At 38.5% G+C, this 72,089-nt stretch overlaps 3 protein-coding genes across 3 annotated transcripts; all 3 read right to left on the bottom strand.

Moving 5' to 3' along the window:
• Positions 1-10,888: 10,888 nt before the first annotated feature.
• On the bottom strand, positions 10,889-17,457 carry MS4A2 (membrane spanning 4-domains A2). Its single transcript, XM_053559782.1, has 7 exons — positions 17,330-17,457; positions 16,410-16,524; positions 15,500-15,634; positions 13,747-13,803; positions 13,031-13,192; positions 12,595-12,693; positions 10,889-11,030 (listed from the first exon to the last, which is right to left on the bottom strand). Exons 1-7 carry the CDS (start codon positions 17,455-17,457, stop codon positions 10,932-10,934), a joined length of 795 nt encoding a protein of 264 aa, XP_053415757.1. The 3' UTR covers positions 10,889-10,931.
• Positions 17,458-23,944: 6,487 nt separating this feature from the next.
• Positions 23,945-41,097, bottom strand: MS4A3 (membrane spanning 4-domains A3). The gene is given in 7 exon segments (XM_053562174.1): positions 23,945-24,005; positions 25,476-25,577; positions 26,832-26,990; positions 36,180-36,236; positions 39,329-39,466; positions 40,943-41,025; positions 41,028-41,097. Coding segments are annotated over 7 exon segments (657 nt in total). The 3' UTR covers positions 23,945-23,957.
• A 19,286-nt stretch (positions 41,098-60,383) lies between these two features.
• On the bottom strand, positions 60,384-71,092 carry OOSP4B (oocyte secreted protein family member 4B). Its single transcript, XM_053559783.1, has 4 exons — positions 71,071-71,092; positions 66,445-66,626; positions 65,879-65,973; positions 60,384-60,534 (listed from the first exon to the last, which is right to left on the bottom strand). Exons 1-4 carry the CDS (start codon positions 71,090-71,092, stop codon positions 60,384-60,386), a joined length of 450 nt encoding a protein of 149 aa, XP_053415758.1.
• Between the last annotated feature and the right edge of the window lie 997 nt (positions 71,093-72,089).

The following is a 72,089-nucleotide window of genomic DNA, read 5'->3' on the forward strand; positions in this document are numbered from 1 at the left end:
GTCACCAGAAGAGGGAAATATTCTCATTTCTCTTCCCCAGAAGTAATCAGAATCTGAAATAAGCTGTTCAGTAACACATGTATTTAAAAATATATATATAATTCTGTGTTTTACTTTGTCTTCTGTAAACAGAAATTTCCAGTCAGTATCATAATGTGTAGCTTTTATTCATTCATTTCCATTATTTTGCCACATTTAATTGCATGATAATACATATTTTCTACTTCACATGTTAATGAAATTTTTAGTTTTTGCAATATTTTCATTTCAGTAGAAGTCCAACTTAGAATGTCTGACATACATATCCTTGTGTACCAGACAATAATTTTCATGGTCTGTGTCTTAAATTGTGCACATCTTCTACCATAGAGATTGTGAAATTATTCTCTAAAGTGGTCTTTCAAATTATCTGATTGCTAGCAGTGTATGTGAGCTGCTAGTACTATTGCTTCACACCTTAGGCAATGCTTGGTTTTGCGAAATACAAAAAATTGTACAGCAGTATACAAGAGATCAACCTGTTCTCATCTCTGAGGTTTATAATGATGCGGGATGTCATTTTACGTGTCTATTGTGATTGATATTTGTTCTTTTAAAAGTGAATGTTGATACTTTATATTTTTCCATTGGTTGAATTTTTTGTACTTAAAAATATTCTTTAAATAATTATGTATGTCAGTCTTGTGCAATTTATAGATCTTGCAGATATTATCTCTTGGCCAGAGAACAGGTAGTAGACTTTATTTTCAGTCTGCATGGTGTCTTGGTTCAGTATCGAGTGCACTTTTTAAAAAATTTAAAAATAACCCAATAAATACTCAGAGATGTGTCTGACTTCTTTCACTTAGCATTTCAAAGATACCAATTCATAATGAAATGTATTTTGTTCCTTTTTATGACTGAATAATATTCCATTACATGGATATACCACATGTTGTTTATCCATTCATCAGTTGATGAACATTGGAGTTGTTTCCACCTTTTGACAATTGTGATGAGTGCTACTATGAACATTTGTGTAAAAGTATTGGTTTCAATACCTGTCTTCCATTCTTAAGGTCATATATCATATGATTTCCAAAGAGGTAAATCTATGCAGAAAACATAGTAGTGGTTTCAAGTGCCTGGGGGAAAGGGACAGTGGAAAGTGACTGTTTTATGAGTGTAGGGTTGTCATTTGGGGTGATGAAATTTCTTGGAACTAGATAGAAGTGATGGTTGTACAATGTTTTAAATGTACAAATGCCTCTGAATTTATATATAAATGTATATGTATATATTATATGTGTATATATACATATATAATAATTAATAGCTTATTTTAAGATTGGGATTGAGAGAGTCCCATTGGACATTTAAGGTTTCACATATAAGTTCAAAGTGATGAGCAAGCATTCAGTTATTGAAATATAAATCCTGAATTATATGTCTAGATAAAAAGAGAAACCATGAGCTCTTAAATCGGTGCTTTTCAACCTTTTTTTATCTCACAGCCCTCTTGGACCTATAGTTAAACCTTACAGCACACTTAAATTATGTTGATCAAAGATTCAAATAAAAAAAGAATATACTTGATGTGCTTTGGACTTCTTTTGAAAATAATTTAATTAATGGTCTTTAAAATTTTCGTGGCACACCTAAGATCCTCTTATAGCACATCAGTGGAAAATCACTGTCTTGAATGGTTCTCAAACCCCTGGAACTGCGTGTGATCAGCCTGAAGGAAGAGTTTAAGAGAAAAGAGGTCTCATTAACAAGTTTTGATAGTACAAAAATTTACAAGCTAAATAGAGAAGTGAAATGGAAAATGAGAGATTGTGGTTTATGATATAAACTAAAATCAAAGTGGCATACAAAAGTTATTAATTTTTTTCTTTTTATTGAAAACACCTGCAAAAAGCCCAAGTTAGGAAACTCTATTTCCCAAAAAATCTCTTTGTTTGGAAGAACCCAAGGAATAAATATGTGGCAACAGACTATGACTACCTGAGCCCTTTCCAGAGTTTCTTGAGTAGTGTCTAAGAGTCCCATGTTCCGTAACTTCTCTTTGTCACAGTCTGAGACATCCTGTGGACAGAGAAACCTTTGTCCTGAACTCCTGTGTGTTTATTCTTATTGTTGTTTCAGCCCATAGCACGCTCAGATGAACAGCTGTGGTGTACTTAGACTTAATGTCACAATAGATAATCATCCATCTTTATCTAGATTTAGACTTTACCTGGTAGCTCTATTCTGCTCTTTGCTTTTCACTTCTCTCCATTTCTCTGATTGCCATCCTATTTATTATAGAAGTCAGTTGATATAAATAGGTATTTAGAAGAGCATATTCCTGCCCTGCCTCTCCTTTGTGTCTTTGCTTCATCTTTGTATATTTATTTAAGGTTTTATATTACCCAAGTTGCAAATATAGTCACTGGTGCAGGTGGATCCTAACTCTGATGTTTAGGATTCCAATCTTGCAATCTTCTTCCCTCTCTCAGGCATACTGTTTGTGTATGATTGGGGGATAGGAGTGAGGACAGATATGGTAAAGACTGAGAGGAATGAACTCGTGGATGGAAAACAATATATTGTCACATCCATCTTGGAAGACTGAAGAATTTATTTTATCTTGGTTCCTACTTGGAAGCCCCTTTTGGTGACAACTAAAATTATTTTGAATTCTTCAGCACGGGATATTAGTCTATTCTCTTTATTTATTTAGTCAATCATTTATTTATATCGGTATTGAATCATGGATGTTAATTTTATGCTTTGGATTCTCATCCAATACTACTTTGTTTTGATGCTCAAAATGTTCCAGCTTTGGAACTCATGAGCTCTTGCACTTTGCTCCTTTGTCCCATTGACATGCCTCCATCATTATGTACCTTTTTAATCACTTCCTCATTTTCTAGCATGACAAGATGCTCCAGGTTTATCTTGTATGTTGCCTACCCCAGCCCTAGAATTAGTCATTTATCCACGTTCCCCCATTTTCTTCTATGGAGAATGGTATTAGAAGCAAAGTTCCAAGAGGTAGGTATACTTGCTTTTAGGACCTCCCCATGGAAAGAACAAGGTAATATGTGTGTGTGTGCTAACCTATGTCTATGCATGCCTCTATAAATATTTTTATATGCAACCATGTGCATCTATTTTAGTCCAAACATGAGTTCATACTGATTTCTCCACCTCTAGTCTGTTGCCAGATGGTTCATTCTAGATCTGTCCCTTGCTTGTGTGTAACCTTCCATTTCAACAGTAAGAAGCCCTGCTTCCATCATCCACCATCAGTTTTGTAAATTTCTCAGTTTCAGTATATGTGTACAGTAGTTTCAGACTTGTTAATTTTTAATTCCATAGGAACCAACTTTACCAAGCAGAGTACAGTGTTTACATTACTTTCCTTTTACTTATTTTCAGAATGATTGAGTGATTTTCTCCCACTCTGTTCAAAAAGAAGAACAAACATAACAAACTTTAGCTGGTTATGAGAGTAAAAATGAAGATCTAAATAAAATCAGAAAGGAAAAAAGGGACATTATAACCAATATTACAGAAATAAAAAGAATTATAAAAGAAGACTCTGAACAATTAAATGCCCACCAATTAGATTACCTAGATGGAATGGAGAAACGCCTAGAAAAACACAATCGACAAAGGCTGAATCATGAGGACACAGAAAATCTCAACAGATCTACAACCAGAAAGATGATCAAATCAGCAAACAAAAACCTCTCAACAAAGAAAATCTAAAGACAAGATAGCTTGACTAATGAATTCCAACAAACATTTAAAGAATAATTAACACTCATCTTCCTCAAACTCTTTTTTAAAAAACTGAGGAGGGAAAACTGCCTAATTCTTTGTAAGAGATCGGAATTAGCCTGATACCAAAGCCAGACAGTACTACCAATAAATAAATAAACAAAACCTCCACACCATTATCTGTTATGGTGATCCAAATCAATCTCCCCTCTCTACATATGCACACACACACACAATGTAATGTTAAAGTTTATATCTCTCCTAAACCACGTCTAAAAACTTATATTTTACAGTTTTCTTCTTCAGATTTTTCCAAAATGAATCTAGAATAAGATGTTTTTAAAAATATCATGTAAATTCCAGAATGGGAATGAAATAACCAAGAACTTTGGAGGACCTACTAACCATTTGGTTAGTTTTAGGACATTTCTTAAATATCTCAGCCAGTTCTCCAAGAAGAGGAGAACTGCCATTATTCCTTTATGCAGGGTGTCCATAAAGTTCATGTGAGATTTAAACTAGTCAACTACATAAGAAAACTCAGACATAGATCACAGAAATCAAAAGTAAATTTGATATAATTATAATTTCATCTCATTTTTTCCCAAATACAAACCCTCTGTCTGCTTCCACTTAGGAAAAAAATTGACACTTATTTTGTTAGAATATTTTAGGACTACTTTATTTTATTTTATTATTTATTCATTCATTTATTTATTTATTGCAGTTTTGGGCCGGGGCTGGGTTTGAACCCACCACCTCCGGTTTATGGGGCCTGCGCCCTACTCCTTTGAGCCACAGGCACCGCCCAGGACCATTGCATTTTATTAAAGCAGAGGGTAAGAAAAGTCTTAAGAGCTTAAAGCATATCCCCAGGAGCTTGAAGTTAGTTATTAGGATGGAGAATCTTTCCTCCCCACTCTGTACTGGTTAAGCCAGAAGCTTGAGTCTGATTGAAGTGTTTAACACAGCAGTACAAGAAAGGGCAGGTATCAGGGCACCTTGTACCTACATCTTGTGCAGATGTAAATTTCTTCATTTGCATGGGCCACTGACCACTGAAGAAGCATGTCAGTTAAGCACTTCATTGCCCCTTCAATTGTGAAAACACTTCCGTGAAAAACAACAGAGTTCCTTCAAGCATTTCTCTGCTAAGGTGGGCAAGATGGTAAGCTTTCTAGTAGCAGGTGGAAGAGAGACGTTGCAGGAGCTGCAAAGGTATCTGACGGTTATTGACAGAGGGCACAGGCACAGAATGTTGTGTGTTGCAACCTCACAAACTCAATCTGGCCACCTTCTTGGCATGGAAACTAGAGGTCTGCATGGCCAGCTGTCTGTTGGCAGATGTTCCTTGGCAACCTGCACACCAGCTGTCTGTTGGCAAGTCCCTTGGCAACCTGCACACCAGTCTCACGTGCCTGGAGGGTCACACATGGAGTGGTCATTCTTTCTGCAGCCCCCAGCACTCTGCCCCAACCTGTACTCAAACTCTCACTGTGCCCCTATGGCACTAGTCACTGATCACCTGCTCCCGCCCACACTGGCAGATTGTGTATGATTTATCCAGCAACTACAGACCAGTTCCAGCCTGGCTAAGCCAACAAACTTCTCTTCCTCCAGGTAGCTGTCCTGTACTTTCTCCAGTGAGGTCCAAGTTTGTCTTTCATTGAATTGTCTCAGCCCCAGGGTACCATATAGAATTTCCTTTTACATTATAATTACCCTTTCACTCTTGTTAATAACTTTATTAAAAGTATCCAGTTCAATCTACCGTGTTTTTGATTTGATGCAGACTGCTGCAGACAGCGACACACTAAGGCACTTTCAGTTGACACCACTAAGAGATCCTCCTCCGGCCCCATAAACCGGAGGTGGTGGGTTCAAACCCAGCCCCGGCCCGAAACTGCAATCAATCAATCAATCAATAAATAAATAATAAAATAAAATAAAGTAGTCCTAAAATATTCTAACAAAATAAGTGTCAATTTTTTTCCTAAGTGGAAGCAGACAGAGGGTTTATATTTGGAAAGGAGGTTAAATCTTGTCTTGTTATTTATTAAATTTCAAATGTGTTCTGAACATGAGGAAAAATATTTAAGTCCTAAACTATGACTAAATAAAGGAAAACATAAAGCATAAGATTGCACAAGAAACCAAAATGTACTTGTTTTATCACGTTATGACTGAGTGAGGAAGAGAGGCAAGATAGATAAAGCTGTTTTTTCAGCTTGGTTCCTCTTTCTAGAAAAATCTACAAGACCACATTTTCCCATGCAGGAAATGGAACTATCTTCAACACCATCAGTGTGAATGTATCAAAGCAACATTTAATAATAACTGGGAGTAAAAATTTGTATTTATTGAGCCTGTCTACTCTCCACGATGCAAAGGTTGGGCCAGAAATTATTTATAGGATTATAGACCCACAAATATAGATGAACATTTTCACAAAGACCTGGAAGAAAGATGATCTTAAACTGCTAGCCCGTAGTTTTTTCTTCCAGAGACTAATCCCCTCAATGTCAGTGGTGGTGGGGGGGGGGGTCACCGCTAGTGACAGTCAGATGCTCCACCCTAAGATCCTACTGCACCCTAAACTTCCCTCTTCCTGGTAAAAGAGAATATCAGTCTGTTGGTAAATGGAAGTGAAAGGACATATGGGTCAATTCCAAGTGTTTATTAAAGGTATCTCAAATAGGTATGTTGATTTTTTTTTTTTTTTACACCAGATAAGCCCTTCTCCTTCTGTATTTCACCTTGAGTTAAAGAGGACTGGGATCACTATTTCCCAGATATTTTTATTTATGTATTTTTTGCTAGGGTTCTGGATGCAATTTATATTCTCCTGATGATACAAACTAGGACAAGATTTGGTGGGAGAAAGAGAACCATTATTACACCATTTCTTTCTTTCTTTCTTTTTTTTTTTTTAAAGACAAAGTCTCACTTTGTTGCCCTTTGTAGAGTGCTGTGGTGTCACAGCTCGCAGCAACCTCAAACTCTTGGGCTCAAGTGATTCTGTTGCTCAGCCTCCAAAGTAACTGGGACTACTGGTGCCTGCCAGAACACCTGGGTATTTTTAGAGATGGGGTCTGGATCTTGCTCTGGCTGGTCTAGAACCATGAGTTCAGGCAGTCCACCTGCCTGGGCCTCCTAAGTGCTAGGATTACAGGCATGAGCCACTGCACCTGAAGTATTACACCATTTCTAATTGTTTGGTACTTTTTGGCTTATTTTTTTTTCTTTTTTTATTTTATTTTTTTTAATTAAATCATAGCTGTGTACAATAATGCAATTAAGAGGTACAATGTGCTGGTTCCATATACAGTCTGAAATATTTTCACCGAACTGGTTAACACGGCCTTCATGACATTTTCTTTTTTTTTTTTTATTGTTGGGGATTCTTTGAGGGTACAATAAGCCAGGTTACACTGATTGCATTTGTTAGGTAAAGTCCCTCTTGCAATCATGTCTTGCCCCCAGAAGGTGTGGCACACACCAAGGCTCCATGCCCCTCCCTCTCGCTGCATTTTCTTAATTATTGTGTTCAAACCCTTATACTCTTCACTTAATAAACTTCATATTTGGCTTATTTTAGAGTGAGGTTTTCCTTTAGGATTTTTTTTTTTAATTATGATCTTGTTCCTTTTGTTAGTTATAGGAATAAAAAAGTCTTTCCATTCATTTATCTTAAATTTACAAAATAATCTTAATGAATCCAAATTCAATACAGATCAATACTCTTGTCGCATTCATGGAGAATGCACGGACCTAATATCATGTTCCAATTTTCTAGTTTTGTTATTTTTATTGCATGTAGGTGTGTATAAATATTGATATATGCATGTATGTACATTTATACACACACACATCTGTACAACATACAGGGTGTCTATAAAGTCCGTGTGCAATTTACTATTTTAAGTTGCACATGAACTTTATGTCCACCCTGTATACTCACAGGGTGAGTATACATTTAGACTTAGCCACATATTTGTCATTCTCTTTGCTCTTTCCCCTTTTTTTAAATTTATTTTTATTTTTATTAAATCATAGCTGTGTACATTAGTATGATCATGGGGCACCATACACTTGGTTCATAGACCATTTGACACATTTTTATCACACTAGTTAACATAGCTTTCGTAGCATTTTCTTAGTTATTTTGCTAAGACCTTTACATTCCACATTTACTAGGAGGGAGGGGGATTAATGGGATTACACCTGTGGTGCATCTTACAAGGATATATGTGAATCTTTCCCCTTTCTTATATTACATATAATTTTCATTTCCTGGAAGAATAACCTTTATGGAAAACTTTCTCAGTTTCATTTGTATAGCAATATCTTCACCGTAATTTCACTTTTAAATGCTAATTTTCCTATTATGGAATTTGACCCTTACAGGATAAGGTTACTTGTGATTAAATTCTACTTTTGGCTTCTATATCTTAGTTCCAGCCCAAAGGAGGTGGTAATTTTTTGGGTGCTAGCACCTGAAAGTCCCTAATTTATAACTTTTATCCTTATATCTTTTGGGGGAATTTAAAAGACATCTCAGATATTTGTTATTGCTTTTTTTCTACGTGGCAAATATGCAAAGGGCAAAGGCAGCAATGTATCCACACAAAGGTATTCCCTTCGTTACTCTCACACCCAGGAGAAAAGTAGCTGAGAAAAGTTCTGGTGTTTTTGGTTCTCTTTCAGGTTTGAGAAATCCTGTCAGTGAATACAAGCCGCACCCGGCTCAGGAGGTTGGGAGGGGGGTTGCTTTTTATAAACTATGGCTGAGAAATAAAACAATTAAATATGAGGGTCTTTTTAGTGGTGAAGTCAACAATATACTTTAGTAAGTAATTCTTCTTTTAATGATAGCATCTACCGGACCTATAGTATTGTCAGAAGCATCTTTGGGATTTGATACAGTTGAGGAATGAACCAGCTATGACTTAAAGTAGGACAATGGAAGTTATTCAAACTCAAAAAGAAGAGTAGGAAAAAACCAAAAAACAAAACACAATTTAACCCAGAATATCTTGAAGCTGTAGAATAGCATTAAAGGTCTAGTATATAAACACAAAAGGATTCCATGAGGAAAAGAGAGAATGAGAAGAATAAATATTTGAAGAACCGCTGAGAATTTTCTAAAATTAATGACACCAAACCACAGATGAAAGATGATTAGACGGCACTAAATATGGTAAATATATCATCTTCATAACCCCTCAAATAATAGGCATTTAATATTCAAACTGATAAAAGCAAAGCACAAAGAGAACATCTTTTAGGTAAGTGGAAAAAAGAGTGCTCATTATCTAGAGAGGAACAAAAATAAATGTTATCAGAAACAAAGCACGCAAGAAGACAATGGAGTGAGATTTAAACGTGCAGAAATAAAAACTGTGAATGCAGAATTCTATATTCTGCAAAAAATCTTTTTCAAAATGAGCAAAGTTCAGAATTTTTTTTCAGACAAGAGGTAAATGGATTATTCTCTATAACAAATCGCCAAGTTTTTCAGGCAGAAGAACTATCATCTATGTCAGAAACTGATTAATACAAAGAAATAAAAAGTCTCTAAAACAGAATGCATTTTAGTGGGAATTATTTGGGAAATTTTATTTCTAGGACAATTTTTAGAAAAAGACCTTTGATTTGCTTTTTCCAGGGAGATACAGAACAATTTCAGGTGTCGTACCAAACCACGTGGCTTTTTACCCAAAGTGGAAAGTTGTTTTCCTTGAAAACGTGAGCATCAAGTAGCTCTGATGGCTGTCGCTATCCCAACCACAAACTTAGTAATTATGATTACCCGAAGTCCTAAATATCTAAAATCACAGAATACGGAAACAGATCAGTTGGGAATCTTTGTTCCAAATTGCTCATTTCTGATGAAAAACCTGAAAGAAATGACATTCTCAAGTTCACATAGCACAGCAGATCGAATCAGGACTAACTCACAAAAATGTGACTCAGGCTCCAGTTTCCTTTCAATTTCACTCTACCATTTCTTGACAAGAGGTGGCTAGAGAGGGGTCTCACAGTCTGTTTTCTGTCTATGGAGTTGCTTACAGTGTCCTATTTAACAAAGGGTTGATAGGCTGGGTACAGTGGCTCATGCCTGTAATCCTAGCACTCTGGAAGGCCAAGGCCAGTATTGCTTGAGCTCATGAGTTTGAGATCAGCCTGAGCAAAAAGCGAGACCCCTTCTCTATTAAAAATAGAAAAACTTCAGCCTAAGAGTTGGAGGTTGCAGTGCTATGACACCACGGCACTCTATCCAGGGTGATAGCTTGAGACTCTGTCTCAAAAAAAAAACAAACCACACACACGCAACAAAGGTTGATGAAAAGGTCTCCAGAAACTGATCTTGGTCCCTGGCATCATTTGACTGATGTTTTGTTTCCCCATTATTCCCATTATCCTTGACCAGTCCCTCAGCCTCATAGGTTTCATTAAATGGCCCTTCTGCTTACAATTTCCCTGTTTTTACCTAATCATATTACCAGATAATGGGTAACTTAATAAAACTTCCCGCTACCCATGCAGAGATTTATAAACATTATTGAACAGTACCATGCCAGTGAATTTGCTGATGATTCAGGCAATACATAGAATTTTATAAAACTTGTGTCTCTGAAAAAAATACATTATCATTGAGGGGTTATATATTTGCATATATAAAGTTGTATATAGTGTAAAAATGTATATGTGTGTGTATATAAGTTAGTAAGTTAAAGAATATATATATAAAATCTGTGCAGGCATGGCCAGGGGGGTGCATATCAAGCCCAGCTGTAGCAATTGTGAACTCTAAAAAGAACTAAGAACAAGTATTATCAAACTATCAAAATTTAACTCAACTCTCAATCAGGCTTCTTCTTGTTTTCCCTATTAAAACAGTTATAGACAGAAACATGTAGACTTCCTAGAAGGGATGGATGAACATGAGATCATAATATAAAACAGGAAAAATAAGAATCTATCACATCTACAAATGGGGGGGCATATTTAAGTGAGCAGAAGCAACAAAAAACCAAAATATTGCCATCTGGAAAAAAAATCTAACGTAAGAGCGGCAGATTGTGGAGAGTAAGAATGCTTCCAGTAACCCCTTAAACAAAGCACCTTGGCTTTCTCCACCCTTGGGTATAAATCCAAATTTTCTGGTTACGTGATTCTTATGAATCAGTAGGAGGAGACACTTCCACTCCCTCTTCCAACACACTGTAAATTGGTGAATATATGTTTAGTTCTTCATAAAGACGATCATCTGGGACCTGGTAAGGCAAAAATCATTCCATTATCATTTACCAAGAATTTTCCATCAATAGAAGGCTTGTTCAAGAGGCTTATCTCAGCTCTCTGTGTCTTTCTGAATCTCACCCTCTCTTACATTACACTCTAATCTTACCTTCCATCTCCAGAAAAACAGATTGGCTGTCTGGGCACAGTGGCTCACGCCTGTAATCCCAGCACTCTGGGAGGCTGAGGTGAGTGGATTGCTTGAGCTCACAGGTTTAAGACCAGCCTGAGCCAGCGTGAGACCCTGCCTCTAAAAATAGCCAGGCATTGTGGCAGGTGTCTTTACTCGGGAGCTACTCGGGAGGCTGAGGCAAGAGAATTGCCTGAGCCCAAGAGTTAGAGGTTGCTGTGAGCTATGATGCCACCGCACTCTACTGAGGGTGACAAAGTGAGACCCTGTCTCAAAAAACAAACAAAAAAACAGATTGGTTGGTCAAGAGGGCACTAAAGAAATTGTGCCAGTCAATGAAAAGTTGGTGAAATTATTCTTTAGCACATGTATATTTGCTGTCTTTGTTTATCTCTGGAGGAGGGTGATTCTAAAAAGTGTCCATACTTGAATGGTTCAGATGGAGACAGTGTGCTTCACTCATCGGGTTTGATTGAGTACGTGTATGTGTACCCAGTGCCTGTGACTCTCATCAAAGGCATAACAGATGGGGGAGGCAAGTGGAAATACAGTTGGTCATCACGAATTAGGAAGGAAGGAAAGTTGAACCTTTAGCAGGGTGTCCAACCTTTTTTCTCTGCTACAAGGTTGAAAGAAGAAAAGTTGTCTTGGCCACATATTAAATACACAAACCTAACAAAACCTGAGTACCAAAGTGGGGTAAAATCCTGGCATACTTTTTCTGATACCCAACACCACAGATAAGCAATAAAAGTCTTCACAAAATCAGCATGTGGCCAGCGGGAGGCCATAGGTTGGACATCCCTGCTGTAGAGCAAGTGGCAAGGGAAAAGTCGAGGGAGAAGAAAGAGGAAGAGAGAGCAGGAACAAGGTTTTTTTTTCTTTGGCCGGGGCTGGGTTTGAACCTGCCACCTCTGGCATATGGGGCCGGCGCCCTACCGACTTGACCACAGGTGCCACCCAAGGAACAAGTTTATAAAATCTGTTCTGGGACGCAAAATGAGGCCAGATACCTGAGGGGCTCCATTACATGGAGCCTGCACTTTAATCTCATGCTCATTGCAGGGCATCTGCATTTTCTAAAATTATAAAGATCCTATTTTTATAACTCTCAGTGAGGAGTGTATATGATGATATTTGTGCTACATGTAAGTGTAAAAATGTGATTTAAAATATGAGATTTGGGGACCAAGATAATGAACCCTGGAGAAACAATTTTCTGTAAGAAATGTTCCACGCTATTACTTTTGAGAGCTAAAGATCAAATTCTTTAGGATTTACTATCAGGGTCCCACCTACCTTACTCTTTAGATTTAGAATCAGGGGCCCACCTACCTTACTCTTTAGGATTTAGTATCAGGACCCTACCTACCTTACTCTTTAGGACTTGGAATCAGGGCCCCACCTACCTTAGTTCTCTGGAGTTCTTCCCCAACCCCGTATATTGTGGCTGACACTGCACTGCAAAAGCCCAGAAGGGTGAGAAACAGAATCATCGCCACAATTTCCTGTTGAACAACAAATACAAAGGTAATTAGCAAAACATGGCAGGTGCCTCAAAGGTTTATTCCTTATAGCAGCCTCTGCTTTTATCTCTCCCCATATGGTCAGTCCTTATAAAGTGAAAATACACGGAAAAATCAGATGGCTGCACGCAGCAGATAACTCCAGCCTTGAGGGATTGGCTGGGGTGGGGAGAGCAGGCTGCCAGCATCTTCTGCGTGAGCCTGTAAAACACTATACTTTGTGATGGAGGCTACAAAAAAGGGTAGTGCTCCTGATAAAGGAAAACAGGGCTTCTTACTTAGATCAGGACCCCAAATCCATCCCACAAGAAATACACACAATGGAAAAGGAAGCCAGCAGGCAGTCATCCTCAACATCAGAAACCACTGGGCAACTGCTGTAGATATAAGCCACGCTCTTCTTGAGGTTGATGAGCAGGACGACAATTCCTATTCCCCCGGCTATGCTGCTGCCAGTGTTTGCCCCCAGGCTTCCCCTCACCTGATGACAAAGAAGAAAGAATCCTCTGCTAGGGCCCAGACCTGTGAGCACATTCAGGAAACCTATCTGGGTTTCAGGCCTGGATGCATCCAGGAAACTCTGCATTCATTTGACAGTTGAGTGAAAAAGAAAAATCTTTAAAATGTATTCATTTGTTTAACAAGCGTATATTACTGTCTTGCTGGGCTTGCATCCAGGAGCCACATGGGCACACATGGTCTCTTCTCAGTCTCCTTAATTGAAAATCAATCATTTTTTTTTTGTCATATGCATTCATCTACAAGGACAATGCCTAGGTGGGGACAATTTTTTTTTTTTAAATAAGGGTCTAAGGGATTAAATTTCATTGTATATCAAGTTATACAATTTATGTTTCAAATGATCATATCCAACTTCTATCGTAAAAGGGCTTCCAACTCAAAACAGGTTGAAAAGCAATCACATGTCCACATTCACTGATACTATAGCAGATGAAGACATATCTCCCTCAAGACTCTGGAAATTCTATTATTCTTAGCTTCTCAAGGATGGACAAAGACGGAATTGCAACTCACCAGATATGCTGCCTTTTTCCTCTCAGATACAACTGATAAAAATCCAGAAATAGCAAACTGTTCAAAAGGGAGGGAAGGGCGAAAATATAGTGAGTCTCTCTAACTTCTCCCTTTCACCTCCGTTCTTAAAACATTTTGGGTACTCTATCCAGCTATCCATTAATGTCTTTTGTGAACCCGGAATTTCTTATTCTTATTTCCTGTAAAATGCTTCTCAAAATTAAGTGCGTTTAAGAATTATGTGGGGCTCATGTAAAATATAGATTCTTATTCATTAGGTCCTGGATGGAGGCTGAGACTCTACATTTAAACCCGGCCCCCCAGTGACGCTGCCCCTTGGGTCATTCTTGGAGTAGACATAGTTCAACAGCATCTGGTATCTTTTATTCCACTGTTTTCATTCTATTACAATTGCTTGGTCTGTATGTACATCCTCTATGATAGACTTTCAGGTCCTATAGGCTAGAATTGTGTTTATACTTAATTATGTATTATATTGTCTAATATATTTAGAGTCTAAAATTTATTAGGTAGACATGCAGTCTATCTAACATTATGAAAATATACACGATGAAAGATTAGGAAAAATATAAGTCAATAGCACAAATTCAAAACAATTTCTTTCTTTTTTTTTTTTAATTGTTGGGGATTCATTGCAAAACAATTTCTTAAAGACTCAGATTAGATGATGTTTTGGGTGAGAACTAATAATGTAAGTGTTGGGAATGAAAAGACATTAGATAGAGGTTTCAAATATAGTATTTAGCATAAAGAAAGTTCTGGACAAGTGATCCATGCACTAACTGCTTAGCAGAGAACCAAGCCAATGTGATAGATTTTAAAGTTAAAATATATTCTTCCAAATGTCAGAATATGCAAAAACTACATGGATACAAAAAGTAACATGGATAATCACATAATAATTGTGCAGAGCAAAGGAAAATGGCCAGGAAAGAGAGCATGCTCTATAATTCTATTTATGTAAGTCCCCTAGCAAATGCAAGTTCATTTATAATTATAGAAAGTGGCTTTTTGAGGCTGAAAGGACAAGGAGTAAAGGGAAGGAAGCAGGGGGTACAAAATAGCAGAGAAATTTTCCAGGATGATGAAAAATGTTTTTATGTGTGTATATATGTGACAAAAATATCAAATTATACACCTTCAATATTTGCAGTTTATTTAATGTCAGTTGTGCTTCAAAAAGCTATATATCTTGTGATCTCCTTCAGCCATCTGTTTCCTAGACAGTATGGTGATTAAAAGCATCTCCCTGACGTAGCACCTAAAAGAGTTTCTAGGGCATAGAAATTTATCAAATTCCTGTTGACTTCGTTTTTCTCATCTTGGGATCTCTTTACTTCCTTTCATGAAGATAGCTTTATAATTATTTTTTTAATGGATAGATAAAATTATATGTACTCATAATATAACTTTATTGATGAATAGTGTTAATGATAATTTTCTGTAATTGCATTCTAAAAGTTTAGGTTCAGTTAGGTAAATGTCTCTTGGCCAAGTCATTTAACGTTTATTAGTCTCACATTTCTCATTGGACAAAACTGTGGGCTGTTCTTATTATAATTACAGTTAATTACAGTGAGAATCCTTTGCTGCTGTTGCTGTCAATGAGCACACATGTGTAAAGAATTATAAATATTAGCTTCATACTAGAGATAAACAACTGGTTAGATCTGAGTAAGAGAAAATCTATGTTCAGTGTGATTTCAGAAACAAATTATAGATATATACTCACAAATATTGCTCCCCAGAATGGATAGCCTACTTTAAATGATGAGAAAACATCTTCCTCCAATTCAGAAATATTGAGTACAGAGCAGACAATTGTTCCAAAACAAAGACATATCAAACCAATCAGAATTTGTGTTACCTACAGAAAAACACATGGGTTTTGTGAAATTAGATATTTTCCCAAGATTGTATTAATTTCTCTCTCTCTCTCTTTTTTTTTTTTTTTTGATACAGAGTCTCACTATGTCACCCTCAGTAGAGTGCTGTGGCGTCACAGCTCACAGCAATCTCAAACTCTTGGGGTTAAGTAATTCTCTTGCCTCAGCCTCCCAAGTAACTGGGACTGCAGGCACCCGCCACAACGCCCGGCTATTTTCTTGTCGTAGTTGTTGTTGTTTAGCTGGCCTGGGCTGGATTCAAACCTGCCAGCCTTCGTGCATGTGGCTGGCACCATTAACCACTTTGCTATGGGTGCTGAGCCTCAATTGCTTTATAATTGAGGCCAAATATGAAAATTGCTTTAGCGTATTAGACTGTCCCGAGAAGTGATTCAAATGTAAGATTTTCCAGTATCCCTAGGATCCTATAAAAATGGTTACAAGCACTACCTAGTGCACGGATAGGCAATATATTTCTCATGCACCTTTATTTGCGTAGTTATGCTGGACATTAATAATTGTTCTTTCCATCTTCCCACTTCTATTTGCAATTCTTGTCATAGTAATTTTTAGGTCTTTATGAGGAAATGCTTCTCTCTTCCCAAAAGGGCTGAATGGGAGTCTATTCTTGATCTACCTGGTTCTTTAGAAGGCTGTTTCTCCTCATGAACCCAAGTGGGAAAACAGTTGGTGCAACCAAATATTCTTTTCTAAAGAAACCCTTATTCTGGCCCAAGTCAGAGGATGCTCACTCACCCCCAGGAACTCCAGCTCATTTTTAAGAACTGTCAGCCACGTACGTTGCGGTGGGGACTTCTTCAGTAGAGTATTATCACGGAGAGATATTTCCGAGAGGTCAGGCTCAGGCACGCTGTAAAATTTAATAGAAATTGAGTCATGAGAAAATTCTCCAGTGCCCTGTACAAAGTTCCTGACTAATAGAAAGGAAACTTTTATTTTTTCAAAATAATCCTGCAATTGAAATCTTCATTGTAACGAGTAAGAAACTAAGGCTCAGAGGTTCCAAGTAACTGACCACAGACACCAAAAACGCTAAGTGTCTACATGGGATAACACACACACAAAGCCATTCTTCCTTCTCTTAACCCAGGGTTGTTTCTAAGTTCTTTCCCATTGATCTATATTGATAAGTATATTTATCTATGCATATCAAGTCCTTTTAACATAGAAATCCATCTGAATCTATTGTGTCAATAACAAACTCAACTTCAGATGCTCAGAGTAAATGAATGACTTTGAACGACAATCAGGTCTCTATTACTGCTTTCTTCTTCAGAGCGGCATCCCACACCTAATAGTTCACAAAGACCAAACAGGGAGATAGTCATTTTATAAGGCATCTGTAAACATATGTGTGAGAAACATGTGTCTCTCAGCACATTTTAGAGGCAAGAGATCTACCTGGTATGAACTCTACTGCCTCATACCCAGAAAGTGAGCTTCTAGGGTGAGAAAACTTGTTATTCCCAGTTCACAAGCTAAGAAAAATCTTCATGACTGAGAGAGCATCACTTGGAAATTATAGCAAATAGCTTCTATATACCCAATATATTAAGTAAACTAAATCCATGAGCTGTCAGATCCCAAGAACTGAGACTGTGGCTTTCTCTGGCCCACTAGGTGACTGAGAATTTAAAATAATAGCCCATACCTACCTGGGAGACCACTGTGGGTTTGGGAGAGTGAGCTCTGCTCTGCTCTTATTTTCTGTGTCCATTTTTTCATGAAATGGGCTTTCTGTCACAGAGGGCTCTGGATGGTCAGTTGAAATGGGCTGACTCATGACACTGATGCCTATCTTCCTACAGAAGCCATTTATTGAACTGATAAGTCTCCCAGCTGATTAAGATCAACAGTTTTTCTTGTTATGATAAATAGCAAAATTGATAAGCCTACTAAATAGGGATTAGTATGAAATGAGAAAGTTTGGGACTTGTGGAGTATAATTCTTCCTGAGACTAGCAAGATTTACAGAATATAAAAAATAAGACTTCTTGAGGGAGAAACTTGCAACTCTTAAGGGGAGTTGAGGAGGTGAGAGAGAACTGAAGAAGAACTCTCTGTGCCTCTTTTCCAGATCCTCCTTGGGCCCCAACTCAACCATTTCTGCATCAGACGTTCTCGAATTTCACCTTTGCAAAGCCTCTTCCCTCTTTAAGGCACACCTGGCTTCATGTGTAGACCTGAGACCAATGCACAATTCATACCCATCAGGAGGCTGTCTCAGTCTCTGAATCTCTAGACCAGTGATTTTCAACTGGTATGCTATCAGAGGATCTTAGGTGTGCCATGAAAATTTTAAAAAATCAGGGCAGCACCTGTGGCTCAAAGGAGTAGGGCGCCAGCCCCATATGCTGGAGGTGGCGGGTTCAAACCCAGCCCCAGCCAAAAACTGCAAAATAAAAAAAGTTTTTTTTAAAGATCATTAAATTGTTTCCAAAAGAAGTTCAAAACACACTAAGTATATTCTTTTTTACTCTTTAAAAAAAAATCAATATAATTTAAGTGTGCTGCAGAAGCTTAACTATAGATAGGTTCAAGTGTGCCATGAGATTAAAAAAAAAAAAAAAGGCTGGAAAATGCTGCTCTAGATTTATCTCCAACTGTCTTTCTCTTCCTGCCTTTTGGACACCAGCTATATGACTCTTTGCAGCAGATGGTCTCAGAAAGGGGCAGAAGTCTAATTGCTGAAAAACATACCCGATAGCATATATAAGCTAAGACTTTTTCACACTAAAGTCTCAATTGTCTGCTGAGACATTAGACTAACTCACTTTGTTTGAATATTTATAATGGCAGGAATGGCATGATGAAAGCCCTGAGCAGCATAAACTTGATAGCAAATCCCATGAGCAAATCTAAACAATAAGCCTAAATTAGGGCTAGGCCAAGCCAATGTGTTCATTCTAATAGCTAACTAGCTAGATCATAGCAAAATGAGGACAGGTAAGATTCACAGAAGGTCTGCATCTCTTTTATTTCAGCTTAATTATAGACATAACCTTGAATGACTCTTCAATAAACTTCAAGATACTACAAATTGTACCTCTAACCACCTGTTTTTCTGGAATGTGCTAAATTTTTTCCTCATGGAAGACTAACATATTTGCATGAACAGAGAAATCTAAAAGACACTGGCATAACTTTCATAGTGAAAATGTAGAAACCCAGGTGCCATCTCCCCACTGTCTTCAGCAATTGATGGACCTAACCAGGGTGATATTGGAATTAAAAAATAAACCTTATTCACTGACACACTCATCCAAAAATGATGGAATGCTCCACTGGGCACTGCTGTCATCACTGAGCATGCACGCATGAACGCCATGGTCCTAGACCCTGTCCAGCTCACAACCAAGCAGGGCAGAACAAAGGCAAGTGATATGCATGTGTTATTACTCAATGTGACAGGCTGGAGGTTGTTGGGATACATAGGAAGGCATAAAAATTCTGCCTGATAAGTGAGATGTAGAGTTCAGGGATGGAAGTTTTGAAGAAGGTAAAATTTGAGGACCCACTTCGAATGACAGCCTCAGGAATTTCCATTCGCTTCTCTCTCCCTGAGCGAAATTACCCCACATCTGCAGGGAAACGTCCTGAGGTAATGGTCCTGTGTGGTGTTCCCAGAGCAGTTCATTATGTGTATATCACATAATCAGGAATCACATTTGAGATTTAGGCAGGAAACAGATGGAAGGTGGTCTTCAGTGTTGGTGCTATTTTGTGAGAATTTCCAACAGAACCTTGTAAACCAGAAACTCGCACTTCATGACCTCCCGCTTGCTTCATATCCCAGTTGTCACCAGCACCTTCTCGCCGCTTCCTGAGATGCTTCTCATCTTCGGTGCCCACACTTCGCTTCCCTACAGCCCCACATTCCTCTTGGACAATAACAAACATCGAAACGTGTGACAAAATGACTTTTATTTTCCCCTTGACTTATCAAGATGAGTTTTAGCCATACCTCTACTGAAAAGGGAGAGAGAACAGAGCCAACCCTCCTCCCCCACCACATATCGTGTCTCCTCCTGGGACACGCCTTTCACCCCCTCTCCCTCTCTAGCTTCCCCTTCGAAACAAGCAAAGTTTCTTCTTTCAGTTACATGCTAGATTTATTTCCCCAAACCCTAAATAAATTTGCTTTCAGATCTCACACGAACAATTGTTTTCTCAAACCGCATGCTCAATTGACCGAAGACAATGTAATATGCATCTATTACAAATGGAAATGCATACTATCTCTTAAGGAAGTATTTTCTGATACTTTCAAAAGACTCAGCCTCTGTCCATCTTTCTCTGTCACTCACTCAGCTCCTCTCCTTCCTACTTCTTCTCTTCCTTTCTTTCTCCTTTCTACAACCCAGAGCCAAGGATAGGCTCCAGAAGGATGGTTGAGAGGCTCAGCCAGCCTGGGGCTGACAGCAAGTTCTAGTGTTCTATGGAAAATTCAATTCAAAAAATGAAGGAAATGAAGTATGGCTTGCAATGCAAGGTGGTTGGTTCCAAAAAGGCCTAGGGCTGGGTCCAAACTTGAAGAGAAAATCTTTGTATCTTAATTTATATGACTTCAGAAAGGCAAAGAACAAGGTTTATAGAAATTATCCTGGTGCTTATAATCTCCTTGAACTCCTTCTGTAATTAGAGCTTATCTGCTTTTGCAGCCTCTTACCTGCCAAGGTGATTGTCTAGCTCATGTTAACTCTATCTGTTCAAACCACTTCGGTCTTCAAAAATGACACTTTTTACAAGGAAAATAACAAGCATGTAACATATTTGTTTTCTTATGACCAAGAACATCTGCTTACAGGGAAAAGGGTAAGACACCCAGAATCACAGGCAAGGTGTAGACATTAACTGCCCCATTCCTATTATGAATAATTAGCATGATAGCATTTTTACAGTCACATAACAGTGGGGGCGTGTTATGATTTGTCTTGACATGTTTCGTTGTCCACCTTAACCAGCTGTGTGAAAACCCTTCTGAAGGGTCAGTTCCTGCCCCCCAATACAATAATACCAATTATTTGGTATTGTCTTAAACTCATTTTTCCTTCTGCCCCATCTTCCTAATATAATTATACCTCAATGTTTAGTCAAATCCATTTTTATTATTTTCAGTATCATCCCAAAATTTAAGAAATTTTATTCTTTATTGGCTTGTTTTTGAAAGCATAATGTTATCTTATAAAATCTTCAACTGTTATCATTTGCCTGTCGATAGCCTTTTTCATATTGCTCACTCTGAAGGATAACGTCTCACTTTTTTTTATTTCCTGGAGCCACATATATGGTATATCACCTTGTATTCCAACCCGCATGGCTGCCTCTCAGGATCCCGCTCAGCTGTCATCCTAGGACTTCTCACTGCCCTGCCTTACATCACATCCCCCTTGATTCCATTTCTTGTCTTTCTTAGTGTACTGGTGAATGTTAGTAGAAATATTCTTCAGTTACATCCTGAGAAAGAGTATCTGGGACAGAGAGTTTGAGAATTTGCTGATCTTAACATTTCATTTTTATACCCTTGTATTTAATTGAATTCTAGATCAGTAGAGCATTGGAACTCAAAAACTTTCTTTTTGTACTCAAAATCACTCCTTCCAATTTGTTCTAGCTTCCAGCTTCTTCCTGATGAGGGAATGAAAAGACTGGACTGTGAGTCCAATGTCCTAACTGTTCTGGAGATGCTGAAGCCCTTCTTTTGTCTTGCCTGTTTCAGGCAAGGGCAGGCAGGACTGGCATATTCTGGACACTTGAGGCCACTGAGAACAAAGATTCCGTATTGAAACAGCAAGCTAGCACATGCCACAGCCCCACTCCTAGCTCAGGACAAAGCAAGGCAAACAAAAAGAAGAAACAAAAACAAAACTCAGCTCCTAGCCTTACCCTGGGAGAGAAAGAAAAGAAGGAGATCCTTGATCGGACAGTCTGATTTTTCTCGGGCCTTCCCGGGGAGCTTGCTTCTGCCTCAGCCCTGATAGGCCCCAAGATCCTCTATCAGTGGTTCTCAACCTTCCTAAAGCCACGACCCTTTAATACAGTTCCTCATGTTGTGGTGACCCCCAACCATAAAATTATCTTTGTTGCTACTTCATAACTATAATTTTGTTACTGTTATGAATCATAATGTAAATATCTGATATGCAGGATGTATTTTCATTGGTTGGGACCCACAGGTTGAGAACCACTGCTCTAGATACTAAGGGGCCACTGAGACCACAGCAGTCTGAGCTGGCATGTAGGCTAGAGAGAGTTCTAGAATCTGTGCTGGCCAACCTGGTGATAGTTTTCTCCTACATGAGCCCAGTCGATGAGGCCTAGGAGAGGTGGCTGTTTTATCTAGTGTGCAAAGACCAACAGAAGAGTCAATCAAAATGAAGAAGCAGGGACATATACTCCCCTGAAGGAGATGAGATAAGTTTCCAGAAATTGATCATAGGAGACACATGTAACCTGATAGACAAATCCGAATAACCATCACCACAAAGCTACATGAGGTCAAGAGAAAAATGCATGAACTGGAGCAAAGTGAGAATATCTGCACACATAGAAAAACATTTGAAAGCACCAAACAGAAATCACAGAGCTGAAGAACATAACATCTGAAATGAAATCCAATAGATAGCTTCACAGCAGACTAGATCACACAGATGGAAGCATCAGAGAACTCAAAGACAGTGCATTGCAACTATCCAGTCAGAGCAACAAAAAGGAAAAAGGAACAAAAATAAAAAAACATAAGGGCCTTATGGGACATCATTAAACAGACCAATATATGTATTATGGGATTTGGTGATGAAGAAGAGGGGCAAAGAAAAAGAGCTTATTTTAAAAATAATAGAGGAAAACTTCATAAATCTAGGGAAGGAAATAGGCACCCAGAAAGCTCAGGGGCCCCGAGATAACATACAAAGATATTCATACTGAGTTACATTATAATTATCAAGGATAAAAGGCAAAAAGAGAATTTTGAAAGCAGCAACAGAAAAGTTGCTTTTCTCACATTCGATAGCGTCTCCATAAACATGTTCGGGGATCTGCCGGTAGACACCTCGCAGGCCAGAAGTGAGTATAATATCTGCAAAGTGTGGGGAGAAAGGAGAGTGAGGGAGACTCGGGAACTGGGGGAGAATGGGGGGAGAAGTCCTGCCAATCCAGAATGCTGTTTGTTCTTGGAAAAACTGTCCTTCAGAAATGGAGAAATAAAGACTTTCCGAGACAAACAAAAGTTGAGGAAATTTATTGCCACTAGACCTGCCTTGCAAGAAATGCTAAAAAGAGAGTTCTTTAAGTTGAGAAAGATAAGATACTATAAAAAAACATGAAAGCCTCTGAGCCCATTCTTGCCACTTCTATTCAACACAGTACTGGAAGACCAGCACCGACAGCAGCATTATCATCCAGCTGTCAAGGTGATATTTCACATGTTCTTTATTTTCATCATCTTCATAACAACTGAGAAGGTAGCTGATATCATTACATCTGTCTTATAGATGAGGAGAGCTGGGACAGAGAGATGAAGTAACTTGCCTAAGTTCAGAGAGGTAATTAAGTGACAGTGTCAGGATTTGAACCCAGACTATCAGATTCTGAAACCCTTGTTCTTACTTCTCTGCTTTAAGTTTCTCAAGGTCCTTTTAAAACAACTGTTGACCTTGTTCTCCGAGTCCACAGTTTAAACCACCATTTATGTATCTGGGCATATGTGAGCCCCAGAAACTGAGAGAAACAAAGTCTCTGAGACTAAACCCTCCCACCTCAAATGTAGTGAAAATCTGTTCAATAATGATTATAATTTTTTTTTATTTAATGGTTTTTGTAATGCTGATGTCAGCTAAAGTCAAGAAGCATTTTTCTACAATGAAAAAAAAATAGTTCATTTTTCCTTCCCATGGGATGGTTGGAAGTAGGATTTTAGGGAGAATACATGAAATAGGGGTTGCACTACCTACCACTTCCCTTCCTTGACCCTCATGAAGCAATGGAGGAGATGGGGAAGAAGAAAGACGACCAATTTCTGGAAACACCTGTGGGGGAGTGATCCTAGGAGTTACAAGCCCAAGAACGCCTAAAGAAATAGATTTGTCTTTTCATACCCAGAACACACTAATGGGATTTATAGTTAAGTCAGAAAGGATTGAGTCAAATGTCCACATTTCTTATAAATGGTGCCATAATGGGAAGATTGGGTCTCACGAGCTTTTGCTCTCCTGAGTTCTTGGTTGAATCTCTGCCTTTTTGGAGATTTAAGGTTGAACTTTCATGCTCTCAGAATTGCTTTCATCAGGAGGGTATTTCTGATTCCACAGAATTGGGAAGCGAGGAAGTAGCCTTGAAAATAAAACAACATTAATCTCTAAGAACCGGATCATCATCTTTCTTTTTTCCCATCGCTTCCTATTTATCATCACGATCACCACCAATAATATTTATTTACTGATTATTACTATGCTAAACACAGTCTAAAGATTATGCACCTGGTCCTCATCAAAACATCAGAAGACAATAAAAACACTGTTTTTATTTTCCAGTCTAGATACCTAAAACCTAGGGGAAAAAACCCTTAGCATTTCCCGGGTTATACAGTTAGGAAGTGACAAGTTGTAAGAAAATGACTAAATTTAATTCTAGTTGTGTAAAACATATATGCTCTTATTTATTATATACACTGTTTGCTCTTGTATTTTAGCATTTAAGTTCTTTTTTAGCCTTCATTCACATAATCTAACTCTAGGAACTCTACAAATAAAGTAGACTACACATGAGGTCTGATAATTAAGTTCACAAACTCATCCCAGGAAAAGTGCTACCTATCTCGTTGCTGAATATCACTATGGTCACCCTTGAGGTACTGCCCTTGGGAAGCTATGCACTGATGCCAGTGTCTAGTCCACCCTTCAAAGCAATTTTGGAACTCTTTTTCTGGAATGGCCATTGAAGTTGTCATTGTATTATCTTTAGTGTGCTGAATGTCCTAAAAATGTCTTCTTTTCAATATTTCCTTTAGCTCAAGGTAAAGAAAAGTCACTGGGGGCCAGATTAGGTGAGTAGGGAGGGGGTTCCAATACAGGTATTTGTGTAGTGGCTAAAACCTCCTCATGGATAGTGCCCTGTGAGCTCTTTGCTTTTGTTCCTTGGTAAGCTCCTTTGGGATCACCTTTTCACACACCTTTCTCATCTCTTTTAAGATTTTCAGTTAAGATTTTCCTAACTTTTTCTCTACTGATGTTTACTTTGTCTTCTATACTCCTCACAGTCAGCCAATGATTATGATGCACAATTCAATGGATTTTTGCAACTGTTTTCATCAGTTCTGGTTGTTATTGGCTGCTCTGACCATTCTTCATCCATGACGTGTTCTCTCTCCCTCAAAAAAATGTTTAATATGCTTGTACACTGCCACTTTCTTCATGCCTTTATTCCCATAAACTTGGATTAACCTGTCCCTGATTTCACTTCTACTCTTACCAAGTTTAATAAGAAGCTTAATGTTTGTTGGTTGCTCTAATCAAACTCCACATTCTCAAAATGGCACACAAAACACACAACAACAATAATGAACAACATTTAGCAAGACATAGCCACATGTCTACACGAACACAGCTGAGAGCCACTGATATACCAAAGTTAAGAGGCCTTGTTGAGCTGTTTGCATAGTGCTGCCAATGTGGGCACACAGTGACAAGTTTGCAAACTTAATTTTCAGAACTAAACATTTTCTGTTCAACAGTCAAAACAGCTTCAAACTCTAGGGATAGATTTGCAGACCATGTGAATCATTAGCCATTTTAACAAACCCACCTCTGTCATATCACAGCAGTTGGCCTTGCACCACAGGGCTGAGAGAGTGATGGTTACGCACAGCTCCAGCAAGGTGAGAATCAGCATCAGAGATACCAGGCCCTAGGGCAGAGGAGACCTCAAATCAAACCTGGTAGAAACATTCAGAAGAAACCACACTACCACAGTTCCCCCTCACGAAATGAAACAACGTGATGTATAAATTAGATGTAAGGAACAGAAGCATATGATGTTGCAGAAGGAATGCAGTCTCAATCTTAATACATGAAAACATTTTTCCGGAACAGAGAGAGATGTCGTATTTTGGTATCAACCCATATGAAGTAGCCACTGGGAGAAGCTGTGGAAATAAAATTGTGATGTTATCACTAACATCTACCAATCTGAAAAGCAGTAAACTGAGGACACAAGTAGGCAGTTTAAGAAAAATGGACAAAAATGACTTTAGTACTTTAGAGGAGTTTATGTATTTAAGTGCAGTATTATCCCTAGAAACGTTTACCCTGATATGAACACTAAGCTGATAAAAATACAAAGTAAAATTATTGCTGGGGTATGAGCCTTCTGTTATTACTAAGGCACCTAAGATAAACAAATACAAAATAGTTCTAGAAAAAAAATGGCACAAAATCCACACACACACAAATCAGACCTAGATAAAAATACAGATGTAGGTAATTTAAAACATCATAAAAAAACGACACAAACTACCATGAGTAGTATTAGAAAACAGGAGGCTTAGGAGTGAATCGGTAAATAGAAATTTACAGATCATAGACCATCAGGACAATTTCAAAGGAAAATTGTAAGTTGACCCCAGAAGAGGTAGAATACCTTAACAAAAACAAAAAATAATTTGGGTTATTAAAGAGCTTCCTTTTTAAAATACAATATTCAAAGAAGTTCAAAAGTAAAGTTATTTGAAAGTTCAAGTTATTATCTTAACATTCCAGATCACAGAGAAAGTTGTATATCTCTCAAGTTTGTTTTATTAAGCAACGAGATGTGAAATAAAATTTTTTTAAATGTAATCTCTTTGGGGAGTGATATAGTAATAGTGGTAGCAGTAGTAATATTCATAATAGCATAACATGATATGCTAAGCCCTGTTTTAATTGCTAATCCCATATTATTTAATTCTCACATCAGCTCTATGGGATGGGTACTATTATTACTCTCATTTCAAAAATAAGAATAAAACACTGAGAGGTTTTCTAACTCGTCCTTTATTGCAGAGCTAACTGGTGGCAGACCCAAGATTCAACTCAAAGTAGCATGATAACTGATTTGCTATTTTTCTCGACATTTTGATTGTTCGAAATACTTTATGATTAAAAATATTTTTTAAAAACATACATTTGATGAGGAGCTCATGTAAATGCATAAGTCCGGCGACTTTGAAGACTGACAACTCTTGATTGACTGGTTGTTAACTGCCAAATTTATTGAGAGAAAAGCAATCCCAACTAGTGCAATTGTCGCACTGGCAATGTTCATTCCAAAACTGTTTTGCATCTAAAAAAGAAGAATTTTCAATTAATATATGCAACATATACTTCATTCCCTTGATAACATTTTATTGAAGCAAACATTGATAGAATGCTATGTACACACCCAGCAATATCCTAGATGCCAGGTAAACATCAATGAGCAAGCAAAGATATCCCTCCCCGTGGAGCTTACATTTTAGCATTGAAGACAAAGAAAACAATAAACGTACCATGTAATAGGTAATTATACAACATTTTTTGAAAGTGGTTAAGCACTATGGGCTCAGAGAGTGAGATAAGGAGACGTTGGAAATCCAGAGAGGAGTGGTATTAAATAAGAATGACACTTGGGACAGCATGAAGGGAATGAGGGTGCAGGTAGCCAAGCGATATCTGGAGGAATGTGCTTGCAGTCAAGAAAACCCTCAGTTCAAAGCCCTGAGGCCAGAATGTTCCAGGGAAGCAAGGGGCCACGGTGGTTGGAGGCAGAAAGACAGTATCAGAAAATGAAGACAGTTAACAAGGTGTCACCCCTGTAGGTCACGAAAAGGACTCCTTTTCCAACTTTGAGAAAAATACAAAGCCAGTGAAGGATTCTGAGCAAACAAGTTATATACTCAGATTTATGATTTGAAGGGCTCACTCTGTTTCTCAAGAGACTGGTAAAAGGGGTTCAAGGATGAAAGCAGTTAAGAGAGAAAAAGTAAGTTGGATGAAGTGTCATCAGCAGAAAGACCAGACAAGGTGACACCTCTGATAGAGTTTGAAGGGAGAGCCACACAGAATCTGCTGACCAGTTTAATTCAGAAAATTAGAAGAGTCAGGAATATGGTAAAGCATTTGATCTGGGAATTAGAAAGATGGAGTTCCCATCAGCTGCCATGAGGATGACTGTACATGGAGAAGGTTTCGGGAAGATTAGGAGTTTTGCATCTTTTAAACATCTGAGCGGAAATAATTATACATGCTAACCTGACGCTCAGGAGAGAAATCCAGGCTGGAAAATTTACTTCAGGTTTTTTTGAGCATACAGGTGTTATTCAAAGCCACTTGGAATGAATGATATAACCCAAGAAGATTGAGATGAGCAAGTGGCAGAGAATTGAATTCTGGGTCATCACAACGTTAAAAGGCCAGAGAGAAGAAAAGGAACTAGGAAAGGAAAAACCAAAAGATGAAAGGAAAACCAGCCATTCAAGGTATGCTGGAAGCCAAGGGAAGAGATTATTAGAGGAAGAGCGAGTAACCCACTGTGCCAAGGCTGTGCATAGCTGGATGAGAATTAAGAATTGACCACGGCGAAAACTTCAATGATCTTAAAGATCATTGAAAGAGCATGGAAGAGAAGAAAATAAAGTCTCAGTGAAGTGGGTTTAATTGAAACTGGGCAGATAGAAACTAGGGACATTATGGATAAATCCCTGGAAAGAGTTTAGCTACAGAAGAAAAAACAAATTCTGTCTGTAGTTAGCAGGGAAATAATGTCACGATTTCTTTTTCAGGTAAGTTGAGAAGCGTGTCTGGACCTTCACATGCTGATTTAAAAGATCCAGTACAGAGGCGGAGCAAGATGGCAGCCGAGTAACAGCTTCCTTGCATCTGGGCACCGTGAGTCTGGGGAGATAGGACTCCAGGCATCTCTGGCTGGTGGGAACTGCCTATCATCACTCCTATGAGGATACAGGGAGTCAGCGAGAGACTTCTGGACCCCAAGAGGAGGACTAGAACAGTGGAAAACCGGCAAGTGGTCGCGTGTGTTCAATCCGTCTAAACCCGCCCACAACTGTAAGTTCAGTAGCAGAGAGACTGCAAACCAGAAAGGCCTTACCTGTGAACTGTTTTGATGTCCTTGGACTTGGCACTGAGTTGAACTGATTTGGGGAAGGCCTGAGCGGGAGTGCGGAGAACTTTGGCCGTTGTCTAGGGCCCCAGTCTGAGCCGCTGAGCCAGACGGAGCTAATAGTGTTTGGCGGTGGGTCACACGGATCCATTGTCAGTGATCTGCCCCGGCAAGCTCCGCCCTCAAGGTCGCAGAGCTAGAAACGGGTGGGAGCTGGTAACCCAGCAACCAAGTAGCCTAAGGGTGGGGTCTGAGCCGCCTTGCAGCCCTAACCCTCAGGGGCAGAGTGAGACTGGTTTTGGCACCCTGGGTAAGTGGATAGCCACTTCAGCAGTGATTCCAGCAAGAAAGCTGGGAAAGCTTCTGCTCAGCAAGTTTACAAGTTCAAAGTGCCTTTTAAGTGGGCTGAAGAGAGATTTAGGGTGTCTACCTGCTGGGGTTTGAGAAATCAGCTGCCTCCAGTCGTATCAGAACTGTGACTAACATATCATACCCCATAAGACCACGTGTTGCCCAGACAATATTCAATAACATATACAAACTGCTTTGTTTTTGGTTGTGTATTTTTTTTTGTTTGTTTGTTTGTTTATTTTGACGTTGTTGATGTTCCTTTGTTTTTTAATTTCAATCTTTTCCATACAGATCCCTTTTTCTTTCTCAATTTTTCTAGTTTAATTATAATTTCCCATTGCTGCCTTTTTTAGTAACTACAACTTCATTTTTGCTAGTGTTTCTACCGCTATCATTTGGTTTTTCACCACATTGTATCCCCATAAAGTTTTCTGTTTGCTTGTTTTGGTTCGATTTATAGCATTTTTGTCTTTCCTCTCTACTTGGTGGAGGTGGGGTACTGTGTCTGATCAGGTTAGCAAAGAGCTGCTGACCTCAAGGGAACCACCCAACTGGGGCACCCCCAGAAGGTGGGGTTTTTTAAGGTTGTGTCAAAGTACCCTACTGTACACCTATATTGCCCTGTCTCCCTCTTTCTGTGCCTCTCTTCTTTTTGTCAATATTCCTTATGCCCACCCCCTCTCCTTTCTCTATCTTTCTTTGTTTTTTTTTTTCTTATCACTCGGTCCTCCTTTCTTTCATCCCTTTTTTGCTCCTCAATCTTCTCACCCTTCTGGTCCTGTAACCCTTAGTCCACAGGCACAAGATCTTAAAGAGCAAGAGGAAGTGAAAGGAAAATTAGGGCAAGGAAACAGATAAAAGAAATCACTCATGAGGAAGAATCAGCAGAAAACTCCAGGCAACATGAAGAACCAGTCCAGAACAACTCCGCCAAGGGACCATGAGGTAGCTACTGCAGAGGATTCCACCTATACAGAAATGTTAGGAATGACAGAAAGGGAATTTAGAATACACATGTTGAAAACAATGAAAGAAATGATGGAAACAATGAAGGAAACTGCTAATAAAGTGGAAAATAACCAAAAGGAAATCCAAAAACAGAATCAAATCAGAGATGAACGATATGAAGAATATAAAAAGGATATAGCAGAGCTGAAGGAAATGAAACAGTCAATCAGGGAACTTAAAGATGCAATGGAAAGTATCAGCAACAGGTTAGACCATGCAGAAGAAAGAATTTCAGAGGTAGAAGACAAAGTTTTTGAGATAACTCAGATAGTAAAAGAGGCAGAAAAGAAGAGAGAGAAAGCAGAACGTTCCCTGTCAGAATTATGGGACTTTATGAAGCGTTCCAACATACGAGTTATAGGAATTCCAGAAGGGGAAGAAGAATGCCCCAGAGGAATGGAAGCCATACTAGAGAATATTATAAAAGAAAATTTCCCAAACATCACCAAAGATTCTGACACACTGCTTTCAGAGGGATATCGGACCCCAGGTCGCCTCAACTCTAACCGAGCTTCTCCAAGACACATTGTGATGAACCTGTCCAAAGTCAAGACAAAAGAAAAGATTCTGCAAGCTGCCAGGAGTAAGCGCCAGTTGACCTACAGGGGCAAATCCATCAGAGTGACCGCAGACTTCTCTAATGAAACTTTCCAAGCAAGAAGACAATGGTCATCTACCTTTAATCTACTTAAACAGAACAATTTTCAGCCCAGAATTCTGTACCCTGCTAAGCTAAGCTTCAAAATTGATGGAGAAATCAAATCATTTATGGATATACAAACATTGAGGAAATTCGCCACAACAAGACCAGCTCTACAGGAAATACTTCAACCTGTTCTGCACACTGACCACCACAATGGATCAGCAGCAAAGTAAGAACTCAGAAATCAAAGGACAGAGCCTAACCTCCACACTGATGCAAAAGATAAAACTAAGCAATGGACTCTCACCAAATAAGACGAATAGAATACTACCACACTTATCAATTATCTCCATAAATGTTAATGGCTTGAATTCCCCACTGAAGAGACATAGATTGGCTGACTGGATTAAAAAACACAAGCCATCCATTTGCTGTCTGCAAGAAACACACCTGGCTTCAAAAGACAAATTAAAGCTCCGAGTCAAGGGATGGAAGACAATTTTTCAGGCAAATGGAATTCAGAAGAAAAGAGGAGTTGCAATCTTATTTTCAGATACATGTGGATTTAAAGCAACTAAAGTCAAAAAAGACAAAGATGATCACTTTATATTGGTCAAGGGAAAACTACAACAAGAAGACATTTCAATTCTAAATATTTATGCACCCAATTTAAATGCTCCCAGATTCTTGAAGCAGACCTTACTCAGTCTGAGCAATATGATATCTGATAATACCATCATAACAGGGGACTTTAACACACCTCTTACAGAGTTGGACAGATCCTCTAAACAGAAATTAAACAAAGATATAAGAGATTTAAATGAGACCCTAGAACAACTATGCTTGATAGACGCATATAGAACACTCTATCCCAAAGATAAAGAATATACATTCTTCTCATCACCCCATGGAACATTCTCCAAAATTGATCATATCCTGGGACACAAAACAAATATCAACAGAATCAAAAGAATTGAAATTTTACCTTGTATCTTCTCAGACCATAAGGCACTAAAGGTGGAACTCAACTCTAACAAAAATGCTCAAGCCCACCCAAAGGCATGGAAATTAAACAATCTTCTGTTGAATAACAGATGGGTGCAGGAAGAAATAAAACAGGAAATCATTAACTTCCTTGAGCATAACAACAATGAAGACACAAGCTACCAAAACCTGTGGGATACTGCAAAAGAAGTTTTGAGAGGAAAATTCATCGCTTTAGATGCCTACATTCGAAAAACAGATAGAGAGCACATCAACAGTCTCACAAGAGATCTTATGGAATTGGAAAAAGAAGAACAATCTAAGCCTAAACTCAGTAGAAGAAAAGAAATATCCAAAATCAAATCAGAGATCAATGAAATTGAAAACAAAAGAATCATTCAGAAAATTAATGAAACAAGGAGTTGGTTTTTTGAAAAAATAAATAAAATAGATAAACCATTGGCCAGACTTACTAGAAATAGAAAAGTAAAATCTCTAGTAACCTCAATCAGAAACGATAAAGGGGAAATAACAACTGATCCCACAGAGATACAAGAGATCATCTCTGAATACTACCAGAAACTCTATGCCCAGAAATTTGACAATGTGAAGGAAATGGATCAATATTTGGAATCACACCCTCTCCCTAGACTTAGCCAGGAAGAAATAGACCTCCTGAACAGACCAATTTCAAGCACTGAGATCAAAGAAACAATAAAAAAGCTTCCAACTAAAAAATGCCCTGGTCCAGATGGCTTCACTCCAGAATTCTATCAAACCTTCAAGGAAGAGCTTATTCCTGTACTGCAGAAATTATTCCAAAAAATTGAGGAAGAAGGAATCTTCCCCAACACATTCTATGAAGCAAACATCACCCTGATACCAAAACCAGGAAAAGACCCAAACAAAAAGGAGAATTTCAGACCAATCTCACTCATGAATATAGATGCAAAAATTCTGAACAAAATCCTAGCCAATAGATTACAGCTTATCATCAAAAAAGTCATTCATCATGATCAAGTAGGCTTCATCCCAGGGATGCAAGGCTCGTTTAACATACGTAAGTCCATAAACGTTATCCACCATATTAACAGAGGCAAAAATAAAGATCACATGATCCTCTCAATAGATGCAGAAAAAGCATTTGATAAAATCCAGCATCCTTTTCTAATTAGAACACTGAAGAGTATAGGCATAGGTGGCACATTTCTAAAACTGATTGAAGCTATCTATGACAAACCCACAGCCAATATTTTACTGAATGGAGTTAAACTGAAAGCTTTTCCTCTTAGAACTGGAACCAGACAAGGTTGTCCTCTGTCACCTTTACTATTCAACATAGTGCTGGAAGTTCTAGCCAATACAATTAGGCAAGACAAGGAAATAAAGGGAATCCAAATGGGAGCAGAGGAGGTCAAACTCTCCCTCTTTGCTGACGACATGATCTTATACTTAGAGAACCCCAAAGACTCAACCACAAGACTCCTAGAAGTCATCAAAAAATACAGTAATATTTCAGGATATAAAATCAATGTCCACAAGTCAGTAGCCTTTGTATACACCAATAACAGTCAAGATGAGAAGCTAATCAAGGACACAACTCCCTTCACCATAGTTTCAAAGAAAATGAAATACCTAGGAATATACCTAACGAAGGAGGTGAAGGACCTCTATAAAGAAAACTATGAAATCCTCAGAAAGGAAATAGCAGAGGATATTAACAAATGGAAGAACATACCATGCTCATGGATGGGAAAAATCAACATTGTTAAAATGTCTATACTTCCCAAAGCAATCTACCTATTCAATGCCATTCCTATCAAAGTACCTACATCGTACTTTCAAGATTTGGAAAAAATGATTCTGCGTTTTGTATGGAACCAGAAAAAACCCCGTATAGCTAAGGCAGTTCTTAGTAACAAAAATAAAGCTAGGGGCATCAGCATACCAGATTTTAGTCTGTACTACAAAGCCATAGTGCTCAAGACAGCATGGTACTGCCACAAAAACAGAGACATAGACACTTGGAATCGAATTGAACACCAAGAAATGAAACTAACATCTTACAACCACCTAATCTTCGATAAACCAAACAAGAACTTACCTTGGGGGAAAAACTCCCTATTCAATAAATGGTGTTGGGAGAACTGGATGTCTACATGTAAAAGACTGAAACTGGACCCACACCTTTCCCCACTCACAAAAATTGATTCAAGATGGATAAAGGACTTAAATTTAAGGCATGAAACAATACAAATCCTCCAAGAAAGCATAGGCAAAACACTGGAAGATATTGGCCTGGGGGAAGACTTCATGAAGAGGACTGCCATGGCAATTGCAACAACAACAAAAATAAACAAATGGGACTTCATTAAACTGAAAAGCTTCTGTACAGCTAAGGAGACAATAACCAAAGCAAAGAGACAACCCACACAATGGGAAAGGATATTTGCATATTTTCAATCAGACAAAAGCTTGATAACCAGGATCTATAGAGAACTCAAATTAATCCACATGAAAAAAGCCAACAATCCCTTATATCAATGGGCAAGAGACATGAATAGAACTTTCTCTAAAGACGACAGACGAATGGCTAACAAACACATGAAAAAATATTCATCATCTCTATATATTAGAGAAATGCAAATCAAAACACCCCTGAGATATCATCTAACCCCAGTGAGAATGGCCCACATCACAAAATCTCAAAACTGCAGATGCTGGCATGGATGTGGAGAGAAGGGAACACTTTTACATTGCTGGTGGGACTGCAAACTAGTACAACCTTTCTGGAAGGAAGTATGGAGAAACCTCAAAGCACTCAAGCTAGACCTCCCATTTGATCCTGCAATCCCATTACTGGGCATCTACCCAGAAGGAAAGAAATCCTTTTATCATAAGGATACTTGTACTAGACTGTTTATTGCAGCTCAATTTACCATTGCCAAAATGTGGAAACAGCCTAAATGCCCACCAACCCAGGAATGCATTAACAAGCTGTGGTATATGTATACCATGGAATACTATTCAGCCATTAAAAAAAATGGAGACTTTACATCCTTCGTATTAACCTGGATGGAAGTGGAAGACATTATTCTTAGTAAAGCATCACAAGAATGGAGAAGCATGAATCCTATGTACTCAATCTTGATATGAGGACAATTAATGACAATTAAGGTCATGGGGGTGAAGCAGAAAGAGGGATGGAGGGAGGGGGGTGGGGCCTTAGTGTGTGTCACACTTTATGGGGGCAAGACATGATTGCAAGAGGGACTTTACCTAACAATTGTAATCAGTGTAACTGGCTTATTGTACCCTCAATGAATCCCCAACAATAAAAAAAAAATAAATAAATAAAATAAATAAATAAATTAAAAAAAAAAAAAAAAAAGATCCAGTACAGACAGACAAATGGAAGTGGTAGATTTGTACGTGGGGAGAAAAGGGATGGAATCTAATACTCAGGCAGGAAATCAACTTTAAAGAAAATCACAGGGTTAACCTATGGTAAGAGGGTAGAAGGAAAAACTCAGTACAGACCTAGTTCATGGAGGAGATGTTACAGGGGGAGTCCAAAAAGTCTCCTTCTGATGGTGTCAGTTTTCTCAGAATAGGAAATAAGGGCATCAGTAGAGAGTGAGGATCAAGAAAAGGGACTGGTGTTTGAGGATCAGATAAAACGGTGACCGATCCATCTAGAGAAGAGGAAAAGTGAATGAATAGAGCAGGATAGTGGAGGATCATTGTCTAGATGACTTGGCGGGAACATACAACAGAGGCTCAGCTGGTTAAGGAAAGACTGCAAGAATGGAATTTTTCACTTTCTTTTTTTATATATTTTTTTTGTCTTTTTTTTTTTTTTTTATTGTTGGGGATTCATTGAGGGTACAATAAGCCAGGTTACTAAGAATAATGTCTTCCACTTCCATCCAGGTTAATACGAAGGATGTAAAGTCTCCATTTTTTTTAATGGCTGAATAGTATTCCATGGTGTACATATACCACAGCTTGTTAATCCATTCCTGGGTTGGTGGGCATTTAGGCTGTTTTTTTCACTTTCAGTTGTGGAACTAGTTAGTGGTGGGAGATCCTATGGCTGAAATAATTAGACTCTGTCAATCTTGACAACACACAGAAATAAAGAAGCCTTTTTTCTAAGCTTCAGATTCAAACATTTAGAGCCATTATCCCAGGTCGCATATTCACAGTCTATATGATTTTTGGATCAGGTGGCATCTGAATACTTTAACAAAAGAACACTATTTTTCTTGAACCTTAAATGACACACCCAGTGTCTCGGAGGGAGTGACCCACCCCTACTTTCCTGCTGTTAGTGAGTAATTTATTTCCATTTCTATGATCACAGAAAAAGAGGAACTTGCACTTACCAGTATTCTTGTGGGTTTTCTCCCTGCCACAACAGACAAGGTTCCTGAACTAATAAACTGTTTGAAAACAGGAAGTAAAACAGATAAAGGAATATTAAGCATCAATCATTCTTCTCGGCCTTCCCTTCATTAGCGAGTATCTAGTAAAAGTCATACACAGCTTCTAAATTCATATCTTAGAACACAAAATTATACTTGATGGTGCTCATTATTGGGTATGACTAAAATTTTGAATTACTTTAAATTGAGTAAATTATATAATCTTTTCTTTGTGTATTATGTATGGCTTTTTACAGGTTTATGAGAATGTGGCTACTTTAAAAACATATATACAAGGTGTCCATAAAGTTCATGTGCAATTTAAAATAGCCAATTATTTTAAACAATATAATGTAATGATTATAACTATATATAACTGTATATATAGTTAACATAATATGATCATATTTATGCTCATATTTAGAGCAAATGTAACTGATATTTATGTACATATATGTAGATGGATAATAATATAATTTTCATGTTCTTACTCAAACTTCAGATAAGGAATTGATTTATTGCACGAGGTGCTCTGAAAGATCTTTTACAAATCTAAGTGTTCATATTCTTATACCCTCTAAATTTTAAATTATTACTTGATACACTATTCTTTTTTTGATAAATTAAATTTTCTCTATAATTTTCTCAGAATTTTCATCCTGTTTTTTACTTCTCTACCTTTTTACCAAGCCACTCCTGTGGATTAAGAGAAAAGTTTCCAAAATCACGGAGAGCAAAGGCCTTGCCACATGAAATTTAGCTACTGAATTCTGGTTGAACATGAAGGGAACATGAACAGGCTTTGAATTGTGTATTAAATAACAAAGAGGTTATCACAGGAACCTTTTGAATCACTATACCCTGTGCTCTGATCCCAGCTTCATCTTATCTTCATTCTGTAACCTTGGACAAAGCACTAAGCCTCTCCTAGCCTCAGTGTCTTTTTCTATGTAACACAGATGGGCCAACTTTACATCTGTGTGGGGATAAAATGAAACAATACATATGCAAGGCTTAGATATTTGTCCAGCATACAGAAAACATGCAAATGATTAACAATAGCTAAGGTTTTGCATACATTTTTCCACTTAATTTCAGAGACCCAAAGAGAAGATCTTCATATTATTATTTCTACTACTCTGGGGAGAAAAATCAAAGGGTAGAAGCTCAAAAGTCATACAATTAATAACAATTAGAGAGAAATATAAATAAACGGAAGGGATCATGGAGTTGATACACAATAAGGCTCGTGCCAGTGGAGAGGGAAGGGAATTAGATTATAGCTGCAAGCACGGGCAGATTTGCAGGCAAGGAATAGACCTTAGACCTTGCTCTGTAGGTGATACCAGGCCAGAGGGAAGCTGCCAGCGCTGGAATTCAGATTTAAAGCTTAATGTTGAGGGTGCTAAAGAGTAAAACTTTTTTTTTTTTTTTTTGACAAGTGGATCTCACTTTCTGAGAAAACTCTTTCCTGACCAAATAGAATCCTTCATTATTTTCTCTCCTACAATATAGAAGATAGTCAGGATTCATTATAAAGAGCTCATGTGTATCTCAGTTCCCTTAAGAAAAAAAAAAAAATCAGATTTTAACTATTCCATTAAAATAATAGTAACTAGCTTAAAGGCTTAGAAATATCAAATCCAAATTGCATGTTTTAGGCTTTACCCAGAAACAGTAAACTGTATAATCTTTTATCAGAGTATGAGATCTGTTTTGTTTCCAAGAGAATTTAACCAAATTAAGAGCAATTTTCTTTTAAAGGAGATCTGAAGGACAGTGGTTTTTAAATACGCTATGAATACACTGTATTAAAGCCCAAGACTTGCTATCAATATCTCTTTTTTTCATTAGTTAATAACACGTTCTACTCATTATTTTCAGCTAAACTTCCCCATCTTATATTTCACGTAGCATATTTGTTTTTTAACATTCTGGTCAGGACTGAACATGTGTAAATTCTCAAAAGCCCAGCACCAGATTAATGAGAAAATAATAACAAAAGCTGATTAACAAACAGCTCTCATTCACCACTTTAAAAAAATGAACCATCAGGTAAGTGATAATCACACTCCCAGGTTGACGGGCATGAATTTAAAAATTTTAAAGATTACCTAGCCCCAAAGCCTATTTAAGCTGATTACATTTTGACCCATAGAGGAGAAATAACTTGATTTTCAAGCAGTAGTCTGCAAATTTATCTCCCAATCCAAGACTCTTGTCTGTACCATAAAGCAACTCATCAGTATTCATTTTTCATTCAATTTTCTTAGTATCTATAAACTGAATACTATATAGATTTACGTTAATGTTTTAATTTTAGGTTAATAATGAGTTAAACAACTAACTAGATTACAATGTTTGCATTTATTAGAAAGAGTCCCTGTGGTAGTGTCTTGCACCCAGGAGGTGTGCCATATACCCTTACATTTTGCACATAAAGTGGTAGCACACCAATCCCCCTCCCTCCTCCCTCCTTCCTCCTGCCCTCTTCCCCCTTAACAATAGCTAAGCTTCATCTCATCTTCATTCTGTAACCTTGGACGAATCACTTTGTCCATCTTGAACTGAATTGAGTTTTTCTCTTTTGTGGGCCTGTGCTAGATGGTCTGCTGGCTTCATGTTAGTATTGAGCACATTGGATCCTTGCTTTTCCATCTTGTGATACTTTACTAAGAAGAATGTGTTTCAACTCCAGATGTAAAGTCTCCCATCTTTTTCTATGGCTGAATAGTATTCCATGGTATACATAGACCACAGCTTGTTAATCCATTCCTGGGTTGGTGGGCATTTAGGCTGTTTGCACATCTTGGTGATTATAAACTGAGCTGTGATAAACAATCTAGTGCAAATGTCCTTATGATAAAATGATTTTTTTCCCTTCACTTTTTGTGAATTGTGTTAATTTTGAGATTTACTTTGTGCTTTAAAAATGTGATTTGTTTTAATCAGAAAGAAAGGGGCTTTTATAACCTGCTTGGGTCAAGAATTACAGATCAAAACTGCGGCATGCAACCTTCAAATAACCTACGAACTTGACTTTCATAGTAAGTACGTTTGTAGCAGTAGCGTCTAAGAGAGGATCTACGCGGGGGAGTGTGAATACTCACGAACACAGCGCCCCACACCGGGTAGCCTGTGTAGAAGGTGAAGAAAAAGAAATGCCGGAAAAGGTGTGCCACGTATTGTAAGGAGCCCAGAGAAACACCCAGAGCCAGAATCATGGCTCCGTTCAGGATCTGGATGGCCTGAAAGCAGCAGCAGCGGGGGTGAGAGAGAAGCATAAGAAATCTTATTCTGAAGTGTACATTGAAAACAGACCATTTTAATTTTCCTCAGAAAGAAATTGGCAGTGCTTGAAATGGTTAAAATGTCAAGCCTAAGTTAACTGAGCAAGAGCTCTTGAGGGAGTTTTTTGTCCTGCGCTATCCCCACCAGTTGCAGAGGCAACCCCCCCTCATTTTCACCTCTCCCCCATGTTTCTGTTCATCTTCACAAACTGCTCGCAAAAGTGGCAAAAGGGTAAGGGAGACGTGGCTGGAAAGACCGACGGGATCAAAATCCCTCCTCAGCATGCTTCAGGGCCCTCACAGGACAGAGCAGACAGATGTTGAGAAGTGTTCTACTCAGCCTCTCCCGCAACTCAACTTTTTAATTTTAAATATGGAATCTGAGCTTCATAGAGCTTGACCTCCTGATAGGAGTGTTCAAAAGGCACAAAGGAAAAATGAACGGTCCTGGAATCTATTTTCCAAACATAAAGATGTTTTCTACCATGAAAGAATTTCGGCACTTCTAATCTCGAAGTCTCTAGTTAGTCTCATTTGACTTTTCTTCAATTTATCATTGACTCGGTGATAAATAACTCATAAATTCTTCCCTAGCAGCATACATAAGGTTTTCACATGACACAGTTGGCCCTTGAACAACATGGTAGTGTGGGGTGCCCACCGCCACACAGGTAAAAATCTGTGTATAGATTACATAACTTTTGACTCCCCATATATCCCATATATATATATATATATATATATATATATATTTTTTTTTTTTTTTTTTTTTTTTTTTAGAGACAGTGTCTTACTCTGTCATCCTCAGTAGAGTGCTGTGGCATCACAGCTCACAAAAACCTCCAGCTCTTGGGCTTAGGAGATTCTCTTGCCTCAGCCTCCGAAGCAGTGGGACTACAGGTACCCCCCACAACACCCGGCTATTTTTTTGTTGCAGTTTGGTCGGGACTGGGTTTGAACCTGCCACCCTCGGAATAATGGGGCCAGCACTCTACTCACTGAGCCACAAGCACCACCCCGACTCCCCAGTATCTTAACTGCTAATAGCCTACTCCTGGCTAGAAGCCTCATCAATAACGTTACTAGTAGATCAACATATATTTTGCATGTTATATGTATTAGATACTGTATTCTTACCATAAAGTAAGTTAGAGAAAAGAAAATGTTATTAAGAAAATCATAAGGAAGACACAATATATTTACTACTTAGTAAATCGAAACAGATTATAAAGATCTTCATACTCATTGTCTTCACGTTCATTAGGCTGAGGAGGAAGAAGAGGAAGGGTCAGTCTTGCTGTCTGAGGGGTGGCAGACAGAGATGGAAGAAAATCCACGTGTAAGTGGACCTCGCAGTTCAAACGTGTTGTTCAAAGGTCAACTGTATTTATTTTCCTACATATTAAACCTATTTTTGTATTAAGGCTGACTTACCCCAAGGGTAAGTAGTTCTTGCTTTTGACAGTCTTGTGACCCAACAGTGGGCTGGTAAACAGGATTATTCCTGCCCTCTGGCTCTGCTCAACCCCTGGTACACCACTCGATGAGGCTGTCCCCAGCTCCGCGTCATCAGCGTCTTGAGAGGCCATCTGGGGTGGTTTATGGCTATGATGGAAAAGAAATCCAAAGGCTTGACTGCCATAGGAGGGTTCAATTCTTTCCATACATCAAGATGACTTGACAAATGGCACCTGAGGACATAATAATAGAGTTTGTATAACTCTGTTGGAGTACTACTACAGATATCATTGGGTCATTATAGTAGGCCTGGGTGCTTGACTACCTGGGAGGGTAAAGAGCGATTCCTTTCCCATTTTTACATGGACCGATATGTAGTCCTTGCCTCTCTTCAAATCAGTCATGGACAGCCAGACATGATTTCTCCAAGCAGTAGTCTCTTATGTGAGCGTGATGGCTTGAGTCACATTCCAGTAATAATAAGTATCATTTATTTGGTTTATTATGTGCCAGGCACTGAATAATTGTTATGAATGTATTAATATATTTAATCATCCCAACAACTCTATGTTGTAATATTATCATTCCCATTTTACAAAGAGGAAAAGAGGCATAGAGAAATTGAGAAACTCAAACTTATACAGCTCATAAGTGATTTCATATTCTAGAGACATTCTACTCCAAGGAACAGCATTTTTTTTTTAAATCATCACATTATAGAGCATTATATAGATGATGTCTTTCTCAGTAGCAATATGCCACAGTGGAGTTTAAGCAGTATGGAAGAGCCAAATTCAAATCCAGATTTGGTCATTTACTAGTTGTATGGCTTACCAGAGAGAACCTCAGTTTTCACATCTCTAAAAGGGGAGTAATTTGGGAATTTCATATTACCATTGCAAGGGTCAACTTTGATAATATATTAAATTCTTAACCTGTAACAGCTGGTATTCACCCTTTAACTTACACTGCTTTGTACCAAAAAGGACTTCAAGTTTCAGATATTACTGGCCACCAAACAACTACCTCAATAATTATGACCAAAAAATATGTATTACTAAAGCACACACAGAATGCTCATATGACGGTTCTGTTGAGCAAAGCAGCTTTCTGTTACATAGTATTCTCCAAAACAATTGCAAAACACTTATAGGCTTTTATAACTGACAAGGGAAACAGTGCGAGATTAAATGTAAGTGCACTAACTCCTGTCAAATCTATTAACTGAGTTTACGATAGGATTTTAATTCTTACTTTTTGTTAGAAATTATACAGCAGATCCATTTCTCTAATGAATTTTCTGTCAAAATAAATTTATGCCCCTTCCTTTCAAGATGTTTGCCTTTCTAACTTGCTAGTATAGAGGCACGATTCACTTGTACTCAAGTGTGGTAACACATTTCTCAGGCACTAATTCAAAAGAAAATGAGGGTTAGCACTTGTTCTCATTTTGTCATACTGGGAATGGCTAAAACTGTTGAATTTTTTCTAACAGTTTCCTGACAATACCAATAAAAAGTTTATCATAAACTTTATCAAATTTTCCTACCAATCCCCTTCATAAAAGTTTTTTACCAATACCAATTTTCATGCTACCATTAAATTACGTTCTCTACCTATTTAAACACTGACAAATGTGAAATGGTAAAAGAGCCCTCACGGCCCACGTTCAACACCAGGCACAAAATTTGCATGTGAGGGAAGACCAATAAAGCTTATGAAAAACCCTATGTTAAGGAATGCTAATTTCATTATGACAAGGAGTATAAGAAGTACAGCAAAAAGTAAAATAACCTTATTTAAATCCCTCTCCCATCCATGTTCAGGATCATCTTGTGAAGCCCAGGCTTAAAATTCATACAGTGGAGATCAACTGATGTTACATTACATGTTCTCATTTATGGTGGGAGCCAAATGGTGGATATATGTGGTCATACAAAGTGGAGTAATGGACATTTGAATATAGGAAGGGAAGAGAATGGGAGGGGGTGAGGGATCAAAAGTTACTAGTGGGTACAATGTATATTATTCAGGTGACGGGTACACTAAAAGCCTGGACTTCACCACTATGCGACTTCACCACTATGCAATTCATTCATGTCACAAAAAACACTATACATTGGGAAATTTGCATATATTTTAGATGAAACAGCTAGTAAGCTAAGCTGTGTGTGATGTGAGGGGTGTTGCTCCTTTATGATCAAGTTGTCACTTGCCTACATCTCCAGCCTCATTCCACACCTCTTCCACTCTCAGAGCTCGGTCCAGCTCTGTTTTCTTCCAGTCTTCAGAAGTGCCGAGCCCTCAGATGTCCGCATTCCTTCTGGCACTGTCCCCAACTCCTGAAACAGGCTTTCCTTCAAGCTTCCCCTCCAGACCGAACCTCAGCCCACCTGTCACGCTCTCCGGTATTTTATCTTAGTCCTGGCCAGGGCTGGATGACACACTCCTTTCCTCCTGCTCTGAATTCCTCACCTGTCCTTCTCATACCATTCATCAGCCTAAGTGCCAACTGCCTGGCTCCTTGTCTGTTACCTTGTTATGTTCTCACCACTATAACTCCAGGACCAGCTCAGTGTCATCATGTGCTGGGCTCTCAGATAAAACACATTCAATAAATACATAAGCAATTGCAATCAGTATAACCTGGCTTATTGTACCCTCAATGAATCCCCAACAATAAAAAAAATAAAAAATAAATAAATAAATAAATACATAAGCTTTCTTTCCAGCCTGATATAGACATGCCTTATGGATGATAATGGGAAATGCGTCTTTAAGCACTAAGGGCCTCTCATACCAAAAAACTCCAAGAGGGAGAAAATCTGACTGTACTATTTAATGTGACCTGTTTTAAATAATCAGAGACTTTTGCCCTTTGGGTAAAATAAACTGTAATCTACAAAATTTGATCAAGTTAGCTTATTTCTTAAAAAAAAAAAAAAAAAAATTAGAGAGCTACAGACTTCCCAGGAACCTACAGTTAAGTTCACCCCTCCAGCGCTTAGCATGGGGCAGGCATTGTTCTAAGAGCTTTGCTCATGTTTGCTGACTTAGTTCTCACAACATCCACATAAATGGGTATTGCTATTATGATCCTTCCCATTTAACGGATGAGGAAGCTGAAGAACAGAGAGGTTCCATGGTCAGCAATTTTAGAATCTCGGGAACAGAACCAGGCCTTCTAGTTCTAGTTGTCATTACAGTATACTGTCCCCAGGGGACTATACTGTCCCAAGTTTATGCTGAAATTCACTTGCCAAACGTTTAAATGGATAATATAAATTACCTCACCTTAACATTAGATTAATAAGCCACACCCCTATCAAATAAAATTATCTAAAAATATATCTTCACTAATCAGTTAAGTTACGTCCAGAGCTCACAGGCAAACTCAGGTGCAGCTACTGGGATTTACTGGTGGGGGAGCGGGCGCCTACATTTTTCCAAAGAAATAATTGTATTATTACACCTAGCATTTTTAATCATGGCTCCAGAGTAACAATCTCATTCTAAGGCAGCGGTTCTCAACCTGTGGGTCGCGACCCCTTTGTAACAATGAAAATACATCCTGCCTATCAGATATTTACATTAAGATGTATAACATTAGCAAAATTATAGTTACAAAGTAGCAATGAAAATAATTTTCTGGTTGAGGGTCACCACAATATGAGGAACTACATTAAAGGTCACAGCATTAGGAGGCATTAGGAAGGTTAAGAACCACTGTTTAAGGGAAGGTCATCTGCACAGCTAAATACTCCAAATCTCTACACAACAACAAAACAGAAAACTTTACAGACATCTCCAGTTGCCCCACCGGGAGGCACCTTTAACAGGCAGAAAAGGGAATTTGTGTGGAGAGGGAAGCTATAGGGTTTACCTTGGAGGCTTCAGGCTTTGGTTAACTTCTTTCCTCCCAAACACATCTTGTTGCCAAGTAGGAGACACTCAGTAAGGATCACTGAGGTGTCTTTTCTGGAAAAACGGCAGCCTGTTCAGGCTTCACATATCTATGCCTTATGTAATATTTCATGGAGTTGGTGCAGATGGGCTGCTGGCTGCTGGGTGGGCTGCTCACATCTGCTTCCCCACGGCTTAGTGATGATTAGGAAACTGGTGTCGGGGTAACTGTCTTCTGGTTTTCAGATGTTGCTTAACATGTTGTTAGAACAAGAAATAACAAGCAGCAGGTACAGGTAGATCAATGGAAAGGTCTTGTGGGGTGGAGGTAGAACAGAGTCAGTTGCATACTTGATGAGGTAAAGCCAGACAGGAAAAACTGTCTGGAGAAGAGTGGACGTTCATTCAGGTGCTTATTGTCCAAAATGTGCCAGCAACGCTGCTAATAAACCTTGCAGGCATGATCCCATCCAGTCCTCACAGGCTTCCGGGGGTTAGTTACTCTACCTAATATCATAATGTAAATTGTAGCTTAAATACATTAAGTGATTACTATGTATAGGCCCTGTTTCAAATTCTTTACAGATGTTAACTCATTTCATCCTCATAATAACCCAGAACCTAGATACTACTATTAACACAATTTTACAGGAGAAACTATGGCATAGAAATGTTAACCAGCTTCCCCAACGTTTAACCAGCAAAGCCTTATGTTCAACCCAAGTTATGTCTCTCACCCCAGGGTGATTGTTAAAATCTCTCCTTTCATGGTTCACCTAGACAACTAATTATTCTAAATAAATAAGTGTCCCAAATTGGAAATGATCAGAGCCAGGTGACAGGGTGAAAGGAAGTGGGCAACATGAGCTTGCCAAGAAGTGCTTGACAAGAAGGCCCAGAACCAGCACGCTGCCCTGACCCTTACACCAAAGTGAGTCTTAGTCCTATAAACACAAATGGGAGCGTAAGTGGGGACTTGGTCATAGGAATGAGAAAGAAGCCTGTAGCAAGACCAAAGGACAGTCTGGAAAGGAGAGATTATGCACATGAGCTGGGCAGGAGGTCAGCAGCCAGATAAATAATGTACAGTTCTGTGATCAGGGCCAGCACCTGAGCTTCACAGGGTCTGGTTTCGGAGCAAAGGAAGGAGACAGATGGATGGCCTCGATGATGGAGACTGAGGTCACAAGGAAACAGCTAAAAGCATTGTGGGAAAAGATACAATCCTTCCTTCACTGTTTTAGCCACAGCCACTACAAATGGGATAGCGAGAAAAATAAAAAATGACAAAAAAGCACCTTAAAGGGAAGGGAAAGAAGAAACATGAGGAAGTAAAAGGGGGGGGAAAGTAAGTCCTTTAAACAAGCTTGTTTTGAATTTGGAGCAGCAGAAAGAAAGAACTGTGAAAGAAAGTTACTCAGACTCTTAAGACTTCAGTTTTCCCATCTTCAAGTTTAAAGTCACAGTGCCCGCCTAGAGAATGGGATAAAATTTAAATGACAGAATGTATGTAAAGGTCTTAACCCCTACGACCTTTACATGAGTTAAAAATAATTAAAAATTTAAATGACAGAATATATGTAAAGGTCTTAACCCCTACAACCTTTACATGAGTTAAAAATAACTAAAAATTCCCTCAGAGAGGGAATAATTGCAAGAAACTGCTTTCAAGAGAAGATTAACAAAGAAAAATCGAATATATTTACTGTGTACAATATACACATATAGTGAAATTATTACCACAAACCAGACAACCTATCCATTACCTCAAATAATTATTTTTTTTGGTAGTGGTGGTGAGCACATTTAAGATCTAACCTCTTATGCAATACAGTATGGATAGCTCTATTTTTTATTCTTAATGAAAAAAATGTTCAGAACATATTTCTTAGTGGTTCCTATCAATTAGATCAAGTCTTTGTCCCTGAACACATATTGCCGAATCTGCTATACAGAATAGAAAATAACGTTTAAATGGATAATATAAATTACCTCACCTTAACATTAGATTAATAAGCCACACCCCTATTGAATAAAATTATCTAAAAATATATCTTCACTAATCAGGGCCTTTGTTGAATTAGTTTTTACAAATCAGATATGTTAAGAACAAATTTATATAAACTATTTAAAAAACCATTATTTTCAACAAAATGTATGATACCAAGTTCAAATTCCATTTCTCCTGTAGGAGACAGCCAGTTCAACCAGAATTTAGTAATCCTAACTCTTCTGGTGTTGTCTCATAGTCAGCAAGAAAAAGACTGGGTTCCAATTTTATTTCATTCACAGCAGATGCTGGTATAAGCCATACTAAGCAGGCAGGATTGGCATACTTGGGTCCAAGTCGTTATCACTGCTTAACATGATGGTTTTCAATATAGTGAATTACTAGTATAGAGTAGTCCCAGCATATTGGACCTTCTAGGTAATAGTGAACTTTTGGTATAGGATTTTGGCCAAAATACTTACAAAATTGCTAATTCCAGATAGCCTTCTAGATCAAACCCTGAGTAGAAGAATGGTCTTAGATGATTTATAATGCTTGCATTAATAGAGTACCTGTTAAAATAAAACAGACCAAGCCAAATGGATCCTCAGGTAACAAGCCACCAAAAGCTTAATTTGTGGTGATGGCAGAGATGTATCTGGACATAAGAGTGAGTGACAGAGAGATAGGTCTGTATACAACAGTAAAATTCATTCACCAAAAACCTAACCATGTATCTTTGTTGGCCTAGTTTTCATTTTTTTATGGTATGTAAGCTGCAAACAACATAATAATTACCATCAAAATAGCAACAGCTATTCATCACTATTAATCTAGTACTTATGAAGAGACAGCTACTCAACATTACTCTAGGCATTGGGTAGCGCAGAGGAAATGAAAAAGAGAGAGAGAATCAGCATGTAAAGGGCTGGTTTCTACTTAGGATTCAGCTACTTCCCAGAATATCACTAATTCCCTCAATCTTTTTTTTTTTTTTTTATTGTTGGGGATTCATTGAGGGTACAATAAGCCAGGTTACACTGATTGCATTTGTTAGGTAAAGTCCCTCTTGCAATCATGTCTTGCCCCCAGAAGGTGTGACACACACCAAGGCCCCAACCCTCTCACTCCTTCCCTCTCTCTGCTTTGCCTTCACCCCCCCATGACCTTAATTGTCCTCATATCAAAATTGAGTACATAGGATTCATGCTTCTCCATTCTTGTGATGCTTTACTAAGAATAATGTCTTCCACTTCCATCCAGGTTAATACGAAGGATGTAAAGTCTCCATTTTTTTTAATAGCTGAATAGTATTCCATGGTGTACATATACCACAGCTTGTTAATCCATTCCTGGGTTGGTGGGCATTTAGGAAAAACACTGGAAGATATTGGCCTGGGGAAAGACTTCATGAAGAAGACTGCCATGGCAATTGCAACAACAACAAAAATAAACAAATGGGACTTCATTAAACTGAAAAGCTTCTAAAAAAATAGCCGTGGGAGGCGGAGCAAGATGGCAGCTGAGTAACAGCTTTCTTGCATCTGGGCACCGTGAGTCTGGGGAGATAGAACTCCAGGCATCTCTGGCTGGTGGGATCTTCCTATCATCACCCCTGCGCGGATACAGGGAGTCAGCGAGAGACTTCTGGACCCCAAGAGGAGGACTAAAATAGTGGAAAACTGGCAAGTGGTCGCGTGTGTTCAATCGGTCTAAACCCGCCCGCAACTGTAAGCTCAGTAGCAGCGAGACTGCAAACCAGAAAGGCCGTACCTGTGAACTGTTTTGGTTTCTTTGGACTTGGCACTCAGTTGAACTGCCTTGGGGATAGCCTGAGCGGGAGTGCAGAGAACTTTGGCCATTGTCTAGGGCCCCAGTCTGAGCCGCTGAGCCAGACGGAGCTAATGGTGTTTGGCGGTGGGTCACAGGGAGCCATTGTGAGCAATCTGCCCCGGCAAGCTCCGCCCTCAGGGTCGCAGAGCTAGAATTGGGTAGGAGCTGGTAACCCAGCGACCAAGTAGCCTAAGGGCGGGGTCTGAGCCGCCTTGCAGCCCTAACCCTCAAGGGCAGATTTAGACCAGTTTTGGCACACTAGGTAAGTGGATAGCCACTTCAGCAGTGATTCCAGTGACAAGCACTTTCCTGGGAAAGCTTCTGCTCAGCAAGTGAACAAGTTCAAAGTGCCTTTTAAGTGGGCTGAAGAGAGATTTAGGTTGTCTACCTGCTGGGGTTTGAGAAACTAGCAGCCTCCAGTCGTATCAGAACTGTGATTAACATCTCATACCCCAGAAGACCACGTGTTGCCCAGACAATATTCAATAACATATACATACTGCTTTGTTTTTGTTGTGTTTTTTTTTTTTTTTTGGTTTGCTTGTTTTTTTTTTTTTGTTTATTTTGATGTTGTTGATGTTGTTTTGTTTTATAAGTTCAACCTTTTCCATACAGATCCTTTTTCTTTCTCAATTTTTCTAGTTTAATTATAATTTCCCATTGCTGTCTTTTTCAATAATTAGAACTTCATTTTTGCTAGTGTTTCTACTGCTATTATTTGGTTTTTCACCAAATTTTATCCCGTAAAGTTTTCTGTTTGCTTGTTTTAGTTTGATTTATAGCATTTTTGTCCTTCCTCTCTACTTGGTGGAGGTGGGGTACTGTGTCTGATCAGGTTAGCAAAGAGCTGCTGACCTCAAGGGAACCACTCAAATGGGCACCCCTAGAAGGTGGGGTTTTTTTTTAAGGTTGTGTCAAAGTACCCTACTGTACACCTATACTGTTCTGTCTCCCTCTTTCTGTGCCCCTCTTCTTTTTGTCAATATTCCTTTTACCTACCCCCTCTCCTTTCTCTATTTTTCTTTTTTTTCTTATCACTCGGTCCTCCTTTCTTTCATCCCCTTTTTGCTCTTCAACCTTCTCACCCCTCTGGTCCTGTAACCCTAAGTCCACAGGCACGAGAACTTAAAGAGCAAGAGGAAGTGAAAGGAAAATTAGGGCAAGGAAACAGATAAAAGAAATCACTCATGAGGAAGAATCAGCAGAAAACTCCAGGCAACATGAAGAACCAGTCCAGAACAACCCCGCCAAGAGACCATGAGGTAGCTACTGCAGATGATTCCACCTATGAAGAAATGTCAGGAATGACAGAAAGGGAATTCAGAATACACATGTTGAAAACAATGAAAGAAATGATGGAAACGATGAAGGAAACTGCTAATAAAGTGGAAAATAACCAAAAGGAAATCCAAAAACAGAATCAAATAAGAGATGAACGATATGAAGAATATAAAAAGGATATAGCAGAGCTGAAGGAACTGAAACAGTCAATTAGGGAACTTAAAGATGCAATGGAAAGTATCAGCAACAGGTTAGACCATGCAGAAGAAAGAATTTCAGAGGTAGAAGACAAAGTTCTTGAGATAACTCAGATAGTAAAAGAGGTAGAAAAGAAGAGAGAGAAAGCAGAATGTTCACTGTCAGAATTATGAAACTTTATGAAGCGTTCCAACATACGAGCTATAGGAATTCCAGAAGGGGAAGAAGAATGCCCCAGAGGAATGGAAGCCATACTAGAGAATATTATAAAAGAAAATTTCCCAAATATCACCAAAGATTCTGACACAGTGCTTTCAGAGGGATATCGGACCCCAGGTCGCCTCAACTCTAACCGAGCTTCTCCAAGACACATTGTGATGAACCTGTCCAAAGTCAAGACAAAAGAAAAGATTCTGCAAGCTGCCAGGAGTAAGCGCCAGTTGACCTACAGGGGCAAATCCATCAGAGTGACCGCAGACTTCTCTAATGAAACTTTCCAAGCAAGAAGACAATGGTCATCTACCTTTAATCTACTTAAACAGAACAATTTCCAGCCCAGAATTCTGTACCCTGCTAAGCTAAGCTTAAAAATTGATGGAGAAATCAAATCATTTACGGATATACAAACATTGAGGAAATTCGCCACAACAAGACCAGCTCTACAGGAAATACTTCAACCTGTTCTGCACACTGACCACCACAATGGATCAGCAGCAAAGTAAGAACTCAGAAATCAAAGGACAGAACCTAACCTCCACACTGATGCAAAAGATAAAACTAAGCAATGGACTCTCACCAAATAAGACACATAGAATACTACCACACTTATCAATTATCTCAATAAATGTTAATGGCTTGAATTCCCCACTGAAGAGACATAGATTGGCTGACTGGATTAAAAAACACAAGCCATCTATTTGCTGTCTGCAAGAAACACACCTGGCTTCAAAAGACAAATTAAAGCTCCGAGTCAAGGGTTCGAAGACAATTTTTCAGGCAAATGGAATTCAGAAGAAAAGAGGAGTTGCAATCTTATTTTCAGATACATGTGGATTTAAAGCAACTAAAGTCAAAAAGGACAAAGATGGTCACTTTATATTGGTCAAGGGAAAAATGCAACAAGAAGACATTTCAATTCTAAATATTTATGCACCCAATTTAAATGCTCCCAGATTCTTGAAACAGACCTTACTCAGTCTGAGCAATATGATATCTGATAATACCATCATAACGGGGGACTTCAACACTCCTCTTACAGAGCTGGACAGATCCTCTAAACAGAAATTAAACAAAGATATAAGAGATTTAAACGAGACCCTAGAATAACTGTGCTTGACAGACGCATATAGAACACTCCACCCCAAAGATAAAGAATATACATTCTTCTCATCACCCCATGGAACTTCCTCCAAAATTGATCATATCCTGGGACACAAAACAAATATCAACAGAATGAAAAGAATTGAAATTTTACCTTGTATCTTCTCAGACCATAAGGTACTAAAGGTGGAACTCAACTCTAACAAAAATGCTTGACCCCACCCAAAGACATGGAAATTAAACAATCTTCTGTTGAATAACAGATGGGTGCAGGAAGAAATAAAACAGGAAATCATTAACTTCCTTGAGCATAACAACAATGAAGACACAAGCTACCAAAACCTGTGGGATACTGCAAAAGCAGTTTTGAGAGGAAAATTCATTGCTTTAGATGCCTACATTCGAAAAACAGAAAGAGAGCACATCAACAATCTCACAAGAGATCTTACGGAATTGGAAAAAGAAGAACAATCTAAGCCTAAACTCAGTAGAAGAAAAGAAATATCCAAAATCAAATCAGAGATCAATGAAATTGAAAACAAAAGAATCATTCAGAACATTAATGAAACAAGGAGTTGGTTTTTTGAAAAAATAAATAAAATAGATAAACCATTGGCTAGACTAACGAGGAATAGAAAAGTAAAATCTCTAGTAACCTCAATCAGAAATGATAAAGGGGAAATAACAACTGATCCCACAGAGATACAAGAGATCATCTCTGAATACTACCAGAAACTCTATGCCCAGAAATTTGACAATGTGAAAGAAATGGATCAATATTTGGAATCACACCCTCTCCCTAGACTCAGCCAGGAAGAAATAGAGCTCCTGAACAGACCAATTTCAAGCACTGAGATTAAAGAAACAATAAAAAATCTTCCAACCAAAAAATGCCCTGGTCCAGATGGCTTCACTCCAGAATTCTATAAAACCTTCAAGGAAGAGCTTATTCCTGTACTGCAGAAATTATTCCAAAAAATTGAGGAAGAAGGAATCTTCCCCAACACATTCTATGAAGCAAACATCACCCTGATACCAAAACCAAGAAAAGACCCAAACAAAAAGGAGAATTTCAGACCAATCTCACTCATGAATATAGATGCAAAACTCCTCAACAAAATCCTAGCCAATAGATTACAGCTTATCATCAAAAAAGTCATTCATCATGATCAAGTAGGCTTCATCCCAGGGATGCAAGGCTGGTTTAACATACGCAAGTCCATAAACGTTATCCACCATATTAACAGAGGCAAAAATAAAGATCACATGATCCTCTCAATAGATGCAGAAAAAGCATTTGATAAAATCCAGCATTCTTTTCTCACTAGAACACTGAAGAGTATAGGCATAGGTGGCACATTTCTAAAACTGATTGAAACTATCTATGAGAAACCCACAGCCAATATTTTACTGAATGGTGTAAAACTGAAAGCTTTTCCTCTTAGAAGTGGAACCAGACAAGGTTGTCCTCTGTCACCTTTACTATTCAACATAGTGCTGGAAGTTCTAGCCAATACAATTAGGCAAGACAAGGAAATAAAGGGAATCCCAATTTAAGCAGAGGAGGTCAAACTCTCCCTCTTTGCTGATGACATGATCTTATACTTAGAGAACCCCAAAGACTCAACCACAAGACTCCTAGAAGTCATCAAAAAATACAGTAATGTCTCAGGATATAAAATCAATGTCCACAAGTCAGTAGCCTTTGTGTACACCAATAACAGTCAAGATGAGAAGCTAATTAAGGACACAACTCCCTTCACCATAGTCTCAAAGAAAATGAAATACCTAGGAATATACCTAACGAAGGAGGTGAAGGACCTCTATAAAGAAAACTATGAAATCCTCAGAAAGGAAATAGCAGAGGATATTAACAAATGGAAGAACATACCATGCTCATGGATGGGAAGAATCCATGCTCATTGGATAGGTAGAATCAATCTACCTATTCAATGCCATTCCTATCAAAATACCAACATCGTACTTTCAAGATTTGGAAAAAATGATTCTGCATTTTGTATGGAACCGGAAAAAATGCCATATAACTAAGGCAGTTCTTTGTAACAAAAATAAAGCTGGGGGCATCAGCATACCAGATTTTAGTCTGTACTACAAAGCCATAGTGCTCAAGACAGCATGGTACTGGCACAAAAACAGAGACATAGACACTTGGAATCGAATTGAAAACCAAGAAATGAAACTAAAATCTTACAACCACCTAATCTTCGATAAACCAAACAAGAACATACCTTGGGGGAAAGGCTCCTTATTCAATAAATGGTGTTGGGAGAACTGGATGTCTACATGTAAAAGACTGAAACTGGACCCACACCTTTCCCCACTCACAAAAATTGATTCAAGATGGATAAAGGACTTTAAGGCATGAAACAATAAAAATCCTCCAAGAAAGCATAGGAAAAACACTGGAAGATATTGGTCTGGGGAAAGACTTCTTGAAGAAGACTGCCATGGCAATTGCAACAACAACAAAAATAAACAAATGGGACTTCATTAAACTGAGAAGCTTCTGTACAGCTAAGGAGACAATAACCAAAGCAAAGAGACAACCTACACAATGGGAAAGGATATTTGCATATTTTCAATCAGACAAAAGCTTGATAACTAGGATCTATAGAGAACTCAAATTAATCCACATGAAAAAAGCCAACAATCCCATATATCAATGGGCAAGAGACATGAATAGAACTTTCTCTAAAGATGACAGACGAATGGCTAACAAACACATGAAAAAATGTCATCATCTGTATATGTTAAAGAAATGCAAATCAAAACCACCCTGAGATATCATCTAACCCCAGTGAGAATGGCCCACATCTCAAAATCTCAAAACTGCAGATGCTGGCGTGGATGTGGAGAGAAGGGAACACTTTTACACTGCTGGTGGGACTGCAAACTAGTACAACCTTCTTAGAAGGAAATATGGAGAAATGTCAAAGCACTCAAGCTAGACCTCCCATTTGATCCTGCAATCCCATTACTGGGCATCTACCCAGAAGGAAAAAAATCCTTTTATCATAAAGACACTTGTACTAGAGTGTTTACTGCTGCTCAATTTACAATTGCCAAAATTCCCTCAATCTTAATGAAAATAAGTTAACAGGAAGATCAAGAGTATTAACAATGTGAATGTACTGAATATTACTGAACTATACACTTACGACAAAATACCATTTTAAGCATTTTATGTGTATTCCACCACAATAAAAATAATTTCTCCCTCCTCCCCCCAAAAGTACTCTGATCATGTTAAAATGTATTGCACATCTGCTCTAAGTTCTAAATTTTTTTAATGTCAACTATAAAATATCTCCACATATTAAACAAGGATAGAATTTTTTCCTGTGGTTTTCAGGTGGTCTGAGAGATTACTTAGATTTATAATATTCCATGTAAATATTTTGGTGAAACAGAAAATGTATAAGGATGCTATTCCATTCAGTCTCAAATTGCGTGTGCCACCCTTTTGGAATTCAATAGTTCAGTTCTTCAAAACTGTTTAAGCAAAGTACATTTAATGATTAAGTTGATAAGCCCTTCCTTTCATTCATTCATGAATTATTAAAATAATTAGATTCTCTTAACTTCTTTAGCCACTTACTCTCCAAACATGGAATTGAACAAATAAATAATGTATCTAAAGAAGAGTATTATGGAGAGAATGTCAAAAAAATGATATTAATTCTTTCACTACTAAAGGTGACTTTTGAGCATTTAATGACTATTCTAGAGTCAACTTATAAAATAACCTAGTTATACTAGATTGTTAGGACCATTCCAACTCGACTATGTTTTGATTCTAAAATAAATATTGCACGTAAAAAATTAAAAAGCAGTCATGAAAATATTTTTATAAATGCTACTTTGGGGTTTGTTTGGAATTATAAGTCTTAAATCACCAATGAAAGCAGCCTCACCAAAGTTAATAGTGTACAAAAAGCACATAAAATATGTGTTTTCCTCAAACTTGAACACAGTTCCAGGGTTTTATGCAATGTTCCAAAAATTACTAAAAGCTACAGAATAAACAAAGCCCATTTTCCTAAAATTCCGATTTTACCATAGAACTTTGCTATGACAGAGTAATGGAATTTAAGTATGACTTTAATGTCAAATGGATAGAGATAAAATGTCTTTATTTTTATTTTTGAAACATTGCAAACATGGTACTAAATGCTTTTGTTTTTCCTGACCTTTTGAGAGTTACTGATATGATTCCCTCTTTGCCACTAAAGATTTCAGAGTGTAAATCCAACAAATAAGGATGTTCTTCTATTGCAGTGGTTTTCAGTATGTGGACCCTGGATGACTGAGAAAGCCACAGAATCAAAGCTATTTTCATAGTAATCCTAAGGTATTATTAGTCTTTTGTTGACATTTGTGCAGGTATGCAGAAACTATGGTAGGAAACATTACTATGCCTTGAGGAAATTAAAATCCTTTAAGGGAGAAACACTGTTTCATTTTCAGTTGCATAAATCCTTGGCAAATAAAAAAAATTAAGTAAAAAAAATTATTGCACTTACTTTCCTTTGGTATCCCATCTACTCCTGAAATCAACATGAACATAATTAGAATTTAGTAAAATGTTTAAAAATTGTAAGACCTTAAGATATTTTCTAAAATGTTCAAACTTAAAAGTATCACAAATTAAAGTCTAAAATCAAAAGCGTCTGGCTCAAAAATCTCATTCTGACATTTAGAGATTCTAGTCAATTTGCCAATGAGACTTTTTTCTCAGTTGAAGCAATGAGTACCCGCCTCATCACTGTAGCTATTAAATTAATAAATTCAGGAGTATAAAACATAACTTACTTTAGTTGAGACCTGTAATTTCAGTAGTAGTCAAAAATCTATTAGGGTTTACTGAAATGAGAAATTAGGCCACATTATACCACATCTTTAATTTTACTCAACGCTGAGCTAAAGAAAAATGTAGTAAAAGAATCACAAACATTGATGACATGACAAAATTTACTACTGTTTTCATTTCAAAAACACTTAGCATTTGGAAATCCCACGACGATCCCTGCTAACTCTCTTCCAGCTTCAGTTTTCCTGGGAAGGATCAAAGATGGGTAAATTGGCTGAGTCGGGTACCTGTTAGTTGACCAAGCCCAGCAGCTGCAGTTCCAGACGACTCAAATTGTTTAATGGAATAAAAGTACCATTTCTAACTAGAGGGGGAAAGAGAATGACTTTCATTCAGGTTTAGCAAACATAAATTCTGTGTCTTAAGAAATGGAGAGAAATCTTTTTCTAACTTTAAAAATTTGCTTTTTTCTTTTAATTCTTTATTAAATCATAACTGTGTACGTTAATGCATTTATGGGTACAGTGTGCTGATTTGATATACAATATGGAATGCTTCCATCTAACTGATGAACATAACCGTCTCCTTGCTTACTGATTTGTTGTGGCAAACACATTCATACTCTATTCTTAATAGTAAAGAAGTGTATCATTGCATTATACACATTAGGTTGGATCCACCCAAAACCTTCCCTCCTCCAGGGCCTCCCCCTCCTCTCTCCCTTCCCTTTCCTGTCCCCCCTTATCTCTGGACTATAGCTGTTTTACCATTCCTATGAATGTGTAGGTGATTATATACTGATTTTATAGTAGTAGTGAATACATTGGATATTTTTCCATTCCTGACATACTTTTCTTGAGATACTTTACTAAAAAGAATAATTTACATGAATAATCAGAGTAAATCAACTGCCCCAAGACAGATCCTTTCCATATTTTCTTTTCTCTCATTTCATGAGTTTCCTCTCCTACCCCCCAAAGCGAGGAATCTAGACATAAAAAAAAAAAAGTTCTGCCCCAAACTACCAATTTTTACTAAGTGAAGCGCCTGACCTTGCTTTTCTGAGTGAAAGTCTTCCTGTGCACCCATTCTGCACATGGACACGTACCTGGGGATTCAAACCACCTTGGCATGAGTTTGGCATCAGCTTCTCTTGCACTGGATTACTCAAAGGCTCAGGATTTCACTGGGTAAATTCAGAGAAAAATTAGAAACTTCTTTTAGCCTGGGATCTGACATGAGATAAGCATATTTTGAGTTTAGAGCACGTTAGTGTGTAGGAAACCACCATTGCACAACCTGCCACCTTTCAGAGGGAACATCCAGGGCCTGGAACTTCCCCCCAGGTGGAAGCAGAGGGCTGAGTTTCTTGGCCCCAGGCTCTTATAAGGAGAAAGCTTTTCCCGGTTCTGGACACAGGGTGAATGTCCTTGCGCTCACGTATTGCTTGAGGCGTGTGCATCACGGTTCCTGGCCAGTCCTGCCCGTGTATCTGCCCCACGTGGGAAGGGAACCATCTCCACCTGTAGCTTCAGAGGTGATGTAGTCCGCCGCTCTGCCGCACGTCAGGAGGGACCTGCTGGCCACGGGACACTGGTGCACACGACAGGTACAGTGAGGAGAAGGAATGGAGCAAAATCAGCAGCTTTTCTCCTTTCCCAGCATACAAGTAAGGAAGGCCCTGGTTCCAACCAGTGCCTTGTGTATTGAGTCCTTGTTAACACCAAGGAACGTGCAGCGCGCCCAAGGGCGTGAGCTCCTGCTTCTGGTGTCCGGCATCCTTAGGATCTTTCCATACCCCGCACAACGGGAATCCTCATTTGGAATTCATAGCTTGATTTTCCTGCTCAACATTTCTCAGTTCAGGAGCCTCAAAAGGAAGAGCGAGTGATCTCATTCACTAAGATGCAGCTTGTAGAATATAAACGTCTTAACACAATCACTAAGAAAATGCCATAAAGGCGATGTTAACCAGTTTGATGAAAATATTTAAATTGTATATAAAACCAGCTGACATTGTACCCCATGTGCTGACATTGTATCCCATGACTGCATTAATGTACACAGCTATGATTTAATAAAAAGAAAGGAAAGGAAGGGAAGGAAGGAAGGGAGGGAGGGAGGGAGGGGAGGGGAGGGAAGTTGCAGCAACTCACTGATCTGTGACCAGGGGTGGGGGGATGTGATCCTGTAGTTGTAACCATCTGTGGTCACAGAACTCTCAGAGTTAGGGCAAAAAGCAATTGGAATCTTATTTTCTTCCTGATTTGCCTTATCAAGATAATAGGAAAGATAAATGGACAATGCCAAAATAAGTTTAAAAATATTTCTTCATGAGACATTAACAGAAAAAAAAAAATTATAAGACACCCAAAGATAAAGGATGGGGAAGTCCTCAAGTTGTTAAAAACAAGAACACAGAGAATGTCGTTTTTCTTCCCTTTTCAGTGCATTAGAGAGAACAGAAGATATAATCAGGGGAATAGATTTAACTATGAAACACTAGTTATTGGGAGTAATGGGTGAGTTTAAAGTGGGTAACTAAATATTGAAAGTGCTCCAATCAGATGTACACACACTGAATATAGGCAAGCTTTATTAGGTAGAAACTCACAAAGTTAGAATGGCAATTGTACTTAAAATGAATTCATTAAAATGTTTAAATATTACGTGACAGATACATACGAATCCAAAATTCCAGAAGGCATTCAAGCAAGGAATAGATATTACTACTCATCTGTAGACAGATTTAACAACATTACGGAAACTGGCTTCTGGGCAAGTGTGCACCACCTGCTCCTGTGTCTTAGGGAAAAGTTCACATCCCAGTACAGGCGTTATGATGCCAGGATTCATGGGCAGTTGCTCCTAACAGACGAGAGTGGGGGAAAGTAGGTAAGAAATGCTTACACATAACTCAACCTAACAACTTGTTCAGAGAACTCATGAATGCTCAATTACAAGCAGTGTGAAAAATCAAATTTCTACCCTCAAATGTAACCTAGAGTATCATTCAACTATACCAAATACCTCAGCTGCTAATCACTTCTCTAAGTAGCATGCTTAAGGACTGGCTAGATCACTGCTTTTCTGAGACTATCATGACACCAGGTAGTCACATCATACATCAACTTTGATTTTAGGTGGTTTTCAGATGTCTAGACTACAGCTTCTATTCCTTATGAAATATCAACTTCAAGGCCATTGTCTCTATGCCCAAGTTTTATGGCGTCCTTTTCAAATAAGCTCAGTAGAAAAATCCTTATTAAGAAAGATGGTTTTGGGCGGCGCCTGTGGCTCAGTGAGCAGGGCGCCGGCCCCATATACCGAGGGTGGCGGGTTCAAACCCGGCCCCGGCCAAACTGCAACAAAAAAATAGCCAGGCGTTGTGGCGGGCGCCTGTAGTCCCAGCTACTCGGGAGGCTGAGGCAGGAGAATTGCCTAAGCCAGGAGTTGGAGGTTTCTGTGAGCTGTGTGACGCCACGCACTCTACCCAGGGTGATCAAGTGAAACTCTGTCTCTACAAAAAAGAACTTAAAAAAAAAAAAAAAAAGAAAGATGGTTTTTCCACAGGCATTAATCTCAGCAAAAGTACTAATTAGTGGCAACAAATTGCTTTGGCTATTCAAACCTCATTTACCCATCTCCCCACTTGTATTATTTATGTTTTATCATATATATATAAAAACATATATATATATATGCTTTTCTGCAGATGTTAGTATGAAATTAAAGACCTGGTACCCATATGGGTCTTTTACGATAATTACTTCATTTTGTCACAGGCTATATTGAAAGTGAACAATTTGGAAGCTGAGATAAAAGCTAAGGAAAATCACCAGCATGGAAATTATTCATGTTTATGTGCAACTAACAAAGAAACTGTAATTGTAGCCAAGTTCAGCCTATGACAGCCACAGGGTGGTCCACAGGGGTCGGGTTAAGACTAGGGCAATTTGAGCATACAGTAGTAACAGGGATTTAGGTTATTTCTTTCACTGCAATTGCATTTTACAAATTACAGCTAACCGTGAGATGACAGACAACCTAAATATTCTCACCTATAAATGCTGCCCAGGATCAGGATCGCATATTTTACTCCAGAAAGGGGCCGAGGATGCTTGCCCTTTGTTTGCTCTTTCAGGGCCATCACCCACAACGTTGACATTGTACACATTCATCCCAAAATGCAATAAAGATGGGAATTTATGCCTAAAACAAAAGCACCAAATTGGGAATTGCACAGATATTTTGTGGGCAAAAAATATATATGTAATTATATCTGTTAATTATAAGTTAGAAAACGCAAAGTAACTGACTTGGGAGGGAAAAAGACAAAAATAAATTTATAATAATCCAAATAAAGTTTTTCACAAATTAAAGTTCATAACAATCTTGATTTTTTATTTTTATTTTTATTTTTTTAATAAAAATGTGTCAAACGGTCTATGAAACTAGTATATGATGCCCCATGATCATATCAATGTACACAGCTATGATTTAATAAAAAAAAACCATAACAATCTTGAATAGGTTGCTACTTATTGATTTAGAATTGGCCCTATAGCCTCAAAAGTGAAGTTTCACACATGAGAATGATTGTTAGATGTGGCAAATATCCATGAATGAACCGCACGAGGCTCAGCAACCAGACCAGCTGCAATTAGACCACATGGACACACACTCCCCTAGTTTTGAAATTGAAAATAAAGACCTGTAGACGTGGGGAAAGAGTCTACCAAACTCTTAGCCTGGCAGGAGAGGGAGATAACCCATTCAGAGGTTAAGCAGCAGCTGGATTCTCTCTCTCTGACCATCCTGACCCTTCAACACCCTATTGAGGAGGTAGAACATTAGGAGTGAACACCTTCTCTGCACGTAAGGTAAAGGTGGTTCGCCCAGCTCTCAAAGCCAACCTGTACGCAGTTTGATAAGGACTCAGATTCAGTAAAGGGAGTCTAAGATCTCATTTAAATTTTCTACATTTCAGTTATAACCTAAGAATATGGGGAGGAGGGAGAGGGAGGGGAGGGAGGTGGGATTACACCTATGGTGCATCTTACAAGGGTACATGTGAAACTTAGTAAATGTAGAATCTAAATGTCTTAACACAATAACTAAGAAAATGCCAGGAAGGCTAGGTTAACCAGGGTGATGAAAATGTGTCAAATGGTCTATAAAACCAGTGTATGGTGCCCCATGATCACATTAATGTACACAGCTATGATTTAATAAAAAAAAAAGTAAAAAATAAATAAATAAATTTTCTACATTTCTGAGTGGATTTAGGAAAGTTAATATGCTGTGGCCTAACTGATCTGGGAGAAGGCGACTTGTGGGTAGATACGACATGTAAGACTTTACTTACATCATTTGATATTAAAACAATGGATCCTTTTTCTTGAGTTTAGTATTAATATTAGCTATCTTAAAGTAGTTGAGATTGAACTGTCTTTCCAATATCCCCAGTAAGGAGGCCACCAATAGATGGGAAATACATGGGGTCCAATATGATGTTCATGATGGGCCCAATTAGAAAGTCATAAATGAGGAACACCGACATTTAGATCAGGCATGGACTAGGCATCAGTAGTCAGCTGGGGTGGCCAGAGACACAGAGATATTTCAGTGAAGAGGCATTTTCCATGTCTTAATAGCACCCTTTCAGCATTCCCAGAAAATCCATTCTCTCTCCTCTTACGAACACAAAAAGGAGTCACATTTACATATCCACCCCACAAACTCAGACCCCAGCAGAGGTGGCACTAGGGAAAAGGGAAGGAAGAAAACTAAGGTACATATGAAATTTCGTGTTCAATTACATTCCATAGGGCTGCAGAAGTCAAGGGACCAGAAAATGATCTTCCCAAGATGCTGTTAAGTAGTGAGAAAAATTTTACATTGTATCGTTAGAAACAGTGACCATCAAAAAGACAAAATGTTTTGCTAGTTTGGACTACCTAATAACTGGTTAAAAAGTGAACATACCAATGTCAACTGCAAAAAGGCAACTGCAGCTCAAGAATCAGAAAAGGAATTTGATGCACAGCCTGCAATTTACCACCACATTTGCATGTTCATTGCCTTGACTCCATTGCTGTTACTCCACTTTTCCCCCCCAAAACTAAAAGAGACCAATGGCTCAACTTTAATTTTATATCCTTTACTGCTCAGAAGCTGACAAGTTTGCAAAAGCTGTTTGAAAAACTGGTTGACATTATCCAAATCAGAGGCTAACTCCTGGATCAATTAAGTAGAAGAAGATAAGAGGCTTTTATAAGAACACAGCAGCTACTATAATATTATAGCCATGGAGGTTGAGAAAGAATTTGGGGAAAATCACAATTCCTCAGATTTTTTTTTTTTTTTTTTTGTTTAAGAGACAGAGTCTCACTTTGTCACCCTTGGTAGAGTGCCGTGACATCACAGCTCACAACAACCTCCAGCTCTTGAGTAGCCTAAACCTCCTGAGTAGCTAGGACTACAGGCACCCACCACAACGCCCGGCTATTTTTTTTGTTGTTGTTGCAGTTTAATCGGGGCCAGGTTTGAACCCGCCACCCTTGGTATATGGGGCCAGCACCCTACTCACTGAGCCATAGGCACCACCCACAGTTCCTCAGATTTAAAAGGAAGATACAGCAGACATTTTTCTACCTCTATTCCAGGGAATATGAGGGGTTCATACAAGTTTTCAAAATTTTCTCATGACAAGAGAAGCATGTTATTTACAAATCCAAAGAATACAGCATCATCACATTCAAAATTGAAGACTTAGTGCTCCCAGCACCAGGCCTAGAAATAGAGCCTGGAACACCCTGGAGAACAGATTGTTGGAGATTTACGGAAGTTCTGGGTAGAATCTGGTCAAATGGAGTTACACTGTGGCTCCAATACACTGTGGCTTTGCCATTTGTCAAACCACATAATAGCTACATGCCTCCACTCCTTTATCAATCAAAATTACAGCGCATGCTTTATAAGAGGGTAAGACGATTTCAGAAAGCTGGTATTACAACACCTGGGCCACCAGAAATGCTTGGGGTTTCTTCTCTGTCATCACTTATTAGGTCATCTTCTATTGTCTTCAACTCTAATATCATCTGATCTAATGGCAACTAGCATCAAAAAATACAGGACTTGGGGAAATGCTAAGTTCAGAACTATTTCTTTAATATTGACATATTTAATAATTAATCATTAGCTATTGTCCAGTTAAAGTGTATTTATTCTGATTAGCAGCACTGTTAAAAATAATTTTCTATAATAAAGGAAATATCCTAAATCTATAGTGTGGTCTACGGCCATACCACCCTGAATGCGCCCAATCTCATTTAAATCTGTAGTGTGCAGTATGTCACTGCTAGCCACATGCTGCTGTTGCATACTTGAAAAATACCTAGCAAACTAAAATTAAGTTTCAGTTGTATTTAACTTTAATTTACATGTGTTACATGGTACTACTGGCTACTGGATTAGCACATGTTTAGACATGACTGGTGAAGCTTGAAGATTATGGGACTTTTTTAAATGCTAGTTTCAAGTCATTTCTCATCAGATGCCCCAATGTTGTTTGACCTCTTCTACACATGAGAGGTATGACAATATAGGGAGAATTAATTAAAAGCATCCTGAATAGCTGAAGATTACACTGCTAAATTGCAAATGAACTTAGAGCAGTCAAGACAGTATGGTACTGACATTGAATATCCCATAGAAAATCCAAACTTGCATAGGCATCCATATAACAGAGGAGTCAGAACAATACAAGAGAGAAAGTAAGGTCATTCAAACTTGCATAGGCATCCATATAACAGGAGAGTGAGAGCAATCCAAGAGACAGGGTAAGGTCAGTCCATTAATCGGTAATCAGTACCATTACAGATTCATGGTACTGTGTCCACAAAATGTTCCTATGGAAACAGAAGATCCTTGACCTACCCTCACACCACTTAGTTTGAGATGTTAAGTTCAGATGTATTATACACTCAAGGAAATCCAAAACCATAAAGCTTTTTGAAGAAAATGGACTTGGAAAATAAACTTCAACATGAAAGATGTCTCCTCATCAAAAGACACCATTAAGATAACAAATGAGCAACCTGGGAATGGGCTGAAAAGTACACTTGACAAAGGCCTGGGCTTCAAAATATAAAGAACAGTTATAATTCAGTAAGATAGAGGATACAATAAAAATGAACAAAAGACAACAGCTCATAAGAGCCTTACACGTGGCCATTGCAAGTAAGGACTGACCATTAGTCATCAGGAAGATGCAAGTTAAATTCTGAGACACCATCACACACCTGTGAGAAGGGCTGGACTCAAAAGATGGGCCACGACAGTGGTGCAATCACTAAGCTCTCATCCATTCCTGCTGTAAATGCACCTTATTTGGGAAAATACTCATCAGTTTCTTACAAAACTAAACATATACTTTTCCTATGATCAAATAACCCTACCCTTAGGTAGTCACTTGAAGGAATTGAAAAGATACAACTATAAAAAGACCAGCCAAAAAAGATGGTCACAGATTTATAACTAACAATGAAAATAGCACAAATCTTCATCAAAATAATAAACACACAGGTACAATACCGCTCAGCAATATAAAAAACTATTGGAATACACAACATAAATGAATCTCAAACATTGTGCTGAATGAAAGCAGCCAGATGCAAAATCCTATGCTATGATTTCATTTCTACAAAATATTAGGAGACACAAGAGCACGGTAGTGTAACACGCAGGAACCAAGAGGAAACAGCTGCTTTCTGCAGGGGTCATTGTCTCATGTATATTGACAAGGCTTTGCATTACAAATAAAGCTGAATTGAAAATGCATATATTTATGTAACATTTATATATTTAATTGAATGTAAATTTTTCTTTGGAGAAATAACTTAAAAGGAATATTGATCCTTAACACATGATACACATGCTGAATTTCTTAGAAGGAATCTACCCACACCTTCAATGGAAAGGGCTACCAAAAATTGATGGGTGGGGAAATGGATGTGTAATAAAGTTTAGAAAAATGTGGAACCTACATATTATATCTATGCAGGTAGTCACTGTAAAATTCTTTCAAGTCTTCTATACATTTGAAAATTTTCTTAAGAAATTGAAAAATTTCTTAAATTAAAGAAAATTTATGTTTTACTTGTGCCATAGGCATCCTCCAGGGCATTTGATAATAGCAGCAATTTTTGTTTGTTTTTAGAGATAGAGTCTCACTTCGTTGCTGTCGGTAGAGTGCCGTGGCATCACAGCTCATAGCAACCTTCAGCTCTTGGACGTAAGCGATTCTCTTGCCTCAGCCTCCCAAGTAGCTGGGACTATAGGCACCTGCCACAATACCCAGCTATTTTTTTTGTTGTTGTTGCAGTTTGGCTGGAGCAGAGTTCAAACCCGCCACTCCTGGTATATGGGGCCAGTGCCCTACTCACTGAGCCACAGGCACCGCCCAGATAATAACTGCATTTTTTAACAGAAACATCTACTGGTGAAAGAATAAATTTAAGAACATGGAAGGGGATTAACTGGCTAGGCATACCTCTTCACAAAGCAAACCATTGGAAATTCGTAGATGGTATCCAACGTTGGTCTATAATTGATCTCAGATAATATAACATCATTCCCTTGGACCACCTGAAATGATCAAGAAGCTAACAGATTGTCTTAGGAAAATCTGAAGGTTGTAATTGGAGAGAAATCGACTAGATCTCAATAAGAAGTACTCTATTCTCCCTTTTCCTCTGGTCCTTCAATCCCTTTGCCTTTATCTCTCCCACCAGAGGGGGGAATAAGGGACAACTTTGATCTCTGGAATTGCATTAATTTCTATTTACCATTTCCAAGATAGCCCCTATTTGCACATATCCACAGTGTTTTAAATACTGAAGTTCGACAGCAGGTGAGGGTAGTAAAAGATACAGGTGATGACTTTGGACATTTTTAAAACCTCTTATTTGAAATGTTCCCATTTACTAGATAAGCAACAGGGCCCTGGAGAACTGATTACTGCAAGGGCTATGAATGTGTTTGAAAATGGTAATTCGGAGGAAATGCAATACTTGAAAAAAATGCAGAATAAGTTTTAGGAAAAATGATGGCACGTACTATTTTCCTGATGCCGCAGTGAGTGACAGAATAAGAAAACTCGTAGTTGAACGACAGCAGTCTTGTTACAGGACAGTTATCTCCCAGGTATAGGTCGCTTCCTCTAACGTCCGTGCCATGATCAGACAGCCTTCTTTTGATTCTGACTACCAACCAATCTTCAGAGCACATTGAAGTTATTGCTGAAAAAAAAAAAAAATCCAAAGGATAACTTGTGAGCTGAGCACACATGAGCTCAAGACACAAAACACAACCAGTGCTTTCCAAGAAATACGTGAGCCACACAGGGAGCTGTCAGTTTTCTCATGCCCAGGTTCAAAACTGAGCAGCTAGAGTTTAAAATATATTTTATTTAACTCAATATAGTCCAAATATGATCATTTCATAAGACAAAAAAAGATGTTTATATTCTTTTTTATACCGGTCTGTGAACCCGGAATGCATTTTGTACTTGCAGCACATTCAGATTTAGCCGCGTTTCAAGTTCTCAGCAGCCACGTTAGGGTAATGGCTGCTGTGTTGCTCGGTATTTTATTCTGCTATACGAACTCATCAAGAGATAAACTGGTTATTTCATTTCTTTGCACCCACCTATTCATATTCAGAATGGGTAATTATTACCTGCCTTTAGGATTTTGTGATGGTTAAATAAGGTGAGGCACATAAAGGTCTTGAAACCCTGTCTAGCACTTAGGCGCTCAATGTTTAGTAAGGTAAAGCAATTTAAAGGTCTTCATGTAAGAGACAACTACAAATTTCTTCCGTGTGGACCCAACTCCATCCCTCCATCCTCAGCATCATTGAGCTAAACTAAATCTGGGTCAGAATTTTAATACTCTGTAAAAGGCCAGTGCATAAAGAGATCAATCAATAATCAATCAATGAATTAACCCTAAGCAGCTGTGGCTGTATCCTGAGAACATTTTTACAAGTAAAAAACAGGCACATTTTGGCATTTCTACCTTAAAAAAAAAAAAAAATCACATCGTCATCTTTGTCCACATTGTCCCCAGCTACATGATATGCATTTGGTCTGCCATATGGACTTGAATTAAATAAGCGACTCTCCCAACCACATGAGACATTGACTCAGGTTTTGATTGCAGGACACCTGCAGCATCCAGGGATCTATACACGTCTGTCTTTGGTAAAACGTTTGACCTACAAACTTGAAGGGAATGACTTGACATCATTGCTCACTGCAATCGCTGAAAGAACAGAGAAATAAGTGGGACAGGGGACTTACCATTTCATACTTTAGGAAAAATGTATTTTTGCCAAAAAGAAAATGTGACATTATTGCTCACTGCAGTGGCTTAAAGAACAGAATGGTAAGTGCAAAAGTAAACATAAATGGGACTTACCACGTCATGTTTTGGGAAAATGTGTTTTTGCTAAAATGATTAAGAGTACAAGTTGCTCCTATAAGAGATCTGACAGGTACTAGAAGCTAACATAGTGATGACAACTGTAGAAGTGAAGTTTGGGGTAAGAATGAAATATCTGCAATCCTTTTACCTCTTAACAGCAGGATTATAGTACAGTAGCCTTGGTCCATGTCAAAACGAGAATTATAATTACCATTAATTCCCTTTTCTTCAGACTAAGAAAGGAGAAAAAAGAAAGGTGCTATAGTCTAGGTAATCCAAGGATGGACACATTTAACTTAAAAAGCAAACTTTTCAGGCAGCTGCCTTAGCTCAGTGGGTAGGACACCGGCCACACCAAGGCTAGAAGGTTAGAACCCAGCCCAGGCCTGCTAAAGCAACAGTGACAACTGCAACAAAAAAATAGCTGCCGTTGTGGCGGACGCCTATAGTCCCAGCTACTCGGGAGGCTGAGGCAACAGAATTGCTTAAGCCCAAGAGTTTGAGGTTGCTGTGAGCTGTGACACCATGGCAGCACCCAAGAGTTTGAGGTTGCTGTGAGCTGTGACACCATGGCAGCACTCTAACCAGGGTGACAGCTTGAGACTCTAAAAAGTAAGAATAAAGCAAATCTTTCAGAGTCAGGCTGATCATGGGGGAATATGTCAGACCATAAGCCTTTTCCAATTTGAAATTCCTATATTTATTATCAACAAATTAAGTAAAACTTTCTGCGTATGCACTAATTTTATGTCAAGTGTCAACACATACATTCTTGTCATTGAGTCCAAAGAAATTGAGATAGAACGCGTAATCTTTGTTTCCCAGATAAGTAGTGAAGAGCTCAAACCATTAAATTACTTGAGAAGATTCTCAAGCCTGGTACATAATGTAGCTGACACCAATACCAAGTCATATCAGTGACCTAGGTCCACCCAGCCATTGCTGGAATCTAAACAATTATCTACTTTGTCCACGAGAGATCTACGTCTTAGATACATAGGAGAGAAAAAGTAAGAATCAGAGTGACAATGAATGCTTAGAGATTTCATTAGTTATTCTCTATTCATTGAGAATTCTCCATTCTCTTTTAGTAATGCAAGTAATTAATTTCTCAAAGGCCCTAATAATCAAAGTCTAGTCTAGCAACAAGCAACATCAGCATCATCTGAGCTCTCATTAGAAATACTGAATTCCAGATCTTATCTCTAACCTACAACATCAGTTTGATAGTAAATGAAGGCCCCTGGATGTCTTGTATATACATCAAAGTTTGAGAACTGGTGCAAGGGGTCCCAATATTTAGAGTTTCAAGATGACCCATGAATATAACAAAAGCAGGTGAAAACTTAAGAGAAAGAAATAGACAGGAGGCAAGATTTCTTTCACATGGCCATTCACTCAATTTTCCTACCACTAATTTTTACAACTCAAGGACCAGGGGCCTTGTGTGTGCGCCAAGAATCCTGATAAATTAGAGCGATGGTAATAGTCAACAAAAAAGCAGATTGGCAGTGCTCTCAGAGCAGGAACTATATTTTTAACTCACTTTACTCCCTAAGTTTCCCCAGACTACTCTAATGTAACTCAAGTATACTTAATCCTTAATCCCACCATCAGCCACGTCTCCTGATTTAGGTCTCATGGGATGGCAATAGAGAAAGTTAGACCCACATAACAAAAAAATGCGTTAGGATACTCAAATTTCCAAATGAAAGATCAGACAAACTCAAGTGTGACAGATAGGACTTGGAGAATAGCAGACTCAGCCCAGAGAAGCAAAATCTTATGAAAATATCAGAGATGTGTTTGCTGATGTTGGATATTTCCCCTACAAATCTTATTTACTCCAAGACTTACTGGAAGGAGAAAGTCATAAGCTTCAGATATTAGAAAGATACGAGGCAGCAGTGGTTTTAGCTGGTTTCAGGTCAGGCACTATTTTCGCTTAGAAAAGCATCTCACAACATGTGCCTAAAAGTGCTTCTAAGCAGAAAGAAACCACGGCACTATGGACCTCTGGGGCCAGATTCTGCTGTTGCTGGCTGCAATCTTACAACATGTGTTGACTGTGACCCACTAGCTACCAGTGACAAGCCCAGTGGTGACAACCAAAAATGCCTCCAGATGTCACCAATTGTCCCCTGGAGGGCAAAACTGCCTTCCCTATTGAGACCCAGAGTTCTAACATAAAGGTGGAAGAGAAGTCAGACAGAGGACCAAGTCTGCAGGTGCCTTCTCTGGCAAACCTCTCACAGCAACGTTAGACACACGGACGTCAGGGTGGCACTAGGGAGAGCTTCTCACCTCCCTCCTGGTGACACTGACACTTTCATCTGAGTGTTTTCACTTCACTGGCGCTCTCATCATCTGGTTTTAAGATTCAGTATATCCCTAATAATTTTCTACTGGTAGCCAAAATCAGCTACAGAGACTTCAAGTAACTTTCCCAAGTTTTTACAGCCAACAAGCGTCAGAGTTGGGGGTTAATTTTTTCCAGAGTTTTCAGTGTATGGAACAGTGATTTTTGATCATTGTGCTGCAAAAGTTTTTGAAGATTAATTCAATTATTTGCAAAAGAAGTTCAAAGCACAGTAAGTATATTCTTTTACTTCATGTTTTGATCAACACAATTTAAATATACCATGGAAGTTCAACTATAGGTTCAAGTGTGCTGTGAGATTTTTTTTTTAAAGGTTGAAAAGTACTGGTATAGAGGAAACAATTAGAAACCACCCATATCCAGCTGATCACTGTCTGCGTCATTCTCACTCTTATCAGTCAAGTGCCACAGGTATGGTGAGAGAGCCTGCACCCTCCCTTCCCAGAAACCCAGAGATCTTTAGGGCAGCCGGTCTTTTCCTGGTTCTGGCAAGTTTATATGAGCCCCAATCATATGAGGAACATGAGTCTAGTCATTAGAAGCAGGGTAATGACTGAAGATAAACTACACCTGAAAAAATCCTCAAATTGGTTTGTAAAAAGAAATAAATATCTTGAATACAGCTTAAATCACACAAGAGATTATTTGGATAATGATATGCTAATTTTTTTCTTAGCTAAACGTTATTGGAAACAGGCAGCCCTACCTGTTGGTTTATAAGCAGTGAGAAAAATAAAAAAAACAACTGTTTACACAGCAATGCTTTATAAAATAATCTTATCACTTTAAACCACCATCCCCCAAAGATCTTTTTCTTCATACTTGGATCAAATCCAGAAGAATTCCAAAATAGCAGAGCAAGGAGGAAGGACCTGCCTAAGAGGACAGAGGTCTTCATCATGCCAGACCCCAAGATGCAAGAGCCACACGGAACAGGAAACAGCACGAAGCTCCAGGTTCCTTTGGCTTCCTTTATAAAGCTTTGGCCACCTACAGCTGCCTGCAATTACACTCTGCTGGGGTATCACAGGGAAATTCCTTCACATCTTTCTTCTCAAAAGTGTGGTCCATCCCACGGCTGTAGCTATATAAATGCACCTGTGCTACGGGCAACCTGGGAGCAAAATATCAGATTTCACTCTGCATCTACAGGATAAATCGTTAAATGCATTTCAACAAGATTACCCAATAGTTCATATGCATATTAAATTTGAGAGGCATTTCTCTTAGCATAGCCTCAGTATGGGCCACCAGACCACTGATGTTTTTAAATGATTTGGGTAAATCATGGTGTAAATAAAGTTATTAAGTCTATTATACATCTTTGGGTACATGGATGTGTCTACATGAAGTCCTACACACCTATATGATCCTTATTAAATTATAAGGAACAAGGGTTTCAGGATTTAACAAACCTCAAGAGACAGGCACGGGTGACATGTTTATAATTGGCTCCCACCATTCTCTCATTGTAGCTCAGTTCTACATTTCTTGAACTACTAAAGAGGTTGAGCACCTTTTCATATGTTTTATTGACCTTTTGGGTACCCTTTCTTAAGAACCAATTTTTCCAATTTTCTTTCTTTTTTTTTTTTTTGTAGAGACAGAGTCTCACTTTATGGCCCTCGGTAGAGTGCCGTGGCCTCACACAGCTCACAGCAACCTCCAGCTCCTGGGCTTAAGCGATTCTCTTGCCTCAGCCTCCCGAGTAGCTGGGTCTACAGGCGCCCGCCACAACGCCTGGCTATTTTTTGGTTGCAGTTTGGCCGGGGCCGGGTTTGAACCCGCCACCCTCGGTATATGGGGCCGGCGCCTTACCGACTGAGCCACAGGCGCCGCCCAATTTTTCCAATTTTCTATTTCTTTGTAAGATTAATCTGTAAGAGGCCTTTATA

This window comes from Nycticebus coucang, chromosome 14, assembly GCF_027406575.1.
Source record: "Nycticebus coucang isolate mNycCou1 chromosome 14, mNycCou1.pri, whole genome shotgun sequence".
NCBI lineage: Eukaryota > Metazoa > Chordata > Mammalia > Primates > Lorisidae > Nycticebus > Nycticebus coucang.

What these genes read in the sequence shown, in the direction of transcription:
- OOSP4B (XM_053559783.1), bottom strand. Translation starts at nt 71,092, where the DNA reads ATGAAGACCTCTGTCCTCTTAG. An exon ending in ACTGCGGCATCAGGAAAATA is followed by an intron (nt 65,974 to 66,444) that starts GTACGTGCCATC and finishes TGATCATTTCAG; the next exon opens with GTGGTCCAAGGGAATGATGT. An exon ending in ATGGTTTGCTTTGTGAAGAG is followed by an intron (nt 60,535 to 65,878) that starts GTATGCCTAGCC and finishes CTTTTGTTTTAG; the next exon opens with GCATAAATTCCCATCTTTAT.
- MS4A2 (XM_053559782.1), bottom strand. Translation starts at nt 17,457, where the DNA reads ATGAGTCAGCCCATTTCAACTGACCATCCAGAGCCCTCTGTGACAGAA. An exon ending in ATGAGCTGGAGTTCCTGGGG is followed by an intron (nt 15,635 to 16,409) that starts GTGAGTGAGCAT and finishes GTTTTTCTGTAG; the next exon opens with GTAACACAAATTCTGATTGG. An exon ending in TGCTGGCTTCCTTTTCCATT is followed by an intron (nt 12,694 to 13,030) that starts GTGTGTATTTCT and finishes GTTGTTCAACAG; the next exon opens with GAAATTGTGGCGATGATTCT.